At 30.6% G+C, this 71796-nt stretch overlaps 9 protein-coding genes across 21 annotated transcripts in view; 5 read left to right on the top strand and 4 right to left on the bottom strand.

The window, feature by feature from the left end:
- LOC119602491 (putative mediator of RNA polymerase II transcription subunit 26) overlaps positions 1-5012 on the top strand; it is a gene marked incomplete at its 5' end in the record, with an annotated part of 21310 nt that extends 16298 nt beyond the window's left edge. The window contains one exon of the mRNA XM_037954029.1: positions 601-5012. Coding sequence (XP_037809957.1) covers positions 601-4290 — 3690 coding nt within the window. The remainder of the gene's footprint in view (positions 1-600) is intronic.
- Positions 5013-17443: 12431 nt separating this feature from the next.
- Positions 17444-47109, bottom strand: LOC119602499 (nicotinate phosphoribosyltransferase). 11 transcript variants are annotated; one of them, XM_037954053.1, is made up of 12 exons: positions 46868-47109; positions 41742-41941; positions 38577-38747; positions 29908-30118; positions 29715-29842; positions 24398-24538; positions 24158-24329; positions 23435-23827; positions 18669-18934; positions 18479-18605; positions 18126-18414; positions 17444-17978 (listed from the first exon to the last, which is right to left on the bottom strand). In XM_037954053.1, exons 2-12 carry the CDS (start codon positions 41836-41838, stop codon positions 17901-17903), a joined length of 2073 nt encoding a protein of 690 aa, XP_037809981.1. In that variant the 5' UTR covers positions 41839-41941; positions 46868-47109; the 3' UTR covers positions 17444-17900. The 11 variants fall into 11 exon arrangements, with proteins under 11 accessions (XP_037809981.1, XP_037809986.1, XP_037809985.1 ...); XM_037954058.1 differs by having other exon boundaries at positions 18132-18414; positions 46868-47108; XM_037954057.1 differs by having other exon boundaries at positions 46930-47107.
- Positions 47110-48091: 982 nt separating this feature from the next.
- LOC119602518 lies at positions 48092-49284 on the bottom strand. Its single transcript, XM_037954086.1, has 3 exons — positions 49086-49284; positions 48648-48866; positions 48092-48283 (listed from the first exon to the last, which is right to left on the bottom strand). The coding sequence occupies exons 2-3, from the start codon at positions 48858-48860 to the stop codon at positions 48191-48193; spliced, it is 306 nt and encodes a 101-aa protein (XP_037810014.1). The 5' UTR covers positions 48861-48866; positions 49086-49284; the 3' UTR covers positions 48092-48190.
- On the top strand, positions 49245-51028 carry LOC119602514 (putative tRNA pseudouridine synthase Pus10). The gene is made up of 3 exons (XM_037954081.1): positions 49245-49488; positions 49549-50291; positions 50348-51028. The coding sequence occupies exons 1-3, from the start codon at positions 49363-49365 to the stop codon at positions 50970-50972; spliced, it is 1494 nt and encodes a 497-aa protein (XP_037810009.1). The 5' UTR covers positions 49245-49362; the 3' UTR covers positions 50973-51028.
- LOC119602517 (probable proteasome subunit beta type-2) lies at positions 51005-52160 on the bottom strand. The gene is made up of 3 exons (XM_037954085.1): positions 51918-52160; positions 51576-51801; positions 51005-51422 (listed from the first exon to the last, which is right to left on the bottom strand). Exons 1-3 carry the CDS (start codon positions 52006-52008, stop codon positions 51125-51127), a joined length of 615 nt encoding a protein of 204 aa, XP_037810013.1. The 5' UTR covers positions 52009-52160; the 3' UTR covers positions 51005-51124.
- An 832-nt stretch (positions 52161-52992) lies between these two features.
- LOC119602515 (minor histocompatibility antigen H13) lies at positions 52993-55376 on the top strand. Its single transcript, XM_037954082.1, has 3 exons — positions 52993-53419; positions 54344-55194; positions 55256-55376. Exons 1-3 carry the CDS (start codon positions 53210-53212, stop codon positions 55347-55349), a joined length of 1155 nt encoding a protein of 384 aa, XP_037810010.1. The 5' UTR covers positions 52993-53209; the 3' UTR covers positions 55350-55376.
- An 848-nt stretch (positions 55377-56224) lies between these two features.
- Positions 56225-57625, bottom strand: LOC119602516 (tRNA selenocysteine 1-associated protein 1). Its single transcript, XM_037954084.1, has 2 exons — positions 57441-57625; positions 56225-57385 (listed from the first exon to the last, which is right to left on the bottom strand). Exons 1-2 carry the CDS (start codon positions 57477-57479, stop codon positions 56396-56398), a joined length of 1029 nt encoding a protein of 342 aa, XP_037810012.1. The 5' UTR covers positions 57480-57625; the 3' UTR covers positions 56225-56395.
- A 9170-nt stretch (positions 57626-66795) lies between these two features.
- LOC119602509 (thioredoxin-related transmembrane protein 2 homolog) lies at positions 66796-67900 on the top strand. The gene has a single exon (XM_037954076.1). The coding sequence runs from the start codon at positions 67018-67020 to the stop codon at positions 67852-67854; it is 837 nt and encodes a 278-aa protein (XP_037810004.1). The 5' UTR covers positions 66796-67017; the 3' UTR covers positions 67855-67900.
- A 1400-nt stretch (positions 67901-69300) lies between these two features.
- On the top strand, positions 69301-71717 carry LOC119602508 (40S ribosomal protein S11). Of its 3 annotated transcripts, XM_037954075.1 has the most exons (5): positions 69374-69400; positions 69841-69963; positions 70227-70355; positions 70667-70872; positions 71471-71717. In XM_037954075.1, exons 1-5 carry the CDS (start codon positions 69389-69391, stop codon positions 71592-71594), a joined length of 594 nt encoding a protein of 197 aa, XP_037810003.1. In that variant the 5' UTR covers positions 69374-69388; the 3' UTR covers positions 71595-71717. The 3 variants fall into 3 exon arrangements, with proteins under 3 accessions (XP_037810001.1, XP_037810003.1, XP_037810002.1); XM_037954073.1 differs by lacking the exon at positions 69841-69963 and having other exon boundaries at positions 69301-69400; XM_037954074.1 differs by lacking the exon at positions 70227-70355.
- The last annotated feature ends 79 nt before the right edge of the window (positions 71718-71796 follow it).

The raw sequence follows: 71796 nt of genomic DNA, 5'->3' as shown, positions 1-71796 counted from the left end.
TCATGTCATGAGGATGAGACAGGCGTTGCAACTGGAAACAATTATGCAAAGCAAGCGTAAGACAACATGTTGGCTGTGGTTGTAGTCATCGTATGTATAATTAAGTCTAGCATTTAAATGTTGCTATAGGAACAGGCCATAAAGATGGAGCAACAGCATTGTAGTTGTCTTCATCAGGAATATTTATGTTAAATAACTTAACAAACCACCACGCAATCGAATCGACAAAAAAGAGAGAGAAAAGGAGTAACAGTTTGAGTCAATGTCTTGAATATACATAGATAGTGTAGACTACACCCATTAGTGATGCCGAAAACGATTCATAATTTTCAAATTGATGTTGCAGTTATGGCGCCAAAAAATATAAAAAACGGAAGAAAAACATCAGGCAGGAGCGGGAATACCAGTGTAGTAAAGGAGTTTATTGTTTTAGAATATTTAAACTTATCCAATTATTAAATATCTATGTATATATAGATATACATAGATAGTGGCATATGTGTATTTCTTTAGATTTGATATAATATACATCCTTCTATTAACCCAACCTAACCATGTATATATCACATTTATTATATTTCTTTCTCCTTCTCTTTCCAGGCCGAAATGCATATGGACCATTCGATATTAGTGCCATCTATGGGTCTTGGACCACCACCACCTCATCAACCCCTACCACCTAGCGTTGTCAAACATCGTAACGTCGAACAGCTTGACATTCCCACGTCGAAAAAATCCAAAGGACTCGACGAAGCGTCCGCCTATCAATTGGAGTATCAGCACTATCAGTCTTTAATGTATGCCCACTGTGCCCAGCAGCAAAGAATGGTGGCAGCTGGTCAAATGTCAGCCTTTCGACCGTGGCCTCAGCCTAAAACCTTTATGCATGCTGCTGCCTATAATGCAGCAGCTGTGGCAGCTTTATCTACACTTCCTTATCTGAGTCAAGAACCACCAGTGTTGCAAAATCCCGAACGTGTGGTGCGTTCTACGGATCGTGAACGTTTCGAGAGAACGTATCAGCCAAATGTGGCTTTAGCACCTAGAAAGACACATCTCTCGCAAGAGCGTGAAAAGGAACAGAGGGAGCTAAGGGAAAGGGAGCGAATAGAAAGAGAAAGGGAAAGAGAAATTGAAAGAATAAGAGAACGTGAGAGGTCAAGAGAACGGGAGCGAGAGTTTGAAAGGGAAAGAGAAATGCAAAAGAAGTTGCAGATACAACAACAGCAGCAGCAGCAACAACAACTTAAACAACAACAGCAACCACCTTTAGTAACTAACATATGTGAAGGTGAAATACAAATAAAACAGGAAAGGGCGCCTACACCTTGTGAAATGTCTCCTACTCCCCCGCCCCTTAGCAATCACAGCGAAGAGGAACGACGCTGTAGTAATGGTCCTTTAATGGAAAGTGAAGCCCCCACAACGCCTTTAGTCTCCCCCTTGGCCTTAAGTCGACATAAAACCTTGCCCCCTACCACACACCTCAGTCACATGGAAGTGCAAACACGACGTCTTTCCCTGCAAAATTCCAATTCTTCCGCTAATTCGGCCTCCTCAGCGTCATCGGCATCAGCCACCTCAACAACACCCACAAATTTAACATCACCCCAACAACAACAACCATTATTACCTGCCCAAAAATTACAACAACAACTACATCATCATCATCACCAACAACAACATCCAGCAGCAGCGCCACCATCATCAGCCACACACCTACAACAACGAATACCAAGTCATCATGGAGCAGTAGTCCATGGACCCCAGCCATATATAAGACAATCTCCTTCACCTTCACATGCGCATTGCAACAATGCCAGCTGCAATAATCCACGAAGTCCTGAGGAATTTGGTGGTTCCAATGAAATCACCTCCTCGACATCGCCTTTGCCACAAAATCAACAACAACAACAGCATGCACAAACTATAATTGCCACTGTTAATCATCACAATAAATTGTTGCCCAACTGTGGTACATATGGTGCTAACAACAACAATGGCGGCAGTGGTCAGCAGCAACAGCACAATGATCTGACTGGTCGCATACGCATTAGTAAAAATTTAATTAATCAGAATAATATAATGCGATCACCCACACCACCACCTCATCCTCTAACCTCAGTTAACAATCCCCAACAACAACATCCTCCTCATCATCATCTGCACCATCAGCAGCAGCAACAACAACAACAGTCACATCTCAATCAACATCCGCAGCCTGGTCTTCAAAGCCAACAACAAGCGGTGACGGCAGCTCAAAATCATCAACAACAGTATGATTACTATAAACAAAATCAAAGATATTATCAGCAACAACCACAACAACAACAACATTTAACGCCACAACAACAGCAACAACAACAACAACGTAATCATGCTACTCTAACAGCAAATCTTAATCATCATCAACAACAGCAGCAGCAACAACATTCACCATCACAGTCTTCCAATGCAAATACGCCAACAGGCCTTAATTTAACCACAAATTTGACAGCGGCCTCTAATACAGCAACAACAACAGCAGTTCCAGCAGCAATTGCCAATGCTAAAACAATGTTACCGCAACAACAAAATCATGACAAGCCTCATTTGCGTACACCGCAGGCCTTTATGAATCAACATCATTTACAGAATGGTCGTACGACCAACACCACCACGACAACCATGAACAGTGAATTTGAATTGTCCACAGATACCGATGACGAAAGTGTCAACGATGGCGAAGCCGATAGCAGCAATACACTAACACCCTGGGAGTTGGCCATCGAAACATTACGTGACTCACGACCCAAAGACAGAGAACGTTTGCTCAATATGCTGCAAAGAATTTTAAACGAAAATCAACATTATCGCTTGCAAAATCAACAGCTTAAAGAACTAATTGAAGTTCGCAACGAACAAATTGCCAAATTACAAACGGAATTGCAACACTGTCAACGCCAGTTGGAAAGCTTGCAAATTAATCCCAGGCCAGCGGCAGCAGTGAATGGCAGTGGTGGCCTTGGTAACGGTTTAATAACCAAAGCATTGCGCAAAGAGTGTGATGATCAAATGCTGTTGAGAGTACCGCTGAAAAAGTCGCAGCGAAGAGAGCCCGAGAACTATGAGCGTGAGTTAAGGGAAAGTGAGGAGAGAGCACAAAGACAGTGTGAGGAGAGTATACAGTATAATTTGACACAAATCAAAAGAGAATTAAGTGAGTCCATGGAGGAGGATGAACCGGAGGAAGATAATGAATCGAGCACCACCACTCTAGAGCAGAGATCAACGAATGAGAGTTCTCAGCATCATGTGGAAAGTACACAGCCTGAACATGGCCAGCAGCAACAACAACAGCAAAGGGGAGAGGAAAATCAAAACGAAGCCTCTTCCGAATCCGAACAAGAGGATGAAGAAGATGAACAGCGTATGTCTTCCACACAAAATCAAAAACGATCTCATGATGATGATGATGATAACAATGCAGTCAAGGAAAATCACATTAAATTAGAAAATGCAATAAATCAAAAAGACTTTCAGCAAGCTGCCCAGCAAATGGCCAATAATGACAACCAACAAACCGAGGCCGATGAGTCCGAACAAGAAGAAGATGAAGAACGAGAGCGAGATGGAGTTGGAGTTGGTCATGAACGGGAAGAAAACGATGATGAAGAGGATATGGAAGAAGATGATGATGACGAAGAAGAGGAGGAGGAACGTATACAGGCACCACATACGAATGCTCTTTCGACACCACCCACAGCTACCACGCCCTTATCACCCGATTCTGCTGCCACTGCTGGTCAGTTATTCGATAGCAGCAATAGTAGTGATGAGTCCTCCATGAAAAAAGCTCAAATGTCAGCCTCTAATGCTTTAGCCAAAATGAATTCCGAAACTAATGATGCCGATGATGACGACGATGAGGATGAGGAAAATGATGGTCATCGCAACAACAATCATGTCGTAGAGTCAACTAACAACAACAACAACAATCATTCAGATAATGAGGACAGTCAATCAAATAATGCTGAAAGCGATAACGATAACTCCGATACAGATGAGCAGCCTCCCCACACACATATACACAAACCGCGGCATTTTAGAGTAGACAACAACAATCAAGTGACCACAACAGCGGCGGCAACGGCAACAGCAACAGCAAACACCACAAACATTATAAATACTTCCATAAATCAAACGACAACGCCTCCTAACACTACCACGGTTGTGTTGGCTACCAAGGCCAGCAAAAAATTAACTCCAACAACGAATAATGATATAATAATCAAACAGGAATATCTATAATTAAGAATTTTTCGAACCCTTAATCCCTCGAACTCCCACGCAAAATTTATAAATAATTAAAACGGAAAAATAATTGTAAAATTATGAAAACAAATTAAATGTGCCGATTTCAAAAGAAAAAATTAGATTTTAAGAAGAATTTAAAAAGAAACTTAAAAAGCTTTTATTTCAAGGCACTTTTTTGTTAATATTCTCCCCCAACTATGTACTTTTTTAGACTCTCAACAAATCATAAAAGCTTTTTTAAGGGATTTAAAAGACTCAGGATATTTTGTTTGAATAGGAAGAACTTTTGTTCTCCCATAGTTTTTTTCGTTTGTTAACAAACAATCGGTTTAAACAGCTAAAGCTTTCAAATATTAGTTTTTCCAAATTATATTTGATTTAAAAGCTAAGTTATAGAACGAACTTTGAGTGCCTTTCATGTAAATTTTTTACTTGCAGTTCTCATTCGTTTTAAAAACTATACCATTAAATAGATAACAAAAGCTTAAAACGAAAGCTTTAATGTTAACAAAATGTTTTTTAATAAATTCAAAGATTTCACGTTTTTAAAACTTTCATGTTTGATTGTTAAACATTGTTACAAAACTTTTTGATGTGTAACAACTTTTTTTTAAAATAAAAAGCTTTTATTTAATAGGTTTTCGTCTAAATTTTGAGGTTTTATTTTTCATTTATTTAAAAAATTTTTCGAAAAATCTTAAACCATAAGCTTTAAAGCAATATCAATAAAAAAAACTGTGATTAGTTTGAAAATAAAGTTTTATAAAATAAACTTTAACAAGAACTTTTTTGAAATAAATTCCAAAAGTTCTCATTTTCAAAGTTAATACAAAACTTTTTTAATACAAAACTTTTTAATAAAAAACTTTTAACTTTTTTCCTGTAAAATTTTAAATTTAGGCTTAAATTATTAAGCTTTTTAGAGAAATCTTACGAGTTTAAAATTTGTTAAAAAATGTAAATATTTTTATAAAATTGAAATGAAAATTTATATTAGAAAGCTTTTGTTTTAATAAAGCTTTGAGTTTAATGTTTAAAAGTTTCAACAAAGCTTTTGTTTTAAAAAAGCTTTTAATATGGTTTACACATTTCTCTATGTTTAAAACATTTGAATTTATACGTTTTAAAATAAAGCTTTTGTTTTAACAAAGCTTTTTTTTTGCTAAACAACTTGCCTAACTCTTTGTCTTGAAATTTCCTTAAACCAAAAGCTAGATTTGTTTCCATTTGCTTTCAAAGCTCCCTCTCCTCCTTCTCTTAAACTTTCGTCTTTATTTTGTAAATTTTTTTAATTAAATTTTTCGTCAAACTTATTTCTTAACTACTTCTAAAAAGCTTAACAAAACTGTACTCTATATAGCTATCGATACACAAAAACAAATGTATTAGTTTAAGTTAAAAACAACAAATTCTTTGCTAGATTTTAAGTACAAACAAACCAACAACAAAAACAAAAAAGCTCTTTAAATTATTTTGTTTACAAAACAAAATTCTTTAAACAGAAAAAAAATGCTAAAAAAAAATATTTAAAAACAAATTGTAAAAAATAAAATTTATAAAAATAGTCATCTGTGAGATTAAAAACAAAACAAAAAATTTAACGTTAAAAATTTGAGTTTTAAAAACTTTAAATCAAAAAAATGACCTCCTCCCTCCCTGTCCTTTTTTTAGAAAACCGTTAGTTGTAAATGACAGTCAAAAATTTAAATTAAAAGCTTAAAAGCTTAAACGAAAATTTAAAATTATAACCAGGTTTTGCATAATTATTAAAATTGATATTAGAAAACACTATTCAAAATGAACAAATAAATAACAAAATTTATCAAAAAACAAAATTAATTATAAGATTTCAAATTGTAAATTTCTTAACTTAATCTTTATGTAATTTTATTTTTCTTTTTTCTCTAACTATCTAACTCAATCTAACTGTCTCTCTTTCACTCTATCTTTATAATATTTGGATAACAAAACATACAAAAAAAGAAATTTGTAAATTTAGCCGTTAAACACTGGAAAAAATAACTTTGTCAAAAGTTCTATTTCAAAACATAAAGTAAGAAACAACATTGTAATACTTAAAAACCATTTGTAGTTTGTGATTACATTTAGAATTTTCTTTAATTATTGTATTTTTTGTTTGTTTCAATTTTAAAAATTCAAAATTATTTTTAAGTGTTATTAAAAACCATATATTTTTTTCAAATCCCTTTCGTTTTAAAAAGGGTTTCAATTTATGCTTTATTAGTTTAGTATGTATGTATTTAGTGAAAAAACAAAAGAAATTTTATTGTAAATGTGTTATTGTTTGAGCTCAAAGAAAAGTAAATTTGTTATGTTGTTTTCAACGTTTCAAAGTTTTCAAATTGTTCGTTCCTTTTCTTATTTCTATTGGAGCCAAGAAAATTCATTGGATTTCAACGGGAAAAGCTTAAATAGTTTTAGTTCAGCTCTAGTTCAGTTCTAGTTCTGTTCTAGTTCTGTTCTAGTTCTGTTCTAGTTCTGTTCTAGTTCTGTTCTAGTTCTGTCTAGTTCTGTTCTAGTTCTGTTCTAGTTCTGTTCTAGTTCTGTTCTAGTTCTGTTCTAGTTCTGTTCTAGTTCTGTTCTAGTTCTGTTCTAGTTCTGTTCTAGTTCTGTTCTAGTTCTGTTCTAGTTCTGTTCTAGTTCTGTTCTAGTTCTGTTCTAGTTCTGTTCTAGTTCTGTTCTAGTTCTGTTCTAGTTCTGTTCTAGTTCTGTTCTAGTTCTGTTCTAGTTCTGTTCTAGTTCTGTTCTAGTTCTGTTCTAGTTCTGTTCTAGTTCTGTTCTAGTTCTGTTCTAGTTCTGTTCTAGTTCTGTTCTAGTTCTGTCTAGTTCTGTTCTAGTTCTGTTCTAGTTCTGTTCTAGTTCTGTTCTAGTTCTGTTCTAGATCTGTTCTAGTTCAGTTCTAGTTCAGTTCTAGTTCAGTTCTAGTTCAGTTCTAGTTCTGTTCCAATTCTGTTCTAGTTCTGTTCTAGTTCTGTTCTAGTTCTGTTCTAGTTCTGTTCTAGTTCTGTTCTAGTTCTGTTCTAGTTCTGTTCTAGTTCTGTTCTAGTTCTGTTCTAGTTCTGTTCTAGTTCTGTTCTAGTTCTGTTCTAGTTCTGTTCTAGTTCTGTTCTAGTTCTGTTCTAGTTCTGTTCTAGTTCTGTTCTAGTTCTGTTCTAGTTCTGTTCTAGTTCTGTTCTAGTTCTGTTCTAGTTCTGTTCTAGTTCTGTTCTAGTTCTGTTCTAGTTCTGTTCTAGTTCTGTTCTAGTTCTGTTATAGTTCTGTTCTAGTTCTGTTCTAGTTCAGTTCTAGTTCAGTTCTAGTTCCAGTTCACTTCTAGTTCAGTTCTAGTTCAGTTCTAGTTCAGTTCTAGTTCAGTTCTAGTTCAGTTCTAGTTCAGTTCAGTTCTAGTTCAGTTCTAGTTCAGTTCTAGTTCAGTTCTAGTTCAGTTCTAGTTCAGTTCTAGTTCAGTTCTAGTTCAGTTCTAGTTCAGTTCTAGTTCAGTTCTAGTTCAGTTCTAGTTCAGTTCTAGTTCAGTTCTAGTTCAGTTCTAGTTCAGTTCTAGTTCAGTTCTAGTTCAGTTCTAGTTCAGTTCTAGTTCAGTTCTAGTTCAGTTCTAGTTCAGTTCTAGTTCAGTTCTAGTTCAGTTCTAGTTCAGTTCTAGTTCAGTTCAAGTTTAGTTCTAGTTCAGTTCTAGTTCAGTTCTAGTTCAGTTCTAGTTCAGTTCTAGTTCAGTTCTAGTTCAGTTCTAGTTCAGTTCTAGTTCAGTTCTAGTTCAGTTCTAGTTCAGTTCTAGTTCAGTTCTAGTTCAGTTCTAGATCAGTTCTAGTTCAGTTCTAGTTCAGTTCTAGTTCAGTTCTAGTTCAGTTCTAGATCAGTTCTAGTTCAGTTCTAGTTCACTTCTAGTTCAGTTCCAGATCAGTTCTAGTTCAGTTCAAGTTAAGTTCAGTTCTAGTTCAGTTCTAGTTCACTTCTAGTTCAGTTCCAGATCAGTTCTAGTTCAGTTCAAGTTAAGTTCTAGTTCAGTTCAAGTTAAGTTCAGTTCCAGTTCAGTACTAGTCCAGTTCCAGATCTGTTCTAGTTCTGTTCTAGATCTGTTCTAGTTCTGTTCTAGTTCTGTTCTAGTTCTGTTCTAGTTCTGTTCTAGTTCTGTTCTAGTTCTGTTCTAGTTCTGTTCTAGTTCTGTTCTAGTTCTGTTCTAATTCTGTTCTAGTTCTGTTCTAGTTCTGTTCTAGTTCTGTTCTAGTTCTGTTCTAGTTCTGTTCTAGTTCTGTTCTAGTTCTGTTCTAGTTCTGTTCTAGCTCTGTTCTAGTTCTATTCCAGATCTGTTCTAGTTCTGTTCTAGTTCTGTGTCTAGTTCTGTTCTAGTTCTGTTCTAGTTCTGTTCTAGTTCTGTTCTAGTTCTGTTCTAGTTCTGTTCTAGTTCTGTTCTAGTTCTGTTCTAGTTCTGTTCTAGTCTGTTCTAGTTCTGTTCTAGTTCTGTTTCTAGTTCTGTTCTAGTTCTGTTCTAGTTCTGTTCTAGTTCTGTTCTAGTTCTGTTCTAGTTCTGTTTCTAGTTCTGTTCTAGTTCTGTTCTAGTCTGTTCTAGTTCTGTTCTAGTTCTGTTCTAGCTCTGTTCTAGTTCTATTCCAGATTCTGTTCTAGTTTCTGTTCTAGTTCTGTTCTAAGTTCTGTTCAGTTCTGTTCTAGTTCTGTTCTAGTTCTGTTCTAGTTTTCTGTTCTAGTTCTGTTCTAGTTCTGTTCTAGTTCTGTTCTAGTTCTGTTTCTAGTTCTGTTCTAGTTCTGTTCTAGTTCTAGTCTAGTTCTGTTCTAGTTCTGTTCTAGTTCTGTTCTAGTTCTGTTCTAGTTCTGTTCTAGTTCTGTTCTAGTTCTGTTCTAGTTCTGTTCTAGTTCTGTTCTAGTTCTGTTCTAGCTCTGTTCTAGTTCTATTCCAGATCTGTTCTAGTTCTGTTCTAGTTCTGTTCTAGTTCTGTTCTAGTTCTGTTCTAGTTCTGTTCTAGTTCTGTTCTAGTTCTGTTCTAGTTCTGTTCTAGTTCTGTTCTAGTTCTGTTCTAGTTCTGTTCTAGTTCTGTTCTAGTTCTGTTCTAGTTCTGTTCTAGCTCTGTTCTAGTTCTATTCCAGATCTGTTCTAGTTCTGTTCTAGTTCTGTTCTAGTTCTGCTCTAGTTCTGTTCTAGTTCTGTTCTAGTTCTATTCTAGTTCTGTTCTAGTTCTGTTCTAGTTCAGTAAAAATTCTGTTCTAGTTGTAGTTCTGTTCTTGTTCAGTTCTAGTTCAGTTCTAGTTCAGTTCTAGTTCAGTTCTAGTTCAGTTCTAGTTCAGTTCTAGTTCAGTTCTAGTTCAGTTCTAGTTCAGTTCTAGTTCAGTTCTAGTTCAGTTCTAGTTCAGTTCTAGTTCAGTTCTAGTTCAGTTCTAGTTCAGTTCTAGTTCAGTTCTAGTTCAGTTCTAGTTCAGTTCTAGTTCAGTTCTAGTTCAGTTCTAGTTCAGTTCTAGTTCAGTTCTAGTTCAGTTCTAATTCAGTTCTAGTTCAGTTCTAGTTCAGTTCTAGTTCAGTTCTAGTTCAGTTCTAGTTCAGTTCTAGTTCAGTTCTAGTTCAGTTCTAATTCAGTTCTAGTTCAGTTCTAGTTCAGTTCTAGTTCAGTTCTAGTTCAGTTCTAGTTCAGTTCTAGTTCAGTTCTAGTTCAGTTCTAGTTCAGTTCTAGTTCAGTTCTAGTTCAGTTCTAGTTCAGTTCTTGTTCTGTTCTAGTTCTGTCCTAGTTCTGTTCTAGTTCTGTCCTAGTTCTGTTCTAGTTCTGTTCTATTTCTGTTCTAGTTCTGTTCTAGTTTTGTTCCAGTTCTGCTCTAGTTCTAATGAAGTTCAGTTTTGGTTCTGTTCATTTTAATCAAAAGGCTTTAAATTTTTAACTTTTGCTTCAAAATCGTTAATTTTCTATACAACGTTATTCACTTTTCTTTGAGTGTATTAACACTTAGCGCTTGTTTAATTTTGTATACTTAAACTATAATTTAACTAATTCTTTTTAGTTATTTTCTTTTAAACATTTAAGACATTAAATTTTTTATCAAATTATTATAAACAATTTCAACCACTTTAAAGTAACAAAGCTTTGTGGATTTTAAAAAATTTCTTTAAAACTTTCCTTTTTTAAAACTATCTAACCCAAAAAAAAAACAAATTTCTTAAGAATTTAAACAACGTGTGCTTCCCCTTAAAAAAACATTGCTAATTTCAAAGAAATATTTTAAAAATAAACCCTGTTAAATAAATATTTTCTGTTTATGTAGAATTTCTAAAATTTCAAAAATTTCTTTAATATTTGCAAACAGGGTTTAGGTGTAAAAAAAAAATAAATTCGGCTTAGCCAAGTCTAAATAAATTTCTCTACTTTTTTTGTAAAACAAAATGTGTGCCAATTTTAAAATTTCTTTTTAATTAAAACATTTAATTTTTAAAAAAATTGTTAATTTATTTTAAAAATAAAGCAAAATTAAGCTTCTTTATGTAAGAAGTGAAATTTTGCCAAAATCACATTGAAACCAAAGCTTTAAATTTAATTATGAAATAAATATATAAAAAAAAGAATTATACAAATTTTGCAAAACAAGAGAACATTTTTGTAATATTTTTTTTTATTTTTAAATAATTTAATTTTAGATAATTAGTTTTTATTTTAGTTAACTGTTAAGTGAGGCTTAATTTTTAGAGAATTTTTAATAAATTATTTTAGTTTTTATTTTAATTTTTATTGTTTTGATGTTAAGACATTTATTTTTAATAATTAGTTTAGGTTTTAATAATATTAATTTAACAACAACAAAAATATGTTAAAAAAAGAAAAGAAAACACAAATTATCAAACCCACCAGTTATTTATTAAATTAAATTTAAAATGTAAAATGCAAAAATGTAATAATTAATTTAAATAATTTTTAATTGAGTTTAAATAAATTTTAAAGTATTATGCAAAATATGTTACTTTTATAAAAAACAACAACAACAACAGCAACACACAAGAAAAATATTAAATTAAAGTAAAAATTAAATAATTTTGCTTTTTTTTTTTTGTAATGTTTTAAAAAAGTTTATTAAACATTTAAAAGTTTTAAGCTCAAATTGAAATATTTTTTCTCTAACTGTAAATATTTTTTTTTTTTTATAAGAACAAAAAATAGCAAGATTTTAGAAAAATCTTTAAATAAAACTAAAAAATTATGTTATTGTTAAATTAAATTTTCTGTTTAAATTTTGGGTCTTTAGTAACTAATTTAATTATAATTATAAGCTTTTTTAATTTAATTAATAAAATTAATTAAACCTTGGACCCGGTTTATAAACAAAAAAAAACAAAACCCTCATTAAGACGTTAGTTTAAATTAGTTGTTAAACAAAATAGAAATTTTTGTAAACAAAATAAAATTTTTCGCAAAAGTTTAATAATTATGCTATTAATTATAAAAAAAACACATACACACGAACTACAAAATATTGTTAATATAAAAAATTTATTTAAAATAAATTCAAAAAAAAATAAATAAAAATAAAAATTACATATTTAAAACTTTAAATAAACAAAACAAAAAGGATTTTTATTTAACAATTTTGTTTTTTTTAATTTTTTTATTAAAAAAAAAAACTCAAAAGCAAAGTTTAACAACAAGACTTACCAAAAAACAAAAAAAAACATAAAACACAAGACCATGAATATTATAAAAATAACAACAACAACAAAAACAAATGGTATTCAAATTAGCATTAAATATATATGGCCAAAAACAAATTTCTACTTAAAAAAAAAAAAAAAACAAAAACAAAAAAACTCTCTTAAAAAATATTTAAAGGAACAAAGAATTTAAACAAATTAAGATTACAAACGTAATATTATTAAATAATTTCTATGCTATAATTTAAACCTTATAAAAAAAAATATTAAATATTAAAAGGTTTTCAGTACAAATTTTATATTTAAATAACAAAAAAACCTTAAAAAATGCATAAAACTTCATAACAACTTTAATAAACAAAATAATAGAAAGCATAAACAATCATTTTTTTTAATAAAAAAAACCAACAATTTCCCACAATTAAAAAAATTTTCAGTTTAAACCTCTGCCCCCTACCCAGATTTCCAAAAAATAAAAAAAACCTTGTATAAAATTTAAAAACATTAAAATCCAACCCCCCCCCCCCCCCCCCCTCTAACCCTAAACAAAACTTAAACTTACTTTAACAAAAACCACAACAAAATGCAATAATTATAAAAAAAATAAAACATATTTAACAAACGCATTAAAAAACAAACAAAACGAACGTCAAGTAATTTCCCTCAAAAAACAAAAATCAAACGTTTCATATTATTATTATTATAGCATAACGAAAAATTAATTAAAAATTAATAATAAAACATTATTTAAACAAACAAAAAAACACATATAATTATTATAATATAACAAAAATTCATTACATTTTAAATTTAAAAAAAAAACAAAATAAAAACAACACAAAAACAATTTATGAATATGTATAAAATTTAACAAAAACAAAATCTACAAGCAAAAAAAAAACAAAGAAAATACAAAAATTAAATAAAAAAGAAACATAAACAAAAACAAGTTATTATAAATATTATGCAAATAAAATGATTACACAAAAAATTACAAAAATTTAAGAATTGTGTTGTTATTTTGAGTGTGTTATTTCCGGCAGTGTCGCCAGATGTGGGGATTTTCAACAAATTGGGGATTTCATGTTTTAATTGGGGATGCAATTTCAAAGTCTACATTTTTCTGGCACCACTGATTCCTAGAGTTGTATAGGGCTGTCAACGGATGTGGAACAAAAGAAGAAATTTTTCTTAGAGGTGAGTTTTTAGTGTAAACACAAACCTTAACAAAGAAGGAAAGTTGTTCAATATTCAAGACAAAAACCTAAATAATAATGTTTCACAATAGTTACTCACAAATATAGCTTAAAAGAGTGTAATGTTTTATTGGCAAAAAGTAAAATTAAAACAAAAATTTGCTTAAATCCAAATTTTATACCAACCATCAATGAAAATAAGCATGTATTGTGTTTATCATTCGTGTAACATATCGGAACAAACGTGTATTTATAAGGTTTGTTTGGTATTGAAAATTTAGCAAAATCGTTTCAAAATTTCTCCTAAACATTTGGTCCGCCCAGAATGTCATTACTACATTGATGATTATTGCTACACAAATGATATAACTTTCCTTAAGTTAGTTTTAGAAATTACACTAGTAAATATAGGAACCTATTTGACACTAGCCGCCATAAAAGAATCCCCTCAGCCCATAATTTTCACCAGACCATAGACGCGATAATCTGGACTATAGTCCAGATTACGAAGGAAACTATAGTACAGACTAGAGAGTTGATTACAAAAGATACTTTAGTTCAGACTATAGACGAGACCATAGTCTACAATCCAGACTATATACGAGAATATAGCCCAGACAATAGATTAGACTATAGTCCAGACTATAGACAAGAATATAATGAATATAATCCAGACTAAAGACAAGAATATAGTCCATACGAGACTATATACGGGACTATAGTTCGGAATATACATAAGATTATAGTCCACACCATAGATGAGTCTATGTTTCACTATAAACGAGGCTTGAGACGAGATTACAGTACGTACAATAGACGTGACGATAGTGCAAACTATACAAGAGACTATAGTAGAATCGACCATAGACGAGAATATATTCCACACTATAATCCAGACTAGACATGAATCTATAGTCCAGATTATAAACGAAACTTTAGACAAGACTACAGTAAAACCTATAAACGAGACTATAGTCCAGGCTATACACGATACTAGTGACGAGACTATAGTCCAGACTATAGACTACACTATAGTGCAGACTATGGACGAAACTATAATGCAGACAAGGCTATAGCGCAAAGTATAGACTACACTATAGTCCAGTCTATAGCACAGACTATAGTCCAGGCTACAGTCCAGACACTAGTCTTGGCTGTAGTCCAGACTCTAGTCCAGCCTATAATCCAGGATATAGCCCAGACTATAGTAAAGCCTATGGTCCAGGCTATAGTCCAGGTTATAGTCCAGATTATAGTACAGACTACAGTCCAGAGTCCAGGCTATAATCCATGCTTTAATCCAGGTTATAGTACAGGCTATAGTTCAGACTACAATCCAGACTACAGATCAGAATATAGTCCAGTTTATAGTCTAGAATATAGTCCAGTCTATAGTCTAGACTATAGTCCAGTACACTATAGTCCACACTACAGTCCAGGCTATAGATCACACTATAGTCTACACTATAGTTCACACTATAGTCCACACTATAGTCCACACTACTAGTCTTGACTGTAGTCCAGACTCTAGTCCAGACTCTAGTCCAGACTCTAGTCCAGACTCTAGTCCAGGCTATAGTCCAGGTTATAGCCCAGACTATAGTAAAGCCTATGGTCCAGGCTATAGTCCAGGTTATAGCCCAGATTATAGTTCAGGTTATAGCCCAGGCTATAGTCCAGGTTATAGTACAGACTACAGTCCAGAGTCCAGGCTATAATCCAGACTAATGTCCAGGCTATAATTCATGCTTTAATCGAGGTTATAGTACAGGCTATAGTTCAGACTACAATCCAGACTACAGATCAGAATATAGTCCAGTTTATAGTTTAGACTATGGTCTACACTAAATATAGTCCAGGCTATAGTCTACACTATAGTCCACACTATAGTCCAGGCTATAGATCACACTATAGTTCAAACTACAGTCCGACTAAAGTCCAGACTATAGTCCACACTACTAGTCTTGGCTGTAGTCCAGGTTATAGCCCAGAATATAATAAAGCCTATGGTCCAGACTATAGTCCAGGTTATAGCCCAAGCTATAGTCCAGGTTTTAGTACAGACTACAGTCCAAAGTCCAGGCTATAGTCCACACTATAGTCCAGGCTATAATTCATGCTTTAATCCAGGTTATAGTACAGGCTATAGTTCAGACTACAATCCAGACTACAGATCAGAATATAGTCCAGTTTATAGTCTAGACTGTAGTCCAGTCTATATTCCAGTTAATAGTCTATACTATAGTCTAGAGTATAGTGCAGTTTATAGTCTAGACTATAGTCCAGTCTATAATCCAGACTATAGATCAGACTATAGTTCAAACTATAGTCCAGACTATAGTCCAGACTATAGTCCAGACTAAAGTCCACACTATAGTCCACACTATAGTCCACACTATAGTCCACAACATAGTCCACAATATAGTTCACACTATAGTTCACACTATAGTCCACACTATAGTCCACACTTATATTCCAGGCTATATTCCGGACTATAGTAAATTATATTTAAAATTACTAAAATATATAAGTACAGTGGACGTCCACTAGTACGAATTATATAGTGTCAGGCCCTTTCGTAATACCGAAAAATTCGTATTATTGAACAACACATTTTGTATGTTTAAATTCAAATAATACACATAAAATATTGGATTTTATTTATTTTTGTTTTATTTTTCATGAAAAATTACATAACGGAACAAAATATAATAAATGTGTATTATTTTAAATAAATTTCTTATACATAAACAGGCATAAAAGGGACATATTTACGTATATGAATTGTTAATTTTGAAAGTATCGTGAGTCCAATAGTTGAAATGAGATATATGTAGAAGGATTTAAATTTTAATGTTTTTAAAAAGATGTGTGCCAAAGACAATTTGCAATTTACATATGTGTTCTAAAATGTATTAAAATGTTCAGATTACATAAAACTTTTATTAGAAACTTGAATGGAATATACCACAATTCTCTAATTTATAATTTTCTCTTAAAAATTAGAATAGTTATCCTTAAACCCATTGTTTGGAATGTGGAGTCACACTACTTTCAAAATTAACAGTTCATACATACATATGTATATAAATATCATTTTACTTATTAAAAAATCCATCATTTAACATCGATGTTTATTACATTGTAAAATGATTCTTACGGCTTTTTCAATAACAGCGCTTTTGAGGCTTCGATATTGTTCTCAGCAGAGTTATTGTCGGGAACTAATAAAATACTTTCCTCATTGGCGTTATCATCCAATTTAATTTCTTCTCTTGGGTCATCAAAATTCCAATAAAATAAATTAATAACACTAAATAATTGTTGATTTGTAAATATACATGCAGTAAATTGTAAACTTCAAAATTACTGAGCTTAAGGTGAATGATACCGAAATAATAAAATAAAAACATAATAAAAACTTCATTCATACGTAAATAAAACCAAAATTCCCATAAAAAATGCGTTATTCGTACTATCGAACAAAAAAATTGTGACTTTATTCGTACTATAGAGTAGACAATGCAACAATTTTGCCATTCGTATTATTGGATATTCGTAATAAAGAGTATACGTACTATTGGACGTCCACTGTATTTACCTTTTAGATATTACAATATTTCATTAAATAAAATACATTCCCAAAATCAAATGCAATATATTTTTTAGGTCTTTTTACAATAAGCATATTTATTATAGTTTTTATTTCTTTTGACTATTTCTGTTATATTGTTGTACATTTTATAATATTTTCTGTTACATTTTTTTTCAATTATTTCAATATTATTGTTCTTGTGCAAATACATATACACAACTAATATAAGAAGTACTAATTAAAATATCAAAACGAATAAAATATTAAAAATTGCCACTAAAGAAATTAAAACAAAATTACACAACCTAAAAATTGAACAAAATAGTTTAAGTAAATAATCAAGCCTTTTTTAAAACAATTACAATTAAATAATTAATTATAATTAGGTAAAAGTACATTGTTGGTTAATTAAATATTTACTTTTGTTAAAAAGGTGTTATTGATTTGCTGATGTGTTTGTTTAATAAAGTTGTTGTTATTTAAGGCACATTAAAATAGTGTGATATCCTTAATAGTTTAAGCCTTTTACTTCTTTAGTTCTTTTCTTTTGTTATATGTATATTTATGTAAGTAATTCGTTTCTTGTTTAAGTTTAAAGTATTGTTTTTTTGGTTTCAGTTATATTTTAGACTATTTTCGTTTAATTGTTACAAATTTGTGCTTTTCTTTACAAAGTTTTAATTTATAAAATACATATGATTATTCTTTTTTTATTTGGTGTCTTTTTTTTTTTGTTTTGTTTAAGTAATTTATTAAATTGTGCTTAAGGATTGTTGTTGTTCTTTTGTTTCTCTATTTTAATATTAAAATTTAAACTTAAAACTAAAAAAATACGTTATAATTATTACATTAATTTGTTGTCTTTAACAAACTATAGTTAAGAAAAAAAAAAAGATTTACTAAAGATCTCTTTAAGATTATGGGAAAACTAAAGAGAAAACTAATAATTTTTAACAATAATAATAAATTTGATTTTAATAACTTTAATTAAGATATTGTATTTTAAAGGTAAATATTGCAAAATGATAATAGAAATTAAATATATAAATAAAAATCCTTTTACATGTCCAGCAAGTTTCTGTACTACTTAATTCTTAGGAATTCAAAAGTAGTGAATGAATTAAAAATTCGTCCTGTTTGTATTACTTTTTTATATAGATCATGAGAGTTCACCAATGGGAGCATTTTGTAGCCACAGATCGTGTATGAAATTGTACAAATTATCGCTGACCGAGACCTAAAAGTGAAAACATAAATTATTATTAATAATGTTTAATAAAAAATATCTTTGAATGGGCATAATTTCCAATTTGTCATGCCATTAATTTAGCTGCCTTTTTTATTAAGTGTTAAACAAATGTGAATATATCGGAAATACACCTACATTTACCTTGTACGGTGTGGGATTTAAAGTGCGTTTATGATCGTTTCTTAAGGTTTTCAGTGACATTTGTACACGTTCACGCACTTGTTCCAAGGTTGGTAATTGTTGACAGATTTTACCATTTTGCCAATAGATTTTGTACAATGATTCAACATGGGTTGGAATGACATAAGCACGTTTCGATTCTTGGAAAGGATGACGACATAGAACTTTTTGTCCCACAGCTGGTGGGGGTTCAGTGACTTTTTGCAATAGATCAATTAAAGCATGACCATCAGCGCTATATAATCTTTAAAATAATCAAAAATTATTTAGTTTTAAAGTTAAAATTTTGAAATAATTTTGAAAAATACCTATAGGCATTTTTATGGCCTGGCATGGTAACCTTCTCTACATCTTGACTTAGTTTGATACGTGGCTGACCATTGATTTCAACCAGTTTATAAACACAACCTAAAGCGGGTTGTCTTTGGCAGGTAACTACAAATAACAATAAAACATTAAAGAACTTTTATTAGTTCCTTTTTAATATATACCACTTACCCAAATGTGTACCAATGCCAAAACAATCAATCTTATGTCCCTGTTCATTTAAACTCAATATTGTATCCTCATTGATATCATTCGAGGCCACAATTGTAAGCTTATTAAACCATGGTACTTTAAAACGTTCCGCTACACGTTCAAACGATTCACGAGCCATACAGGATAAATAGGCTAAATCGCCCGAATCAATACGTATGCCAACAGCACGATAACCCAAGTCATTGAGACCCAAAGCGACAGCACAGAAATTAAGTAAACCACTCCTAAATTATATACAAAAAAGTATTTGCACAAAGATAGACAAGAATAAGAAGAAAAATATGTATTATAAATTGTTTTAAAATTGTGCTATATAATTAAAAAAATTGTATAAAATACTAAATAATTTTACTAAATTGCATTGCTAACTGTGTTGGTGGTGTAAGTACTATTTTTTTTTGTTGTTAATAAAATCTAGTAGTAATGGTGAGAGTTAACAAAACAATTTGTTTATAATTTTAATAAATTATGAAGATAAAACGAAAAGTTTGTTTTCAAAGTTTGTGCAAACTTGTTAAACAAGTTTTAAATCATGTTATCCTCAATTAATCATTAAATTAAAAAAGTTCCGACTGTTCCAATTCGTTTATAAGAACATTCCATATCTATAGGTCTATGAATTTAAACTCTATTAGAACCGGATGAATCAATTAATGTTTCTGGAACCTATCTAGCTATCTATCTATCTATCTATCTATCTATCTATCTATCTATCTATCTATCTATCTATCTATCTATCTATCTATCTATCTATCTATCTATCTATCTATCTATCTATCTATCTATCTATCTATCTATCTTATCTATCTATCTATCTATCTATCTATCTATCTATCTATCTATCTATCTATCTATCTATCTATCTATCTATCTATCTATCTATCTTCTATCTATCTATCTTCTATCTATCTATCTATCTAGCTATCTATATAATCTATCTATCTATCTATCTATCTATCTATCTATCTATCTATCTATCTATCTATCTATCTATCTATCTATCTATCTATCTATCTATCTATCTATCTATCTATCTATCTATCTATCTATCTATCTATCTATCTATCTATCTATCTATCTATCTATCTATCTATCTATCTATCTATCTATCTATCTATCTATCTATCTATCTATCTATCTATCTATCTATCTATCTATCTATCTATCTATCTATCTATCTATCTATCTATCTATCTATCTATCTATCTATCTATCTATCTATCTATCTATCTATCTATCTATCTATCTATCTATCTATCTATCTATCTATCTATCTATCTATCTATCTATCTATCTATCTATCTATCTATCTATCTATCTATCTATCTATCTATCTATCTATCTATCTATCTATCTATCTATCTATCTATCTATCTATCTATCTATCTATCTATCTATCTATCTATCTATCTATCTATCTATCTATCTATCTATCTATCTATCTATCTATCTATCTATCTATCTATCTATCTATCTATCTATCTATCTATCTATCTATATATCTATCTATCTATCTATCTATCTATCTATCTATCTATCTATCTATCTATCTATCTATCTATCTATCTATCTATCTATCTATCTATCTATCTATCTATCTATCTATCTATCTATCTATCTATCTATCTATCTATCTATCTATTTATCTATCTATCTATCTATCTATCTATCTATCTATCTATCTATCTATCTATCTATCTATCTATCTATCTATCTATCTATCTATCTATCTATCTATCTATCTATCTATCTATCTATCTATCTATCTATCTACTATGTTAAAATTACAGCTGTTAAATTTTCAAAACTAATTTTTTCTCACTGCGAAGTATCATAGGACCAACATTTTTAATTTCGAAGTGTTCCCAACCAAACAATTAAATTAAAACTTTTTTAACTCTACAATCTACTAAATAAACAAGAGACCTAATTAAGAAATCTAATAAATATATCACTACAACAGTTTTTGCCTTTTCTATTATTATTCTAAGTAAAAGAAAACAGCATTAAACATTGTTTTACAAAAGCCATGCAGTGGTATCTCTCGGACCATTTTATGAAAATTTGAAAAACAATAACAAAAATAATATGAATGGAAATTATGTAACTAGATTACAATGTGATATGTGGTAGGCTTTGCAAAATAGTAGAAATTTTGAACTAAATTGAAAAATTTTATGTATATAAAATTTGTTTTAACAATTGGTGGTTTTTCTTTATGAAGTTTTGAAAATATTTTTTTTGTTTTGTTTCTCTAATACCACAGACAAAGACAATTTAGCAATAATAAATACATACAAATTAAACACACACATATAAATATTAAAATTATATAATAGTATTTTGTTGTTGTTGTTTTAAAAATATGATTTATAATTTGTAATGAATGATTTTTATTTTTTTGATATTTTCGAATTGGTGTTTTACATACCTCTGCCAAAATAGTGCCGGGAAGTCATTTGTTTTAGATATTTTTTGATTATAGTAAATTTTCTTTTATTTTTTAATTGTTTGTTTGTTAGACGATGAAGGTAGCAATGAGTAGAAGTTTTTTTTTATAAAACAGTTTCATTCAGTTTGTTTTTTAAGAATAAAAAATAAATTCAAATTAAAATGATGATTAAAAGGAAAGAAAAATTTTAAAAAGCCAATAAATAAAGACTTCCAGAAAGTAATAATAGAAAACAGAACACAAAAAAGACTAAGGTTAAGAAGTTAGTATAAGGAGTATAGATAAAAATTAATATTATAAATTATAAGCAGATTTGTTAGATGGTGTTATTTGGAAAAATTAGAAGCTTAAGTAATAAAGTAAAATGTTATTAAAAATAATATTCACTATTTGCAGTTTTCAAATAACTTGCTCTAGAACGGGTGCTAAAAAAACACATCGGTCTAGTTTATAGTCTGGTCTAAAGTCTAATCTATAGTGTAGTCTAAAGTCTAGTCTAAAGACTAGTCTAAAGTCTAGTCTAAAGTCTAGTCTAAAGTCTAGTCTAAAGTCTAGTCTAAAGTCTAGTCTAAAGTCTAGTCTAAAGTCTAGTCTTAAGTCTAGTCTTAAGTCTAGTCTAAAGTCTAGTCTAAAGTCTAGTCTAAAGTCTAGTGTAAAGTCTAGCCTAAAGTCTAGCCTAAAGTCTAACCAAAAGTCTAGTCTAAAGTCTAGTCTAAAGTCTAGTCTAAAGTCTAGTCTTAAGTCTAGTCTAAAGTCTAGTCTAATGTCTAGTCTAAAGTCTAGTCTAAAGTCTAGTCTAGTCTAAAGTCTAGTCCAAAGTCTAGTCTAATGTCTAGTCTAATGTCTAGTCTAATGTCTAGTCTAATGTCTAGTCTAATGTCTAGTCTAATGTCTAGTCTAATGTCTAGTCTAATGTCTAGTCTAATGTCTAGTCTAATGTCTAGTCTAATGTCTAGTCTAATGTCTAGTCTAATGTCTATTCTAATGTCTAGTCTAATGTCTAGTCTAATGTCTATTCTAATGTCTAGTCTAATGTCTAGTCTAACGTCTAGTCTAATGTCTAATCTAAAGTCTAGTCTAAAGTCTAGTTTAAAGTCTAGTCTAAAGTCTAGTCTAAAGTCTAGTCTAAAGTCTAGTCTAAAGTCTAGTCTAAAGTCTAGTCTAAAGTCTAGTCTAAAGTTTAGTCTAAAGTCTAGTCTAAAGTCTAGTCTAAAGTCTAGTCTAAAGTCTAGTCTAAAGTCTAGTCTAAAGTCTAGTCTAAAGTCTAGTCTAAAGTCTAGTCTAAAGTCTAGTCTAAAGTCTAGTCTAAAGTCTAGTCTAAAGTCTAGTCTAAAGTCTAGTCTAAAGTCTAGTCTAAAGTCTAGTCTATAGTCTAGTTATAGTCTAGTCTATAGTCTACTCTATAGTATAGTCTGTAGTCTAATCTGTAGTCTAGTCTATAGAGTAGTCTATACTATAGACTATATTCAGTCAAAACTATAGACAAGACTATAGACTTTATAGTCTTGTCTATAGTTTTGACTGAATATGAATATTTTTTTAAATTATTAGTACATAAGATTTTTAGCTTATAAGTTAATATCAAATAAATAAAAATTAAAAACGTTTACCTTTTCAAAATAAAATTAACAGCAAAAGAAAATAGATATGAATTAAAATATTATAATTATCACCTCGTTTTGTGTGACTTAAGGAAGCCAATTAGGACCGATAACTAATTTCAACAATGTGTCTTAAAAATTTTGCTTGTAATAGTGTATAATACAATATTAGGAAAATTAAAGCCAATGTTATTATGTATTTTTAATCATTCAAAATAAAAAAAAAGATAAATTAAAGAAAATTGTTTAAAAGTGAAAACGAATTATTTCCGTATGTTTTTAAAATTGTTATCTACTTTTAAACATTTTTTTCCAAAATTTTTTTAAACTAATAAAATTTTAAAGAATTTAGAAAATTTAACATAACTCACAAAACAACATGACACTTGCTAATAGATATATAAACTTAAAGAACTAACCATAAAATTACAAAATCACAAAAGCATGCTTAAGAAATACCAATTAAATGTTTAATATTAATGAATAAACCATTTAATAAATGTTAATTTAAATACGAATAGACATTAAAAAGAGCAAAGCTTAGAATTAGAAAAGTAAAGAAAAGTCGTATGCCAGATTTATAATGACATTTTTCAAATAAAAAGAGCAATTAATAGAACCAAACGAAACGAAACTGGAAAAAAAGAACTTAATTACAAAATAGAAATTACCTGAATGACTTCTCGACGTATTTTGGCAGATAAGCTTGGGGCGTTAAAAATGACGATGACGGTGATGATAATGAATTTAATTCCACTGAATGTTTATTATTCGTTATGTTTGTGGTGTTGCAGGCTTTATTGGCGTTGTTCTTATGCGAGCCATTTGTTAAAGCATTCGAAACAGTTTGACCATTTACATGTTTTTGTTCTAAACACTTTTTTCCATTTGAAGGCTGATGCGTTGATATTTTGCCATTCATTTGAGAGGAGTTTGTAAAACCATTTTCATGTTGTTGTTGTTTGTTAGAATTTGAGGAATTCTTAGTTTTCATAACATTTGTTGAGGTTTTGGAATTGATACCTGGCTTTATATGGTTTAATTCTTGTGTTTTGCTTTTAGGGCTGTTAGGAGTTTAGGAGAGTTTTAAATAAAAATATAGATTTGAAAATTTACAACAAAAAATACAAATGAATCAATTAATCAATCTATCAAATTTTAAACTAAACACTGACGGGACAGGACAGGTAGGTGTCTTATTATTTACTTGTCATTTTTTTTTTTTGTAAATGTTAAAGAAACTTGTTCTAGGTTTAAAAAACTAGTACAACACTAGGTTAGAGTGCAATTATTAGTCTTGATTTCTGTTCAAAATTAGTATGTTTTAATAGAGTAAAATGGCAAAACAAATAAAGTTGTATTGTTCCGAGAGAATTTGCCTAAAAGCGAAATACCTCTTAACATCATACGTATCGACTAAAGCCATGAAACCATCAGGAAATGCTATGGCGTATGAGACCATGGCTGCCAGTTCACCCTCCGATGACTCTTCCATTGAAACGTCTAAAACCGAAGCCAGCGATTGACGATGCTTGACGGCATGTTCCAGTAAATCGCCAGTGACACCTGGAAAATATTAAATCAAAAGTAAATAAGTATTTCATTTTAATTCAAATGCTTTCTGAAATACTAACCTGTGACTTTGTGTTTTAAAAGACGTGTTTTCAATTCACCAATACCCGAAAATGAGGTAATGTAAGCATGAGCATGTGTGCCTTTAACAGGAATATTAAACAATTTGCCTGCCAATACATTAGAAGTACCATCGAAACCGCCTTTAAAAGAAAAAAAAATATTAAAAGGTTAATAAAAAACGGCACTAAAAGTTGTTTTGTATATATGTATAAACTAGACTATAGACTAGACTATAGACTAGACTATAGACTAGACTATAGACTAGACTATAGACTAGACTATAGACTAGACTATAGACTAGACTATAGACTAGACTATAGACTAGACTATAGACTAGACTATAGACTAGACTATAGACTAGACTATAGACTAGACTATAGACTAGACTATAGACTAGACTATAGACTAGACTATAGACTAGACTATAGACTAGACTATAGACTAGACTATAGACTAGACCATAGACTAGACTATAGACTAGACTATAGACTAGACTATAGACTAGACTATAGACTAGACTATAGACTAGACTATAGACTAGACTATAGACTAGACTATAGACTAGACTATAGACTAGACTATAGACTAGACTATAGACTAGACTATAGACTAGACTATAGACTAGACTATAGACTAGACTATAGACTAGACTATAGACTAGACTATAGACTAGACTATAGACTAGACTATCGACTAGACTATAGACTAGACTATAGACTAGACTAGACTATAGACTAGACTATAGACTAGACTATACTAGACTAGAGACTATAGACTAGACTATAGACTAGACTATAGACTAGACTATAGACTAGACTATAGACTAGACTATAGACTAGACTATAGACTAGACTATAGACTAGACTATAGACTAGACTATAGACTAGACTAGACTATAGACTAGACTATAGACTAGACTATAGACTAGACTATAGACTAGACTATAGACTAGACTATAGACTAGACTATAGACTAGACTATAGACTAGACTATAGACTAGACTATAGACTAGACTATAGACTAGACTATAGACTAGACTATAGACTAGACTATAGACTAGACTATAGACTAGACTATAGACTAGACTATAGACTAGACTATAGACTAGACTATAGACTAGACTATAGACTATAGACTAGACTATAGACTACACTATAGACTAGACTATAGACTAGACTATAGACTAGACTATAGACTAGACTATAGACTAGACTATAGACTAGACTATAGACTAGACTATAGACTATAGACTAGACTATAGACTAGACTATAGACTAGACTATAGACTAGACTATAGACTAGACTATAGACTAGACTATAGACTAGACTATAGACTAGACTATAGACTAGACTATAGACTAGACTATAGACTAGACTATAGACTAGACTATAGACTAGACTATAGACTAGACTATAGACTAGACTATAGACTAGACTATAGACTAGACTATAGACTAGACTATAGACTAGACTATAGACTAGACTATAGACTAGACTATAGACTAGACTATAGACTAGACTATAGACTAGACTATAGACTAGACTATAGACTAGACTATAGACTAGACTAGACTAGATAGACTAGACTATAGACTAGACTATAGACTAGACTATAGACTAGACTATAGACTAGACTATAGACTAGACTATAGACTAGACTATAGACTAGACTATAGACTAGACTATAGACTAGACTATAGACTAGACTATAGACTAGACTATAGACTAGACTATAGACTAGACTATAGACTAGACTATAGACTAGACTATAGACTAGACTATAGACTAGACTATAGACTAGACTATAGACTAGACTATAGACTAGACTATAGACTAGACTATAGACTAGACTATAGACTAGACTATAGACTAGACTATAGACTAGACTATAGACTAGACTATAGACTAGACTATAGTCTAGACTATATAGACTAGACTATATAGACTAGACTATAGACTAGACTATAGACTAGACTATAGTCTAGACTATATAGACTAGACTATAGACTAGACTATAGACTAGACTATAGTCTAGACTATATAGACTAGACTATAGACTAGACTATAGACTAGACTATAGACTAGATTATAGACTAGACTATAGACTAGACTATAGACTAGACTATAGACTAGACTATAGACTAGACTATAGACTAGACTATAGACTAGACTATAGACTAGACTATAGACTAGACTATAGACTAGACTATAGACTAGACTATAGACTAGACTATAGACTAGACTATAGACTAGACTATAGACTAGACTAGACTAGACTATAGACTAGACTATAGACTAGACTATAAGACTAGACTATAGACTAGACTATAGACTAGACTATAGACTAGACTATAGACTAGACTATAGACTAGACTATAGACTAGACTATAGACTAGACTATAGACTAGACTATAGACTAGACTATAGACTAGACTATAGACTAGACTATAGACTAGACTATAGACTAGACTATAGACTAGACTATAGACTAGACTATAGACTAGACTATAGACTAGACTATAGACTAGACTATAGACTAGACTATAGACTAGACTATAGACTAGACTATAGACTAGACTATAGACTAGACTATAGACTAGACTATAGACTAGACTATAGACTAGACTATAGACTAGACTATAGACTAGACTATAGACTAGACTATAGACTAGACTATAGACTAGACTATAGACTAGACTATAGACTAGACTATAGACTAGACTATAGACTAGACTATAGACTAGACTATAGACTAGACTAGACTAGACTATAGACTAGACTATAGACTAGACTACAGACTAGACTACAGACTAGACTATAGACTAGACTATAGACTAGACTATAGACTAGACTATAGACTAGACTATAGACTAGACTATAGACTAGACTATAGACTAGACTATAGACTAGACTATAGACTAGACTATAGACTAAACTATAGACTAGACTATAGACTAGACTATAGACTAGACTATAGACTAGACTATAGACTAGACTATAGACTAGACTATAGACTAGACTATAGACTAGACTAGACTATAGACTAGACTATATAGACTAGACTATAGACTAGACTATATAGACTAGACTATATAGACTTGACTATAGACTAGACTATAGACTAGACTATAGACTAGACTATAGACTAGACTATAGACTAGACTATAGACTAGACTATATAGACTAGACTATAGACTAGACTATAGACTAGACTATATAGACTAGACTATAGACTAGACTATATAGACTAGACTATATAGACTAGACTATAGACTAGACTATATAGACTAGACTATAGACTAGACTATATAGACTAGACTATAGACTAGACTATATAGACTAGACTATATAGACTAGACTATATAGACTAGACTATATAGACTAGACTATAGACTAGACTATAGACTAGACTATAGACTAGACTATAGACTAGACTATAGACTAGACTATAGACTAGACTATATAGACTAGACTATAGACTAGACTATAGACTAGACTATATAGACTAGACTATAGACTAGACTATATAGACTAGACTATATAGACTAGACTATAGACTAGACTATATAGACTAGACTATAGACTAGACTATATAGACTAGACTATAGACTAGACTATATAGACAAGACTATAGACTAGGCTATATAGACTAGACTATAGACTAGACTATAGACTAGACTATAGACTAGACTATAGACTAGACTATATAGACTACACTATAGACTAGACTATATAGACTAGACTATAGACTAGACTATAGACTAGACTATAGACTAGACTATAGACTAGACTATATAGACTAGACTAAGTTTTTCTGGCATCTATTTTAAATAATATTTTTACAATGTTTATTACAATTCGATTTATTTTGCAATCACCTGCAAAATAATTAATCAACTGTTAAGTTCCGCCTATTCGTACCGTCGCCAAAACTATTCTTTTTACACTCAAAACATCTACACATTTTCATATTTTGCAGTGTCAATTAAAAAATATCCATTACCGGTAATGGGTGAGTAATTAAAGGAAACAAAAAAAAAAAAAAACATTCTTAACGCAGAAAAAGTAAAACGGAAATTCCCCAACTATTTTGTTTATTGTGTTTTTTTTCGTGTGTTGGTTGAAAGTTTTGCAGAAAAGGGAAACATAAATAATGTGTGTTATAATATGAATTTTCGTAACGAATAATTTACGACGTGTTAGTTCAAAGCGAAAACATTTGCGCAACCATTAAAGTAAATACAAGGAATATATATACAAAAAACAATAACAATATTAAAATCCTGGTACCAAATGGTACTAATACCGGCAGCAACTAAAACAACGAAAAGCTAAAAGTTTTTTTAAGTAACATATTCAAAAAACTATTCATACTAAAATACATACATTTATAATACAGGGATTTTCTTTTCGATATGTGCAAAAGTACTAACATATTTTTTTTTTCGATATGAAAGTTTTTAACAACCACCCGCTGACTGTTTTGTTTTCAACAAAAGTTGAAGTATTTGATATAGCGGAAAAACAGGTGTTATGAAGGAGAGACATACATACAACGCTTTCGAAAAAGGAAACATTTGTAACATGTCTTATACATCATCGTCATCGGCAACATCATTGTTATCGAATATTCCTTAAATGTGTATAAAAATTTAAAGAATTTCGCAAATGAATTCCAAACATTTGATAATAAATTGTTGAAGGTACATATGATATTGCATGTATATATGCCGTTAGTTGTTGCACCCCCTCCCACTATAGCTAAATTGTTTTTGTTAACAGCAATAGTAAACTAAGCTGTTAATATTAAAAAAAAAAGGTTCATGAATCAATAAAGCATTTTCTTCCACTATGTTTGTTTATTTCTTTTTAAGGTGATACATTTTTGAAGGGAAATAGGTTTTGTCTTTCCTTTGTTTTTGGCAATTTTAATTGATTATAATAAATAAAAAGAGCATGCCACCGTGTAGGTCTTTATTATTATTTTGGCAATAAAATTTTATATATTCACAAACATTTTTTCACACTTATTTTTTTTCCAAAGTATGTATTCCCAAACCAATAAAGAATCATGACCTTATTTGTCAATCATACAATTTGACAGTTAAATCATACAAACAAACACACATGTATATGAGTCTATGAATTTAAATGGAAAGATTTGTTTAAGGTCTTCCGAAAAAAAGAATGCTCTTTTGCAGTGGTAAAGGTTAACATTTGTCACGTAAAGTTTTTTGGCTGATTTTTCAATATGATAATTTTGTAAACACACATATTTGTAACTTTTAGTGCTTTCTCTACAATATAACTACTTACCAATATAAGAATATTTCGACGCAGATAAACCACCATCTGGACCCTGAGCTCGCCGTAAACCAAATTCTAAAAGATTAACATGTTTGCCAGCAACCATGCGATAACGAGCAGCATTTGTGGCCATTAAACTGCAAAACAACAAAATATTTATTAAATCATATTATAGTTGAAAATTTTCTTATTTCAAACTCACCTTGCATAATTCACTAAAGTCAATAGAGTTGTCTCTAATAATTGTACTATAATTAAGGGTCCCTCAACTTTAATAATGGGTACACGGGGAAATGCTACGGTACCTTCATCAATGGCATACAGTGTAACATCTTTTGCCGTCAAATTACCCAAATAATCAAAGAAATCATTTTCTGTACCCTCGGGCAGGGTTTGACGTAGATATTCGATATCTAAACGTATTATAAATAAGAATTTTAAATTTTTTTATACAAATAAGCCGGTACTAGACTATATAATAGACAATATACTACACTATAGACTAGACTATAGACTAGACTATAGACTAGACTATAGACTAGACTATAGACTAGACTATAGACTAGACTATAGACTAGACTATAGACTAGACTATAGACTAGACTATAGACTAGACTATAGACTAGACTATAGACTAGACTATAGACTAGACTATAGACTAGACTATAGACTAGACTATAGACTAGACTATAGACTAGACTATAGACTAGACTATAGACTAGACTATAGACTAGACTATAGACTAGACTATAGACTAGACTATAGACTAGACTATAGACTGAGTCGTTGTTTATCACTCGTTAAGAAAACAAGTGTTTATTTTACAACAGCTTCCTACATCTTAAAAAAAACGATATACAGTTATTTCAAATCTCTTTTGTTCTCTACTTCGCTTTAATTTTGTGATACTTGTGAACAAATAAAAAAAAAAGAAATAATCCAGAATAACCCAACAAATAATCCAAAATGAATGATCCTCCTGATGTTGCAAAAAAGAAAAATTATAACGCTGTAGGATTACAGTATAATTTTAGCAATAAACTTGCTATTAATTCTACTGGTCCTATCTACCTCATAATAAATCGTATAGAAAGTGAAAATAATTTTTCTAATGTCTCGCCATTCCTCATTAAAAGAGCCATCGACTCAACATGTGGGGGAGAAGTATCAGAATGCAAAAAACTACGCAATGGCACATTATTGATAAAAACAAAAAATTCCCTCCAGGCTAATAAACTTATCAAACTTACAGCCATGAATACTAACATAAAGATTCAAGTTTCTGAACACAAATCCTTGAACTACTCAAAAGGAGTCATTTACTCTCCCGACTTATTTGGTGTTCCCGAAGAAGAAATCCAACTACATATGGCAAGTCAAAAAGTAACAGAAGTAAAAAAGATCTTACGTAAAGAAAATGAAACTTTAAAAGAAACTGGACTGTTGATTCTTACATTTGCTGCTATTGAACTTCCAGAGTATATCTATATGGGTTATCAAAAAATATATTTGCGTCCTTACATCCCACCTCCAATTAGATGCAATAACTGCCTTCACTATGGTCACCTACAAAAAACATGTGAAAACAATAAGATATGCTACAATTGCGGCAACCCTAGTCATATCAATGCCGACTCAAATGAAGTCTGTACCAATAGTTGTTGTTGTATTAATTGTAAGGAAAACAATATTGATGATTGGAAACATTCAGCTAAAGATAAAAATTGTCCAATTTTCTTGAAAAATAAAGAAATTCAAGCAATTAGAGTTCTCCAAAAAACTTCCATGAGAAATGCTGAAAAAATCTACAATAGCAGACATATAAAACACAATTCTACATACTCAACCGTTGCCAACTCTAATACTCCTAAAATCGCTCGTGCTAAACTAATAACCTATGATGATTGCCTTCTAACAACTTCACAAAATTTATCAACTAATACTCCAGCATCAGGACCTTCTATCTCCAATGTCATCCACAATAATAAAGATCAACTTGTCAATCTTACAACATCGTCTCAACAAAAATCTATAATAATCGACCATATCAAGCAAGCTTCTCCGTCTTCCTCCAACACCCAAAGGACCAGTGTGACCACAAAAATTCTTCCACGGAACATTTCTACCAGATTGAAAAATCAACTGAAATCCAAGTACAAAAATAATAATAATACTAAAATTATCCCTAACTTAAAACGCAATACTGCCAACATCAATGATAAAGATAGTGAGATGGCGGGAGAGTAGAACTCTCTCCCTCGCATTATCCTGCCTCCAGTTCTGTGGCGTTGTGAGGTACACAATAGTGCTTAAATCACTGTAGTGGACTCTGCAGCGCTGCTAGTTGGAGGCATATATCCTAGTTTTTTTAGAACACTAACACCTACTCACATATACATATATTCTTTCTATATTTTTGTTATTCTATTTATTATAATCTACATTTATTTATAATGGCAGTCAATATAATTCAATGGAATATTAATGGATATACTAACAACTACAATCAACTTCAATTAATTATAAAAAAATATAGTCCGAAAATAATTTCTCTCCAAGAGACACATTTCCATTCCATCTCTTATTTACCAATTCCTTTAAATTACAAATGCATTTTTGTTAACTCAGCGACCCACTCCTATGGTGGCGTTGCTCTTCTTATTCATAATTCTATTCAATATACCCCCATCTCCCTCCCTAATGATATCGACTCCATTGGAGCAATTATTCAAGCTGAAAAGAAATTCACCATAATAAATTCATATATTCCTCCTTCAAAAATTTTTAATTTATCAACAATAAGAAACATGTATTATCAATTTGATAACAACATCCTCATCACTGGCGACTTTAACAGTTGGCATTCATTATGGGGATCTACTACAAATAATTCTAGAGGAGAGATTATAGCAGACTACATTACCGAATCCAATATGGTTGTCTTTAACGACGGCTCTCCTACGCATTTCAGCACACGACAATCATTTACAAACATTGATTTAACTTTCGGCTCACCTTATCTAAAAATTCACTCCGAATGGAAAACTATTGATGACCTACATGGGAGTGATCACTTCCCTATATTAATTAAATTATTTATCCCTCCACAACCAACCTTCTATAGACCAAGACCTAAATTTATTATCGACAAAGCAGACTGGATCAAATTTGATGAGTTGACATTAAAATTTGATAAAGAACGTCCTCTTAGCAATGACATCAACAAAGAAGCGTCCCACTTACAAAAGATTATAATTCAGAGTGCCAACCTTTCTATTCCACAATTTAACCCAACCTTTAAGAAAAAAGTTCCATGGTGGAATAACCACTTAAATGAACTCAAAAAAGAGAAAAACAAATTTTGGCAAATTTTGAAAAGAACAATCAATAGTACTAACATTCTTAATTATAAAAAAGCTGCCGCTAAATTTAAAAGAGAATTAAAGTTATCTAAAAGCAAATCAATCTCTGATTTCACTTCTGATATTAATCCCCAATCTCCACCCAAAAAAATTTGGCAAAACATCAAAACTTTTTGTGGTCTAAATCTACCTCAATCCATCCACACAATTGAATCTCCAACAGACCCTAATTTATTTCTATCCAACAGTCAATTAATTGCTGATGAGTTTGGCAAATTCTGGTCTTCACAATCACATGACAATAATTTTTCAGATACTTTCAAATACAACAAACGTACCATTTTTAATACAGATCCCGCCTCCGTCTCCGATGACATGGCAAAAACTATAGATGATAATATAACTGTATTGGAACTAGAATTCGCCCTCAACAAAACGAAGGGTAAAACACCTGGAATTGACAGAATATCATATCCTATGATAAAAAATCTGAACTATAACACTAAACATAGACTTACTCGCCTTTACAATTTAATTCTTTCCCACTTTATTCCTCATTTCTATAAAATTAGCACTATCTGTCCTATACTTAAACCTAACTCCATAAAAACTCATATACAATCTTACAGACCTATCTCATTAAATATTTGTATTTCCAAGCTCTTAGACAAAATAATAGCAAACAGGCTGTGGTGGTTTGTCACATCTAAAAACCTCATTTGCTCTCACCAACTAGGATTTAGAAAAGGCAAATCTGTAACAGACGCACACCTTTACATCGATCATTTAATAACTAAATCTCTATCACATAAAAGACATTCCTCAATCATATCGTTAGACTTTTCAAAGGCTTTCGATAAAATCGGAATACACACCATTATTCACCAGCTAACGGAATGGGGTATTGGTCCTAATATTTTAAGATATATCAGAAACTTCCTAACTAATAGACATATTAGAATAAAAGTCAATAACAGCTATTCTAAAACATATCCTTTATTTAACGGGATACCTCAGGGCTCTCCCCTCTCAGTTATTCTATTTTTAATTTCTTACGATAAATTAAACAAATACTTTCTTTCTCTTAATGAATATAAATTCTGTGCATACGCCGACGATTTCTATATAATAAAAAATCTTTCATCTAAGAAACATCAGACCATAAACATTAACCCATTGATTGATTTCATTAACGAGTGGTCAAATTATTCGGGAGCTGAATTATCTTTGGCAAAATCTAAACACCTACACATTTGTAAAAAAAGAACTTGTCATACCACAGTCTCTACTGGATCTTTCAATATAGAAAACATAGATTCCCTGAAAATATTAGGAATAATATTTAACAGGAAGTACAATTGGAAAGATCATATAAAACACATTGCAAGTGATTTAACAAATAGATTAAATATAATAAAATGTATATCCAACAAAAAATTTAACTGCAATATATATTCTATTATATCGGCGGTAAAAGCTTTACTTTTATCGAAAATTCACTATGGCATTTATTTATATGGATGGTCTCCCAAATCATCTTTCCGAAAAATCATAACAATAGTTAATTCGGCTATAAGAATTTCTCTTGGTGCGTTTAGAACCACACCGATTCAAAATATGCTGTTCGAAGCTAATATAGAGCCGCTTGAAATTACTAGAAATTTTAACACTTTCAAACTCTTGCGCAATATCATTGAAAACATTGACTCCCCTATCTACGAAATATACCTTAATATTTCCATAGAATCTATCTCAAACAGAACTCATTCTATACTGGAAAAAATATTTCAATACGCCAGTGATAATAATCTTCCGACCAAGCCTAATGTAAATTCTGTTACTCCTACCAAACCTCCATGGCTTTTTCCAGTTAATTCTCTTAACTCGTCTTTAAGCGAACACCCAAAAGCTAATACTCCACCAGATATATATCGAAGACTCTTTAAAGAAACCGCAAGTTCTTACGGAAATTACACATTCTTATATACTGACGGTTCTAAAGATTCTTACAATATTTCTTACAGCATAACAACTGAGAACTCCGTTATAAAAACTTCTATTCTTCCTCAATACACAACTATCTTTTCCGCCGAAATTATAGCCATATATGAAGCTCTTAAGCTCTCCATTAATTCGACTAATAAGACTTTGATATGCACTGACTCATTATCTTCTATCAACGCTATAAGTAATCCTCACAGTAAAAATTACTATGCCAACTTTATAAGGAACCTTTTAATAAAACATTTTCCCAGAATAGTTATTGTTTGGGTACCCGGACATTGTTTAATTACCGGTAATGAATTTGCTGACTTATCGGCAAAACTGAGTCTCAAAGCACCTGTTTATTTAACTGAAAATCTCAATACATCTGATATAGTTAAATACATTAAAAAATCTCTAGTACTTGAAACCGATCAATGGTGGTCTAAGACATCACTTTGGTATAAAGAGATTAATCATGAAAGAATTAATATCAGAAAATACCTTAACATAAACATTAAGGAAAACATTAATACCAAAGACTGTCAGAAATTTATAAGACTTAGGCTAGGGCATACATTAATAACTAAAAAATATTTAATAAATCCTCATATTTCTAATCAATGTCCTTATTGCAGAACTGGAACAATATCCATCAAACATATCCTAATCCATTGTACTACATTTAATTCAACCCGTAACTATATGTTCAACATGTATCCTGTTCGATTTCTTTCCAACCCTTCCATTAACAACATCAAAACTATTATTAATTTCTTAAAATCAACTAATATTTATAAAGACATATAAAAACACAAACATACTATTTTCCATATATCCAATACTCACTATTAATCTACTAATTTTGTATATACTTATAAGTAAGACATTATATTAGAAATCTATTATATATATCTATTATCTATTATATAATCTATTATATTATATGTAATTATTTACTATTTGTATTTACATTTCCTCTAGCTGAAGGCCTTAGTTGCCATTGCTTAGTAATAATAAGTTATCCTAATTTCTTATCTTAAGATAACTTATAAATAAATAAATAAATAAATAAATAGACTATAGACTAGACTATAGACTAGACTATAGACTAGACTATAGACTAGACTATAGACTAGACTAGACTAGACTAGACTATGGACTAGACTATAGACTAGACTATAGACTAGACTATAGACTAGACTATAGACTAGACTATAGACTAGACTATAGACTAGACTATAGACTAGACTATAGACTAGACTATAGACTAGACTATGGACTAGACTATAGACTAGACTATAGACTAGACTATAGACTAGACTATAGACTAGACTATAGACTAGACTATAGACTAGACTATAGACTAGACTATAGACTAGACTATAGACTAGACTATAGACTAGACTATAGACTAGACTATGACTAGACTATAGACTAGACTATAGACTAGACTATAGACTAGACTATAGACTAGACTATAGACTAGACTATAGACTAGACTATAGACTAGACTATAGACTAGACTATAGACTAGACTATAGACTAGACTATAGACTAGACTATAGACTAGACTATAGACTAGACTATAGACTAGACTATAGACTAGACTATAGACTAGACTATAGACTAGACTATAGACTAGACTATAGACTAGACTATAGACTAGACTATACGACTAGACTATAGACTAGACTATAGACTACTATAGACTAGACCTATAGACTAGACTATAGACTAGACTATAGGACTAGACTATAGACTAGACTATAGACTAGACTATAGACTAGACTATAGACTAGACTATAGACTAGACTATAGACTAGACTATGACTAGACTATAGACTAGACTATAGACTAGAATATAGACTAGACTATAGACTAGACTATAGAACTAGACTATAGACTAGACTATCGACTAGACTATAGACTAGACTATAGACTAGACTATAGACTAGACTATAGACTAGACTATAGACTAGACTATAGACTAGACTATAGACTAGACTATAGACTAGACTATAGACTAGACTATAGACTAGACTATAGACTAGACTATAGCAACTATAGACTAACTATAGACTAGACTATAGACTAGACTATAGACTAGACTATAGACTAGACTATAGGACTAGACTATAGACTAGACTATAGACTAGACTATAGAACTAGACTATAGACTAGACTATAGACTAGACTATAGACTAGACTATAGACTAGACTATAGACTAGACTATAGACTAGACTATAGACTAGACTATAGACTAGACTATAGACTAGACTATAGACTAGACTATAGACTAGACTATAGACTAGACTATAGACTAGACTATAGACTAGACTATAGACTAGACTATAGACTAGACTATAGACTAGACTATAGACTAGACTATAGACTAGACTATAGACTAGACTATAGACTAGACTATAGACTACTATAGACTAGACTATAGACTAGACTATAGACTAGACTATAGACTAGACTATAGACTAGACTATAGACTAGACTATAGACTAGACTATAGACTAGACTATAGACTAGACTATAGACTAGACTATAGACTAGACTATAGACTAGACTATAGACTAGACTATAGACTAGACTATAGACTAGACTATAGACTAGACTATAGACTAGACTATAGACTAGACTATAGACTAGACTATAGACTAGACTATAGACTAGACTATAGACTAGACTAGACTAGACTATAGACTAGACTATAGACTAGACTATAGACTAGACTATAGACTAGACTATAGACTAGACTATAGACTAGACTATAGACTAGACTATAGACTAGACTATAGACTAGACTATAGACTAGACTATAGACTAGACTATAGACTAGACTATAGACTAGACTATAGACTAGACTATAGACTAGACTATAGACTAGACTATAGACTAGACTAGACTAGACTATAGACTAGACTATAGACTAGACTATAGACTAGACTATAGACTAGACTATAGACTAGACTATAGACTAGACTATAGACTAGACTATAGACTAGACTATAGACTAGACTATAGACTAGACTATAGACTAGACTATAGACTAGACTATAGACTAGACTATAGACTAGACTATAGACTAGACTATAGACTAGACTATAGACTAGACTATAGACTAGACTATAGACTAGACTATAGACTAGACTATAGACTAGACTATAGACTAGACTATAGACTAGACTAGACTATAGACTATAGACTAGACTATAGACTAGACTATAGACTAGACTAAGACTAGACTATAGATTAGACTATAGACTAGACTATAGACTAGACTATAGACTAGACTATAGACTAGACTATAGACTAGACTATAGACTAGACTATAGACTAGACTATAGACTAGACTATAGACTAGACTATAGACTAGACTATAGACTAGACCAGTGAGTTTTTTTTTCCCATAAATAGAAATAAATCCGAATCGGGTCACGATTGTAACAAGCTTAAAAACGGGTATGTTTCAATTAAAAAAAAATGGCCCCTTCATCTCTTTTAGCTACTTACCACTTTCACTATAATGAAAACTGTCCAAAAATTTCATGCATTCATCGAGGCCAGCAAATATGGTAAATTCACCATGGAATGGATTTGTGCGAAAGAATAGATCAAACACTGCATGATCGTCTGTTTTGCCAGATTTCCAATAGGCATAAGCCATAGTTATTTGATATAAATCTGAAAATTGATAAAAATGAACAAGCATTATTAAACTAAATTAGAAAGCTTTTTTTATTAACTAGACTATAGTAATTAATTATTATATTATCAAATGGTAAACAATGTTTAGAACAAATTTGAACATTTGTTTTATTCAATAAAATTTAATTTTTTACTTGCAAAATAAACAAATAAATGTGAAATTGAAACAGATGATGTTTTAATATTTTTAAATTAATAACTCGTTAAATCCAGTCTTAATTAAATATAATAATTATATTAAATTTACGCAATTGACCTTTTTTTAAAAAATAATTAAGTAAACAATCTTAATTTGAATCGATTTCTGAAGTCCATTTCTTATCAAAAGTACCCCAAAAAAACACATATTCTTTAGATTCATTCTTTTTTTATCACCTCCATTTTAAGCCATGCATAATTTCAGTTATCAACAATTGTTTTATTTATTTTCTTTTTTATACCATTTCGAAATAATTTGATATTTTTCAGTTGCGCTCATAATTAAATTTAAAAAAAATGTGTCAGTATCATTGGAAGAAAAAACATTTATAATATGCAATTCATATTTATAAAGTCATATACAAATTACAGCAACATTTTTTACTTTACAAGTTCTAATTATAATTATATATTATCCTGTTTTAAATGATATGAGTACATAATGGTTAATAAAAATATGATAACAACCCATGTTTTCATCTTATAATCTAAAATTACAGTTTACCTTTTAATTATAAAATTATTTCTCAGGAGTGTGTTGATAATAAAAGATAAAATATAATAAAGTGTTATATTTTATAGAAAAAATAATCAGTGTGAATTCTGACAGTGCATCATATTCTAATTTTATTTTATTCCGTCTGTATCTACAGACTAATTTAATATTTGTTCTTAAGGTCTAGTAGAATTGATATAGGGGTATAATAAAACAAATATTTTGATAATATTTACTTATACTTGTATAAGAAGCTATATATAGTGTATATATTAGCTGGAATTTGGCAAATGATTAGAGAAAAGTTTATTGACATTAGATTGTCTTAAAGGAAGGTTATTCTACCTAATAATAAGTTATGGTGGGTCTATAAGTAGATATTTAAAGTATTAACTTTTCATATTATACATACAAATATCGTAATATAAGTATTTATAAATACTTATAAATAACTTCATCCCTTCGAAAAAGACATAGGATCTTTATGGATTTTCTAGTCTAGACGATCTTTATTATCCATGCTTCAGAACCTGATATCGCAGCTGGAGCACTCCTATTATTTTAAGAGCAATTCTATAATTAGAATCGTAGCTTTATAGAATCAATATAGAATGGTATAAGAAGGTTAATTTCCTATTTTCATTTATTAATAGCTAAAAGTTTCGTGATTTTTTTGCATATTTGTACAGTGTGGCTCATAATGTTTCTCAATTAATATTATAAAATGACCTTGAAGAGTATATTTTCTTGTCAGAAATGTACTTGAAATTAATACTAAAAAACATTATTTTTCACATGAAATTAATTTGCTTATTGGTTTATCTAAAATTTGGAAAATTTTTCCAATAACATTGTGACCGACGCTAAAACAATAATATCTAGCAAGTTATTGAACCGAACAAATCATTACATTATACATTTTCGGATATTTCAGAAAAATGTTTTTACGAAAACTTTTAATGATTAAGATATCACTATAAAATGCAAAATCGCCAAAGGGAAAGGGGAGAAAAATCAAAGGGGGCACGAGGGCGGGCGGAGCGCAAGGGCAGCAGGAGAAAAGGCAAACAAGGAAGGGGGAAAGGCCAGCAAGCCAGGACCGAGCGCGAGCGCGCGAGCGAGCGAGCGAGCGAGCGCGAGCGAGAGAGCGAGCGAGCGAGCGAGCGAGCGAGCGAGCGAGCGAGAGCGAGCGAGCGAGGGCACAAGAGGAGGAGCCGGGCGGAGGCCCCGAGGAGCGAGCGAGCGGCGAGCGAGCGAGCGAGCGAGCGAGCGAGCGAGAGCGAGGAGCGATCTATCTATCTATCTATCTATCTATCTATCTATCTATCTATCTATCTATCTATCTATCTATCTATCTCATCTATCTATCTATCGATCTATCTATCTATCTATCTATCTATCTATCTATCTATCTATCTATCTATCTATCTATCTATCTATCTATCTATCTAGCTATCCATCTATCTATCTATCTATCTATCTACTATCTATCTATATATCTATCTATCTATCTATCTATCTATCTATCTATCTATCTATCTACTATCTATCTATCTATCTATCTATCTATCTATCTATCTATCTATCTATCTATCTATCTATCTATCTATCTATCTATCTATTTTCACATATTATGATCCGTTCTGATTCCCTTTAAAGTTGAGAAGAATAACTATTTTCTATCAGCCAGCCTAATGTACATTTCATTTTAAATACATTTGCATTACAATTTACAAAATAAATGAACACTCTAAAACATTCTAAGTTGAATAAATTGAATGAAAAATTAAAATAGAACTACTATTTTGGTACACATAGAAAAAAAAATTAAGTGACGCGACATATTTATCGTACTACTAAAATAGACTACAATATAAAATACATTAGAAATATAAAAACAAAAAGGTAAATGGCCGATTTTATATAAAACTCAAATTTTATAAAAAAATATATTATATTAAAATTATATACATATAAAAATATTTTACAAATACGCGTCTAACACTGAAATGTAATAAAAAGAACGGTTTGGAACAAGCTTTAAAATTCTGCCTAAGAATAATCAATAAATATCCTGCAAGGAAGCAATTCGAAAAAAAGAGGAATATTTACGGCTTATCGAACACTATCAAATAATTTGATAACTACATATTTCATCATATTAATTTCGAATTTCTTATTATGCATTATTTTAGAAGTCGTTGTTATATTTAATATATTAGAATGTAATTTTTATTAACTATAAATACAATTGCAAAAAAACAAAAAACACTCACCTGTTAATAGTGGTTGCACTACACCATTTTGATTCATACGGCCACGATCCATAAATTGTCCCGCAGTATTACTACAACTTAATTCACGGTCACTCATAATGTCAACAATTATTTTATAACGTTTTATTACACACACAATTCAATTTTTGTATAATTTTTTATAATTTAATTTAGTTCAAATTCTTTTTATGTTAAATGTTCTGAAAAAAACAAAGGCACGTGCATAAAAAATTAAATAAAAGAGAAATAATTAAATTTATTGAAAATTTTAAATTTTTATTAAGAAAAAATTGACGTAATTTGAGTTCTATTACAAAATTTTCACTGTCTACAATTCAAGCACATTCCAGTTTACTGAACGATCAAATACTGACTGATCATTCTACTCTTTCGGTTAATTATTTGTTGTGAAATGTCACTGAAGTTAAAATAACAAAATACTTATAAATTTACTCTCAATCTAGTGCGAATTTTTTGTCATTCTCTTTTTTATTTTGGTTGTTTTTTATTCGTTTTTAATTGTTTTCATTAGTAGATTAGAATTGAATTAAATATTTTGTTATATTTGTGTATTATGGGTTTGTATTGTACATTTCTTCTTTTGTAAATGAAAATTTAGCAAGTTTAGTTTGAAATTTTGAAATTTTGAAATTATTTAGTAAGTAAGCGAACATACATATGTGGGTATATTGTTAATTATTGACCTAGGTCAATTTAAAACACTCCAGGTTCTGATGATGAAATTTGTTTACAAATATCAAAATTCGTACTTCTAAAACTTAAAATAATTTCTAAATCTTGAGATTTCTAAAAATATATTATTAGTTTTATTGCAAAAATATATTCACAGTTTTAGTTGAAAATAAATTTCTTAAAATTAGAATTTTAAAATTTAAATATTTCATGAATTTTTGAAAATTTTAAATTTTGTTTTAAAATATATAAAAATGTTTAACTGTTAAAATAATCTCCAAATATCTGATTTTAAACATAGGTTAATTAGAAAATTAAAATTCTATTAATATATATTAATAACTATAAAATGAATTCTTATAAAAGATTTCGAATTTAATTGCTTGTAATATACATATTTGCAAATGTAAGTCATTGTTTTATTTATTTTTATAGCCGTGACAACAACATTAACAAAGCGAAATGATAATAATCCAAATAGCACATTTAATAAATAAAACATGAAAACACTGTTCCTGAATTTCTTATCAGTTTTTGTGAGTGGACCGAATTTACAATAAATGTAGTAAATGCCTACAAGTACATAGATAGATAATTTTAAATTAATTGTATAAAATTATATAAAAACATTCATGAAAATTAGAGCGTTCAAAGAAGCACATTTTTTGGCTCATAAGCGATGGGGAAATAAGATACTAGAACTGAACTAGAACGAAACTAGAACTGAACTAGAACTGAACTAGAACTGAACTAGAACTGAACTAGAACTGAACTAGAACTGAACTAGAACTGAACTAGAACTGAACTAGAACTGAACTAGAACTGAACTAGAACTGAACTAGAACTGAACTAGAACTGAACTAGAACTGAACTAGAACTGAACTAGAACTGAACTAGAACTGAACTAGAACTGAACTAGAACTGAACTAGAACTGAACTAGAACTGAATTAGAACTGAACTAGAACTGAACTAGAACTGAACTAGAACTGAACTAGAACCAGAACTGAACTAGAACTGAACTAGAACTGAACTAGAACTGAACTAAAACTGAACTAGAACTGAACTAGAACTGAACTAGAACTGAACTAGAACTGAACTAGAACCAGAACTGAACTAGAACTGAACTAGAACTGAACTAGAACTGAACTAAAACTGAACTAGAACTGAACTAGAACTGAACTAGAACTGAACTAGAACTGAACTAGAACTGAACTAGAACTGAACTAGAACTGAACTAGAACTGAACTAGAACTGAACTAGAACTGAACTAGAACTGAACTAGAACTGAACTAGAACTGAACTAGAACTGAACTAGAACTGAACTAGAACTGAACTAGAACTGAATAGAACTGAACTAGAACTGAACTAGAACTGAACTAGAAACTGAACTAGAACTGAACTAGAACTGAACTAGAACTGAACTAGAACTGAACTAGAACTGAACTAGAACTGAACTAGAACTGAACTAGAACTGAACTAGAACTGAACTAGAACTGAACTAGAACTGAACTAGAACTGAACTAGAACTGAACTAGAACTGAACTAGAACTGAACTAGAACTGAACTAGAACTGAACTAGAACTGAACTAGAACTGAACTAGAACTGAACTAGAACTGAACTAGAACTGAACTAGAACTGAACTAGAACTGAACTAGAACTGAACTAGAACTGAACTAGAACTGAACTAGAACTGAACTAGAACTGAACTAGAACTGAACTAGAACTGAACTAGAACTGAACTAGAACTGAACTAGAACTGAACTACGAACTAGAACTGAACTAGAACTACTAGAACTGAACTAGAACTGAACTGAACTAGAACTGAATAGAACTGAACTAGAACTGAACTAGAACTGAACTAGAACTGAACTAGAACTGAACTAGAACTGAACTAGAACTGAACTAGAACTGAACTAGAACTGAACTAGAAACTGAACTAGAACTGAACTAGAACTGAACTAGAACTGAACTAGAACTGAACTAGAACTGAACTAGAACTGAACTAGAACTGAACTAGAACTGAACTAGAACTGAACTAGAACTGAACTAGAACTGAACTAGAACTGAACTAGAACTGAACTAGAACTGAACTAGAACTGAACTAGAACTGAACTAGAACTGAACTAGAACTGAAACTAGAACTGACTAGAACTGAACTAGAACTGAACTAGAACTGAACTAGAACTGAACTAGAACTGAACTAGAACTGAACTAGAACTGAACTAGAACTGAACTAGAACTGAACTAGAACTAGAACTGAACTAGAACTGAACTAGAACTGAACTAGAACTGAACTAGAACTGAACTAGAACTGAACTAGAACTGAACTAGAACTGAACTAGAACTGAACTAGATCTGAACTAGAACTAGAACTGAACTAGAACTGAACTAGAACTGAACTAGAACTGAACTAGAACTGAACTAGAACTGAACTAGAACTGAACTAGAACTGAACTAGAACTGAACTAGAACTGAACTAGAACTGAACTAGAACTGAACTAGAACTGAACTAGAACTGAAGAACTGAACTAGAACTGAACTAGAACTGAACTAGAACTGAACTAGAACTGAACTAGAACTGAACTAGAACTGAACTAGAACTGAACTAGAACTGAACTAGAACTGAACTAGAACTGAACTAGAACTGAACTAGAACTGAACTAGAACTGAACTAGAACTGAACTAAACTGAACTAGAACTGAACTAGAACTGAACTAGAACTGAACTAGAACTGAACTAGAACTGAACTAGAACAGAACTAGAACTGAACTAGAACTGAACTAGAACTGAACTAGAACTGAACTAGAACTGAACTAGAACTGAACTAGAACTGAACTAGAACTGAACTAGAACTGAACTAGAGAACTGAACTAGAACTGAACTAGAACTGAACTAGAACTGAACTAGAACTGAACTAGAACTGAACTAGAACTGAACTAGAACTGAACTAGAACTGAACTAGAACTGAACTAGAACTGAACTAGAACTGAACTAGAACTGAACTAGAACTGAACTAGAACTGAACTAGAACTGAACTAGAACTGAACTAGAACTGAACTAGAACTGAACTAGAACTGAACTAGAACTGAACTAGAACTGAACTAGAACTGAACTAGAACTGAACTAGAACTGAACTAGAACTGAACTAGAACTGAACTAGAACTGAACTAGAACTGAACTTGAACTAGAACTAGAACTGAAGTATTACACTATTTATTAAATTTAAAACTCTAGGTTATCAAACATGACCCTAATTTGTTTAAAAATTTTATATGTATTCTCAAAGCCACACAAATTTATGTATAAAATGGAAAATTTATATTTCAAGTAAATAAATTGTCCTTTACAAAAAAAAAATTTAAAATACTTTAAAAAAATAATGAAATTTTCAATTCAATATTTATACAAAAAAAGTCCATCCTACATATATAGGCAATTATAAATAAAATTCTATAAAATATCTATAACAAATTATTTCCATTTTTCTCAAATATTTAAAATCATTTTAAGCTTAAGCATTTATTTATTTGTTTCCAAAAAAAAACCATATAGGAATTTTCAAAAATTTCCAAAAATTTACATTATTCCTATCCGGTGGAATGAGATCATTTATCTATCATATATTTATGCACAATTCAGGGGAAAAAACCGCCAAATAAGAGTCATGATGACGACAAAAATTGTTTAAAATAAAACAAAAAAAGTAAACAAAAATACTTTGGTATTGTTACTAACACTAGATCACTAGGTCAACAAGCAAACACACAGCACACTATCGAACTGACTGTCTGATTCAAAATTTATTATTTTATACGAAAATATTAAAATTTAATTTAAATGTGGACAAAGCAAAAGTCGCGTCAAGACTGATTGCTTTGGAACGAAGACTTGATGTTTTTGTTTATAGCCGTAGTATCTTTTGTAAAATGTTGTAGCAACAAAAGAATAATTTATTTTTTCATTTTAATAAAAACAACTTGTTTATTTTACGTTACTTAGCAGCCGAATGATTGCAAGGAAAACAAAAACGTTAAAGACGATATTGAATGGAAAGATGAACTGAGAAAAGTAAATTAAAGTCACCCCTTTAAGGAAATTCCTGAAAGAAATCGTAGAGCACAACATGCAAAGAATATCAATTGATTATACACGTGAACATTGTCGTCCACCCGATGTCTTCATATGCAATGTTTTGCTATGATAGCTTTAATGATGAAGGTTGCCTGAAGGTCGGTGGTGGCGGTTTACAATTCTTTCACACATAAATGTAAGGGTGGCAGGCATTTATTTTTTTCTCATTAAATGATCTTATAACTTTATTATATTACTTTTGGTATATTGTAGTTAATAATTATTTAATTTATGGCTATATTCATTTATTTATATTATTTTTAATAATTATTAATAAACTGCATGAAAATTGTAACACACTTTTTTATCACTTGTTGAGAATGAGTATCTCATAGATTTCTGTTGGTTTTATAATTGTTTACCACTTTGTTTTTTATTTAATAAAACTTTCGTTTATTGCTATTTTAATGGATTGCTTTTCATTAATTTATTCACAACAGCCGGCCACTTTTATTAATTATTTGAAAATATTTTGCAAAAAAATCTAAACACCGAATAATAAATATAAGAAATTGTCTGCAAATATCTACGCCGACTAAAATTTACAACGCCGTTGACTGACATTAAATAATTTGGCAGCGTCTTTAAATCGTTTGAAAGCCGGCTATGTTTCCAGCTGTGGTATTAAATTTTTCAACGATATTAATCAAGGTACATATCGTCACCTAAAACGCAAACGGCCCTATTTAACATTTTTAAAATTTTACAGCAGAAGCAAAAACTATTGAAATTGAAAAGTTTGTTTCTATCAACGCGATTTACTTATAGTAAATAAACAAATTGTTTAATAGTAAAACCTATCAGTTGTTATGATAGTTGACAATGGCGTATATAGAAATTGGACTTTTTACCTTTAATATTTAAATGTTTATGTAGATAGGTCCTTTTGTTTTTTGTCAATAAAATCGCTAATTTTGGTTGAAGGAGTTCATTTGATAATTGCTAGTGCTGCCAAGTTTATTTTTTCAATGTCAAATTAGAAGTGGGTAATACAGTACTTTGAATTACGGAGATGTATAGTGCATCGAAACCCACTAAATTGCAATCAAATTAAAGCATAACGGTACTTGAAGGAATTTGTTGGAATTAAATTTTGTTTGCATTTCCATAAAAACTGGTAGCAACGTTTTTACACATTTTAATTTTACATTTAAAATCGGAAATCGGCGTATATACATATATATGTTTATGAGAAATATACCTAAAATTACGTTAAATAAGAAAATGATAAGAGTTGTAATCATTTCAGTTTACATAAAAATAGATTTTTATGGAAAGTACCTAAAATTAGCTGTAGTGAATCAAATATGTCCCCAATAAAAAAAATAAAGAAATTCTGAAATAGGGAAGAAGTAGATCTATTAGATTCATATATATGACAAGTTAATACACAAATCCAAATTGGTGCAGTAAAATCTTACATTAGATCTTCAGAAAACTCATAAATCCAATCAACCAAATTTTTTTATTTGTATTTTAAATAAACTGAAAGTTTTTCCGCTTCCTTGATTTAAATTAAATTAATTCAGTTGAGGTTTAGTTTTTCTTATTAATCAATTCATTACTTATTTTAATTCTTCTAAGCAGATTTTTTAAAGAAACATAATATTATAAAAGCCCAAACTAATAAGCATCAACTCTTGGAGGTTCAGCAAATAGTTCTTCCTTCTTACGATCGCCGGACCAGTATTGTTTCATACGTTCGCTACGCATGGCCTGAAAATTGATAAATATATAAGCAGTTAAAACAAAGTCACTAGAATACAGGGTAGACAAAAGACTAGGCTATTAACTAGACATTACACTAGTCTATAGACTGCTACTGGATACACTAGATAAATAATTATTAGATTGATAACAGACTATAGACTAGGCAATACACTAGTCGATAGGATAAGCATTAGAATATTCGATATAGGTACATATGTACTAGATAATAGATAGCCTATAAACTCATCAAAAGACTAGAGTACACACTAGTGAATTAACTTCATTATGTATGTATATACTAGTCGTTAGACAAAAAATTGCACAAAATAAAATTAACCAAATTTTCAAATATTTTTACAAAGATCCTTACCTGGAAACGCAACATTTGCTTGTGCATGGTAAAGCACTCATTGAAATCATCAACTAAATCTTTGCACATCTTTTTGCCTTTTTCAGCACCATAGGCTTCCAAACAGTCCATCATGTTCATTTCCAATTCACCGCATTTGTCATAAGTTTGATGATTGATCAAACTACCAGTCAAATCAGTGAAAGGTGAACGGATAAAGGGTGTAATAGGCATGATGAACTAAAAGAAAATTTTCAGAATATATTACTATTAAAAAATATAAATGTTTACAAGAAAATGCATTATCCCAGAGTTGGCGACCAAGAAGTCTCAATGACGTAACAATATAAAGCTTAAGTTTTACTTGAATATCTTATTAATAAACCGTATATATTATAGGCAGATAGTAATTGAACATTTTTAATAACATATTTTATAGTTTTTATAGGCAAAACGTACCTTTTTGTTGAAGAATTAATAAATTTTAAGCAAAAATTTATAAAATCCAATGCGGCCCAGCACAACAAAAATCCTAATTAACAGTTGCTTATAAAAGCAGTAAAAATCAGCTGTTAAATGTCAAAACAAAGAAACCGTTTTATCGGTACTTAAGTGGTTAAACGATGACAATGATTTGTTTATATTTTCTATAAACACTTCACGTGTTAAAAAATTATTGTAGCGGGTTGTAAACAAATATTTTGCTTTTAAGTTATAATAAAATATTATTTAATTAATGGCTACGTTTAATCAACAACTGGTGGATTTTCTCAAAGACTGCGGAGTTTGTCAAATATGTCAATTAAGATATTTAAAAGCTCGTGGCAATGAATACAAAGATTTAAAAGACAGCTTTGATAAGGTAAATAATTAAACAATTTTTTTTTTACAAATAGGTACCTATTATTATATTATTTTTTAGCTAAAAGTTAATTATGTAGAAGCAACTGAAGATGACGAAGTGGAAAGTGCGGCCAAAAAACAAAAATTAGCCGTTTGTCCTTGTTGTTTGGGATTATTTTCAAAAGATTTCCGGGCACAACTAATTGAGCGTATCTTGAAAACGGATATACAAAATTTTGAATGTAATGACATTGTGGTAGCCATTAGTATGCCAATGTTAGTACAAGTGCGTCAGCTATCTATGTGGTTTGCTTTGTTGGAAAAATTTGGCCCCCGAATAGATAAAGAAAAAGCCCTTGATGTGCCCTTAAAAGAAGCCGTCAAATTGATTATAAATCCCATCGTATGTGAAGAATTAAAAAAGGACTATGATGCAAATGGTATTATGATTAATATACAAGTGACGCATGCCCAAGAGGCAGAAGAACTGGAAAAATTAAAGCAACTACATGACAAAGCATTTCCCACGGCGCCAAATAGCAAACGTCAAGTAATCTCTAGAGGAGTTTTGGAAAAACAGTATACACCTAAGAGAGTGAAAGCAGAATTGTTTAAAGAGTTCTTTCCAGTACCACCACCAGCCGCAGCAGAGCATTTAACATTGGAGTCTATTGATTTGACAGGACCCACCGTGTTCGTAGCCGGGCGCTATCGTAAGATCTCGCGGGAATTATCGCACACACCTTGGATATTAAATGGACAACGTATTATGGAAGACAGTATCGAGGAAGTTATAATGAGAGCTGTAACACCGCACTTTTGGTAGGTATTCGATTTAAAGGCTAGAAATACTAACAGAAAAATAATTTAAATTTCAGTAAAGACTCGTCGAAAGTTATATTCATGTCCAGCGGCCGCGAAGATGTTGATGTACGTTGTCTGGGCAAAGGTCGTCCCTTTGTTCTAGAAATACCCAATTCAATGCGCACCACCTTGACTCCGTCAGAGGCAAATCGCATGGAAAATGAAATAGATAAATCGCTTAAATTATCTGTACGCAATTTGCAAATGGTTAAACGCGAAGAATTAGTACATATAAAATCGGGTGAAGAACAAAAGAAAAAATACTATCGCGCTCTGTGTGTACTACAACAACCTGTAACGGCGGAGATTTTGAAAAAATTAAATTTACCTGAGGGCTTTGAAATACAACAGAAAACACCCATACGTGTTTTACACCGTAGACCATTGCATACGAGACCTCGAATGATTTATAAGCTAAAAGCTATGGTAGAGAAAGAAAACCCCAAAGTATTGGTGCTTGATGTGGTAAGCCAGGCCGGCACTTATATTAAGGAGTTGGTGCATGGTGAATTTGGTAGAACATCGCCCTCGGTATCGTCCATAATTGGACAACCGGTTGACATAATGGCCTTAGATGTCATGGCTATTGATTTGGATTGGCCCAAGGAAATTGACAATAGTTTAGAAGCTGTAATGTAAATACGGAACAAATCCTATAATAAAAAAAAGCATTTCTTTTGTTTTTCTTTTCTAAACCAAGTTTTTTTTTACAAAAATGTTTAAAGATTTTTCTTGAACCGAAGAAACGCATTTCGAATGCTTTAATATATAAGTTTTATGCTGAACATAGTCTAGGGTTTGTAATCCATAAGATTTTGTGAAGTTATCTGGGGCAGTTCCTTAATGCCATCTTTATCCACTACGGCTACATTGAATTTGGGTAGATTGATGACCAAACGTTTTTGTATTTCCACAACACACTTTTTGAGTACATCATAGGCCTCCTCCTGGGTTATGTTTTCGTGATAGTAGCGATCGAAAATACTGGCACAGAACATGCCACCATAACCTTGACCAGCATATTTAACCGATTTAGCATTAGCTAAATAGTCGATATAATGTAATTCGGGACCTTCTTTGGGATCATAGCTGAAAAAATAATACATTAAAATAAGTTTTATTATAGATAAAATATTCCAGGGCCCAAATTACGGCAACGATATCGATTGAAATATCAATAGAATGTAAATGGAGACTTCGATCGATTTCATATGCCATAATTTGGGCCCAGAATTTACTTACCCAGCCACAAACATATTAACTTGATAAGGAGTGCGTGATCTCAAATAATCCGCAAGATTTTTACGCGTAAAATGAGCAGCACACTTGGGACTCAAATCGTAACCATTGCGCATTTTATACAAAGCAATATTTTTCGAAATAAATTCTGTAAACTGTACAGTATCACCGGATTCACCAATTGTTGCTATCATTAAATTATCAGCAATTTTGTGTATTTTATTTTCATCTAAAAGATAATGTAATTGAAAAAAATTCAAATATAATAAGTTTTCCTTGCAACATTAGTTTTTTTGTAAAGTCATTATTGTTGTGGGTCATAGAGGCAGAAGGGAATTGACTTACCTTCTTTCATGACAATAATGGATCTTGCTTGTGTTGTATCGGCAGATACCATAACAAAGTCAGGACCGCGTATACCCAAAATAGTTTCCATTTTATTTAATTTTTCTTTATTTTCTATTTAAAATCCCAAAATTAATGTTTGCAAAAATTCAGCAGCCGGGAATGACAATTGTGTTTTGAGATGTTGTTCACGAAGTTGGCTGCAGTTGGTGGTGCTCGTGTCGATAATGAGGTTTTGAGAACTTTGACAGTGCATGAAATATTTATAGGGTTTTAATGTTTAAGGATAAGTCGATAATTATTTTTTAAGTTAGTTTTTATTGTATAATTCTCAAGTTAAATTATTTACGCTTTTCTTCTATACTGCTATACCTAAAAAGACTTTATAAAAATTTGGAATGAATTTGAATTTTTTCTTATAAACAAAGAACAAATTTAAGACAAGTATTTCGTCGAATTTTTTAAGCAATGTTTTGGCCGATTTTTTAAACAAAATTAATAGTGTCGAAAAAGTAGAAAATATATTCAAAGACTGTCTCTCTCAACTTTTTGGTAAATTTTGTTAGACAAGTATTTTCTAGATAATTCTTTAGAAATCTTCGACGAGTTTTAAAAGTAAAAAAATAAAATTTTTTAAGGTCGAAATGTCGACTAATTTTCTCTGGAACATTGCAACAAGCCTTTTTTTAATAGTAAATTTTAGAAGAGTTTTAAATAAAGTAAAGTTTTAAACCAACTTTTAAAAATAAATTATTTTTACGTGTTTTTTTTAACAATTTTATTTAAACTTCGATGAACTTTTAATATGTACCTATTAATGTTTAGAGAAGCGTTTGATTTATCAGAAAAGTTTTCGGTTTAGGTAATGATTTAAGAAGTTTTACATGTTTTTATATACATTTCAATATAATTAACACAACTATGAAGTACAAAACCATAATAAATTCCCCTTTTACATACAAATTTCCCCCTTTTCACAAAAAAACAACTCTACAACTGACACGTCAACCTTTATCAATACATGCTGATAATGCCGTTTTGTTGACATCCACATAATAAAAAAAAGCAAGAAAAAAAGAAAAAACGTCAATGATTTTTTTGTATTTCACCGTTTTCCTCCTTCGTCTTTTTGCAGTAGTATTGACAGCGAACTGTATTTTTTGAGTGCGTGTCATTATTTTTCTCCAACGATTTTCACTGTTTTTCCCAAGAAAATCGTGGAAAATACAATAATAATATTGTGTAAAAATAATAATAAATTAAAAAAGTAATAATAGAATAGTTAATTAAATATGTCGGGAGAAGTAGTTGAACAAGTAGTGGAAGCTGTGAAAGATGCAACTGAGGCGGCTGTTGAAAATGCAACTGAAACCATAACAAATGCAAAAGTACCCTCAACTCCAGAAGGTATTGCTGTAGCCTATGGCAGTCTGGTTATTATGGCCATGTTACCAATTGTTTTTGGTTCCATACGTTCGGTCAAATTGCACAAAGCTAAAAAGGTGGGTAATTTCTTTACAATTGTTTGCCTTTTTTTTATCATCATGACGAATGATCGATGGATATATGGATAGCTTTTTTGGTGGTAGATAAATTGTCGTTAATGGTTGTGTATTTGTGGTGTGGTTTTATTGTTGTTGGTTGTGATGTTACTGTTGCTAGTACAAGTACTAGAGCAATTGTCTGAAAACAAGTAGTACATGTTCGTATACATAGTAGCTTTTTCGGAACTTTATTTTTATTTAAACAACTCACGTTTAAAACCACATCAGCACTTTCAATATAATTAGACTGGAATTGATTATGAACTGATCAAGTAAAAATGTTGATTATGTATTGTGGTATCATTCATGTCTTTATGCAGATTTATTATTTTTTTCAGATTTTTTTTTACAATAAGTCAAATGCAATACAAATTTTTAACTTATATTTTGTACATTTATTCTTTCTTTTGTACTACAATAAATTTAAAACTCTTTTTATTAGACAATATTTGTAGTCGATACCTTATATTTTTTTATTTTATCATTTCATTCTAATGCAATGAAATAATCTTCATATATGTAGGTACCTTTTTAGCATAAAAAAGAGTGTATGTAGCAAGAGATATGACTATAATCTGAACTATAGTCTAAACTATAGACAAGACTAGATTAAAAGCAAATATATACTCTGGAATATAGTTTGCCTCTTAAATAGCCCCGTACATTTACAACACTACAGTCTGGACTGTTATATGTGCTACCGATAAATTATGTAGTATGTATATCAAATAGTTGGTCACAATCTGCCAAGTATTAAAACAATTCTAATCAGCTAATTCTAAATCCCGTTATATGTACATTTTAAAAGTTATTATAATTATTGTTTTTTGTTATAATAATCAATAATAAATTTCTGTTTATATTTTTTATATTTCTTTCTAGATAAGCGGCGAAAAAGCTGATACAATGACAACAAAAGATGCCATGTTCTTTCCTCTCATAGCGTCCGCTGCACTTTTCGGTCTCTATATTATCTTTAAAATTTCCTCCAAAGATCACATTAACCTCTTGTTGACCGGTTACTTCTTTGTTTTGGGTGTCATTGCTTTGGCCCATTTATTAAGTCCCATTGCCAATTCTCTAATGCCAGCTGCTGTACCAAAAATACCATTCCATATACATTTTACTCGGGGAGAGGGTAAAAATAAGGAGGACATTATCAACTATAAATTCAGCACTCATGATATTGTATGCTTAGTTATATCGGCCGCCATTGGTGTATGGTATTTGTTGAAGAAACACTGGATTGCCAATAATATGTTCGGTTTGGCTTTCGCTGTCAATGGTGTGGAAATGTTGCATTTGAATAATATTGTTACCGGATGCATTTTGTTGAGCGGTCTCTTTTTCTATGATATTTTCTGGGTATTTGGCACAAATGTTATGGTCACTGTTGCCAAGAGTTTTGAGGCACCCATTAAACTAGTTTTCCCACAAGATTTACTTACCAATGGTTTGAATGCTTCCAATTTTGCCATGTTGGGTTTGGGCGATATTGTTATTCCCGGCATTTTTATTGCTCTATTGTTGCGTTTTGATCACAGTACTAAACGTAAGAGTCGCATTTATTTCTATTCCACTTTGGTTGCCTATTTCATGGGTTTGATGGCTACCATTTTTGTTATGCATGTATTTAAACATGCCCAGCCAGCTTTGTTATATTTGGTACCAGCTTGCATGGGTACACCCTTGTTGGTAGCTCTTGTACGCGGAGAACTGAAAACTTTGTTTGCGTAAGTTTTATTAAAAACTGGAAATATTACACGTTTTATTAATATGATTTTATTATTACAGCTATGAAGATCACCCCGAGGAGAAACCTGAAAAGAAAGAGGCTAAGGAAAGCAGCAGCAGCAGTAAAAAGAAGGAAGCTAAGAAAGCTAAATGATTATCAGGTGCGGACACTACAGCATCCGATAATACAACCAGTAACACTACCCCACAACATTCTGCGACAGTTGTTAAACGTTATCCCAAACATTTTACAAATCGTCCAAATTCATACATTTAAATTTTAAATGCATGAATTCCAATTCCTTTCTTATTCACCCCAATCATTTTCCATAAGTGTTGTATCTCCTTTAAACAAATTTTTATTTAATTTTGTTTTTTTTTTTTCTTTTATTACAATTTCTTTTTGTATTCGCTCAATTATTTTGTTTTGTAAACTTTTTTATACTACAACTAATTTCTACTTTTTTATATATTTTTAGAAATTAGAAATTATGATAAAAGTAGTTTAATGCTTACAAATTTCTTATAAACTTTAATCAAAATACAAAATACACGAATTGATAAACTATTGATAATTAACTATTGCAAATATGTAAATAATTAGAAATCTGCCTTTCTTCCACAAAAAACAAACTTTATTATTTATAAAACTATACGATCAACTGCTTTATTTTAGCAGTTTTATATTTTTTAATTATGTTTTCCTTCTTTGCTTATAATAAAATAATAACCGTTTCTTTAATTAGACTAGACATGAAATTTTGAAACAAAAAACAAGAGAAAATTGTGTTTATTTTAACAAAAATATATTGTAAAATTGGAATAAATTAAAATTTATATGTAAAAAAGGAGTTTTATTCTTTTATTTTACTGAAAATGATGAAAAAAAATTTATTTCTGGTTTTCCTTGGAAGCTGATTTAATATTTTCGCAGATATTAAAAAGTACAACTACATCCTCAATTGAAGCTTTATTTAGGAATCTAAGACTTTTTGAAAGTTATTCATGAAATGAAACTAAAGCCAAATGTAGGTTTTTCACATTTATTGTGTATTTTTATAGACATAATCGGAAATACATACCAAACATTTTATCATTTTATTTGCAATAATTTGCAAAATCAACGATATATTTAGAATACGTACATATTAGAAATGTAATATAAAGAAATCTTAATACAAAAACTTAAAAACTAATTTCCTAATAAGCTTCCAACTGTTCCAAAGGTAACCATTTGGAACTTTCTAAAGCATCATATAAATTACGATCAGAATCAAGAGCTTCTCGATTCAACTTATCCACATCTAAGGTATATTTATGTTCAACCAAAGCGTAATCATCTTCATCGGCAGCAGCACCACCGTTCGAAGAAGCGGCCGCTGCAGCAGTTTGTTGTTCATATTGGGCACTACGTTGAGCACTCCAAGCCTCAGCATGTTGAGCTAATGTCTGGGGATTTGAATGTGATTGAGCCATACTCTGTTGATAATAGGCACTAGTGGGGTCAGTGGCAGCTGCACCAGTAGGATCGTAATAATTTTGCCAGGCATTATAGCCCTGCCAATAAGTACTGGTTGGATCATAATACTGGGTATAATCTGCCGCTGTAGTAGCACCTACATTAGTTGAACCACCATAGCCATAGTTGCTGGTGGTACCCAAAGCCACACCCAGTTCATTTTTCGGTTTTGGCACAGCATTGCAAATTTTAATGGGCTTCGAGCCCAAACCCGTATAACCGTTCATATCGTACAAAGCCGACTTTTGTTCATCTTCTATGCCGAAACGTACAAAACCATAACCTTTGGAAAATCCCGAACCATCTAATATAACCTTTGCCGTTTTAATGGAAGTGTATTTTAAAGAAAATGCTTTATACAATTGATAATCATCGACATCCGAACTGAGATCTCCTACCCAAACACTGAATTCTCTTTCGTTTCCAGGCAATTTATACGAATTACTGGCACTATTTAATCGAAATCTTACAATGGGGTTTGTGCCTGGTATGGGTTTACCATTCAATTTATGCATGGCATCCATGGCCCTCTCATCGGTGGCAAAGTTGACAAAACAATAACCAGCCGGTTCACCTGTATATTTGTTGCGCATCAGGCGAACTGTTGTGGGATCTTCGCCCATTTTACGGAAGGCAGCTATGATGAAATTTTCCGTCATATAGCCCTCCAACTAAAAACAAGGATTTGTATAATTTAGATTTTAAAAATACCTTAATATTACTTACACTTCCCATCCATAGTTGACAATGTACAGATGAAGACATATTTTAAATAAATTTGTGAACAATTTGTGGTTTTAAGTGTTTTTTTGAAAAAAAATCTGGGATTTTCTCACGCTTCTTGAACGTTTTTATAAATGTAAACAATGTCAGAGTTGCCAGGGTAACAACAACTACAAACAAGAAAGTAAGATAAAGCCGTTTTCAAGTGGCCACCTGACATGCAATTTAGCAATAAGTTATAAATCATTTAAAAACTACATATTTATGATTTAAATAATAATTTTTAATGTTAATGTTAATGTTTTTAAATTGTAGAAAAAAATAATAAAATAAAGGAAGAATACACTGAAGATGTTTTTTTAATTTTTTACTCACACTTCATATGGCAACTCCATATTTATTTTTAACTGAGTACACGGCATTATCATCACCTAAAATTGACACTTGATTTTTGACAACAACTCTCTTTTCTCACCACCTTTTACATCTCTTTAGTTGATATTTTCGTGTTTTACGCGCCTAATTTTACTCGCTGCTTTTACTTCAAACCAGCTTCGTTGACGTCAACGGAGCTACACCTTTTTACATTGCTGGTATGTCATACCGTAAAGGGCTAGGGTATCGAACATGTGTATTTTAAATGGGAAGTGCAGTTTATGTCAATTCTGCCGACTGCGAAAAGAAATTCTGCTAGAATTTTTCGCGCCAAACTGTTTTCTGCATTTTTTATTTGCAAAAAAAATCTGTTGTTGTGTGTGTGCAAAAATGATAAGAAATGATATTCTTTATATAATTTTACTAACAATTGAAATTAATAAGATTGGGTTGGTTTTGTTGGGTTTAATTTAGTTAAATGGTTAATAACTATGATGAAAATGTTTTTCCAGGCGGGGTTTGTTTTCGTTTAATACCCAAAAGTGTTTATTGAAATCTAGATTTGGCATATTTGTGAGATCTAGAAGATTAAAAAATGTAAGTAATGGTGTTAATTAATTATTTATTTGTCTATAAAAAACGTCTTTCTTTTCAAGAAAGAGGAGGCATCATGATGGTCTCCTGGAAGAATGCCCACAAGAGAGTGGCAATTGTATACCTCCTTAGTCACCTAGGCGGGTGGTGGTCGGTCGGCTAGTGGTGACATGGTATATTATCACCTAGAGGCAATGGACGGAAGCTGATTGCCATATTCAGGGGGTATCCTTGGGATACATACTTATTATTATACCATTGATCTCAGCAGAATCACTACCATACACCCATAATAGAGCGCGATGTCTGTCTGGTGTGTCTTTCAGTGAAGCTTTTGTTGTCTCCAAACACTATGGTGGTTGAATATTTACAAGAAACAATTGTTAAGCCGCCTTTTATACAAATTTATAGCTTTGTAGAGAATGTCTTCACGGACCTAGAGGATATAACCTGGCTAGGTATGTAGATGTTGTTTGGGCAAAATATTGGTACTAACCATTGTGGGCTTTATGTCGACTTTGTCACACTATACCAAATAAGCATTCTTGCTGGAATTAAAGTTTAAAACAAGTTTAATTCCAGTCAAACATTCAAATTTCAAGTGTTGAAATACACTTTCATTACATTTTAATTCAATAGCATTCTCCAGTGAAAACGAAACTTGAATTCAAGTCGAACATTACAATGTTTTTACAGTATAATTCAATGCAGGAAATCTATATACATATATAAAATTCTAACGTTACTGACTGACTGACTGATTCATCATCGTAGAGCCTAAACGGTTGAAGCTAAAGAGCTGAAATTTGGGCAGGAGGTTGGTCTCCCACCAAATGTATCCAATAAGACGGGATTTTTGAAAAAATTTTTGGGGTTAAAAAAGGGTAAAAACGTAAATTCGGTAACCTCAAATCTCCTTAACTAGAAAAGTTACAAAAACAGTTAAAGCTTATCGTCGTTCATTTAAAAAAAAGCGGATAGGTGTCCGGTAATTTTTTCAAATTCGGCCCCTTTGGGGAATAAACGGGTAAAAACTGTAATTTGGTACTTCTTTTGCACCCCATGTATCTTTTAAACCAGAGAACATTTAAAAAATATTTTTGAATACTTCATAACTTGACGAAGAAATAAAAATATGAATTTAGTACTTTTTGAATATTCGGACGTTTAAGGGGTGAAAATTGTACCTATTTTTGGTACTTTTTTATAAAACATTGTTTTTGGTTTATTAACTTATACATATGAATACATAATAACGGGCTCCCAATACGATGTTGCAACTTTTTGGAACAGAATTTTTATTTCGGTAATGGGGAGGAAAAAAGTACCAAAAGGGGTAAAAACGGGAAATTTGATTTTATTCAAGAAACACTAAATATGCTCCAACTGGTACTTTTTGAGTTTTCTATGATATTGAAATCGAAACATGAAATTAATAATTAAGGGACTTTTCTGAACTTTTTGGTTCTACATTTTGAGTTTTCTATAAAATTTAACCTAGAAACATGAAATTAAGCAAGTAGAGTCCGGAGTAAATGGGAATCTATAAAATGGAACTTATTGGTACTTTATCGTACTTCGACAGGTACTTTTTTGACTTAGGACTTAGAAACATGTAATTAAGCACTTGAGAATCTATAAAAGTAGACTTCTGGGTACTTTTTCGTTCTTCAAAAGGAACTTTTTGAATTTTCTATAATATTAAACCTAGAAACATGAAAGCATGTAGAGGCCCGATTAAGTGAGAACCTATAAAAGGGGACTTTTTGGTTCTTCAAAAGGTACATTTTAAGTTTTTGTATAGAGCCCGGATTAAATGAGGTCTTCTAAAAGGGGACTTTTTGGTACTTTTTCGTTCTTCAAAAGGTACTTTTTGAGTTTTCTATTAAATTGAACATAGAAACATGAAATTATGCACGTAGAGCCCGGAGTAAATGAGAATGTATAAAATGGCACTTTTTGGTACTTTTTCGTTCTTTGACTGGTACTTTTTGAGCTTGCTACAAAATTTGAATCTAGAAACGTGAAATTAAGCACTTAGAGCCTGGAGTAAATAAGAATCTATAAAAGGGGAACTTTATCGTTCTTCGACTGGTACTTTTCGAGTTTTCTATAAAATTAAACCTAGAAACATACAAATAAACATGTAGAGCCCTGAGTAAATTATAATCTATAAAAAGGGACTTTTTAGTACTTTTTCGTTCTTCGAATTTTTTATAATATTGAACCTAGAAACATGAAATTAAGAATGTACAGCCCGGATTAAGTGATAACATATAAAAGGGGACTTTTTGTAATTTTTCGTTCTTCAAAAGGTACTTTTTGAATTTTCTTTAATATTGAACCTATAGACATGAAATTAAAACTGTAGGGCCTGGAGTAAGTGAGAACATATAAAACGGGACTTCTTGGTACTTTTTCGTTCTTCAACTAGTACTATTTGAATTTTCTATTATAATGAACCTAAAAACATAAAACTAAGCAATCAGGGACTTGAGTGAATGAAAATTTAAACTAGAGTATTTCTGGTACTTTTTCGTTCTTTCACTGCCACTTTTTGAATTTTCTAAATATTTTCTATAATAATGAACTTAGAAACATGAAATTAAATAAAAGATGTCTTTTGGTACTTTTTCGTACTTCATCTGGTACTTTTTGAGTTTTCTAAAATATTGAATATCTATATATATATAAATGAATGTGTGTTTGTTTGTATGTTTGAACGTTATAGACTACTAAACGGCTAAACCGATTTTATTCAAATCTTCACAGCGTATTCTTGTATGCCTGGAATAGGTAATAGGCTACTTTTTATTTTGAAATTCAAAGTGGGCGAGTAGCCACGCCTATATTAAGAAAATATTAAATCCGTATATTTTAGATAATATAACAGAGTCCCCAAATTTTGTCGGAGCAACTTTAGTGTCAATATAATTATTTATGACAAAAAGTAGGCGGACTATCATTAGGGGGCGTGGCACCTCCCATATAAATTAAATACAAAAATACGTTTATCTTGGAAACTATTACAGTTAGAATCTTCAAATTTTGCACGAAAGACTTTAACATCCATCTAAACATTTTGGGTAATAAATTGGCGGACTACCCATGAGGGGAGCGGCACCTCCCATATTAATAAAAGACAAAAATTCGTTTATCAGGAAAACAGATAGAACTAAACTCTTCAAATTTCGCACGAAGAACTTAAATATTCATCTGAACATTTTGGAGGAAAAAAAAGCGGACTTTCATCTGGGGGGTCTTGAAGCCCTCACATGAATCAAATAGAAAAATTCGAATATCTGAGAAACTATTAGAGCTAGAATCTTCAAATTTTACATGGATAACTTTGAAATTCATGTGAACATTTAGAGCATAACGGGCGGACTTTCAATGGGTGGCTTGGCACAACATATATGAATTAAATACAAAATTTCGTGCATCTTGGAAACTCTTATATTATTAAAATTTTTTATAGATAGATAGAAACTGGCGAACTTGCAATAATTTGCTTGACATCTTTCATATGTAACATATAATAAATCTGGTATTTATTCATATATATTCCTTTTAGGGTAGCAAAGCACACTGGGTATAGCTAGTATAAACATAAAATTAAACACGCAGAATCCTAATTGAACGAAAATTTAAAAAGGATACTTTCTGGTACTTTTTTGTTATTTTATTAATACTTTTCGAATTTTCTAAAATATTGAACCTAAAATTGGACACGCGGCTTCCTGATTGTATAAAAATCTGTATGCGATGAATTTCTGATTTAATGAAAATCTATAAAAAGGCACAGTCTGGTACTTTATCCGTCTTCAACGGTTTTTTCTGTAATATTGAGACTAGAATCATAAAATCAAACTTATAGAGTTCTCTAAAAGGGGGATTTTTTGATATTGCATTTTATTCCATTACGATGAGGGTAGCGAAGCACACTGGGTATAGCTAGTACATTATAATTTAAATAGAACAAATACTTGAATTCATTCGTTGAATTACAGTTTAATTTAAACCTTGAAGTATAACATAATAGAAAAATAGAAGGTAGTGTCAATATCTCTTTATTTTTTAAAATTCGACATCTGACATTCTTAAGGATTATGAAGTTTTCATAGAAATCGTTTAACCATATTAATTTGAAAAATTCCAGTAAGTTTGTATAAAAATTAAACAAAATTGAATAAATGCATTGAATTCAATGGTACGATTAATAACATATTTAATATTAAACAGAAACTAATTATTTAAAAAATTTAAACAGGAAAATATATTGATAATTTACAAGAAGATTTGCTAAAAGAGCTGGTTATGAGTTTGCTTTATATAAAAAACAATGCAATATCCACATTGTTAAAACTAAACTTGTCAAAGTGCATATGTTTCCAGCATTACCTTCTTCTGTCTGGTCGACTGACGGATTGAATTTCTACGCAAACTTTGATGGACTGGAAAGCTTTTATAGTTACGAACCTTAAATTTTGCAAGAACTACATTGGCATCTACTTGAATAATTGGAACAAATGGATAGTCTATCGAAGCACATTGGACATAGCTAACTATAAATAAAAATGATTAAGCAATAAACGTATCGTCACCTAAAACGCAAACGGCCCTATATAACAATTTTAAAATTTTACAGGAGAAGCAAAAAACTATTGAAATTGAAAAGTTTGTTTCTATCAACGCGATTTATTTGTAGTAAAAAAACAAATTGTTAAATAGTGAAACCTATCAGTTGTTACGATAGTTGACAATGGCGTATAAAAAAGTGGATAAATTGGACTTTTTACCTTTAATATTTAAATGTGTTTGTAGATAGGGCCTTTTGTTTTTTGTCAATAAAATAGCTAGTTTTGGTCGGAAGAGTCCAATTTTTTGTGTGTACATTTGTTTTGATGCAATACATTATAATCAACAATAAAATCGATTTTGAATTTTTGGTTAGTTAAGGCCGTTTGCATTTCAGGTGACGATATATAGAATAGTGTGATTTCATTATACGTTTATAGCAGAAAATTATAGCCGTAGTTTAGTCAATAGTCAAGTCTATAGTTTAGGCTTTATGCTAGTCTATAGGTTGGACTATGTATAGTCAAAACTACAGTCCAAAAAAATATAATAAATTCATTATTGTAATAAAAATAATTTGAAAAATGTATTATTTAGATCAGTGTGCTGTCGTTATCAGTATGTCGTAAAAATTAATAATAGAACAAATCTAATAATAAATTACAACTTCTTCACTAAAAATTTCTAGGAACTTAGCATAATTTTTTAAAATATTGCAACGCTTTATTCAATTTTAATAAAAAAGGAAACTTCAAAAAACCTTATTAAAAATTAACATTTTTGATTGACACTACCTTCTTTATTTTTATCATGAAGTATAATGTATGCCCCTATTATGGTTTACAACTCAACTCAGTTGAGTTGAAATTGAAACAACTCAACTTTAGAACAACTCAACTTATATTTGGTATTATGATTTATTCTTTGGTATTATGAATTACAACCAATTTCAGTTGTAATTGTGTTGATGTTGCCAACCTAAAAAGTGCTTTTTTGTCATAAAATTAAGTGAAAAGTTTATGAATTTCTGTTTTTCGTAAATGACAAATGTATTGAACATCTTTTTATTGTAAATTCGCTTAAAATCAGTGATTAATGAAATTTAAGAAAATTTAAAAAAAAAACTTTACCTTGTTTTATTTTAAAAATTTATTCTAAACAATTGAGTTGTAATTTGTTACAACTGCTTTTGATAAGTTGTAATTTTTTTCAAAAAAGTTGTAATAAATTTCAACTTTAAATTTTAAGTTGTTATCGATAATACCAAAGAGCAAAATTTCAACTAAAGAAGAGTTGAGTTGTAAACCATAATAGGGGCAGTAATTTAAATCGAAAAAATCCTGCTCATGATGTAATAAGTAGGGTGAGAGCGTTTCGGCAACAAACACAATATTTTTTTGTTGTCTAGAGTTGGGTTTTGTCAAAATGAAATTTCTAAAATTGAAAAATAATAAACATTGGAAAGAAATAGTTTTTGTGTATTTCACAAAATTACCTATAAAACCGTCGTTACATTTAGCTTGTATCTGCAGCAGGACAATGTTTTAATGCTTCTTCATCTGAGTTTTCTTATTTGAAAACTTTCCATGAACATTTTAATTCATAATTTTAAATTTTCATTTTTTTTGCTTTGAAAACACAAATATAATTTTTTTTAGAATAAAAATAAATTAATTCATTTTGACACAACCCAAGCACTTTTTAAATAAACAAATAAAAATCAGCTGCCTTAACGATTTCACCTTACTTAGTGCATCCTGATCCTACTGATATTTATGTATGTATGTATGTATGTATGTATGTATGTATGTATGTATGTATGTATGTATGTATGTATGTATGTATGTATGTATGTATGTATGTATGTATGTATGTATGTATGTATGTATGTATGTATGTATGTATATTTGTATGTGTGTATATAATAGATTCAAAATTTATTAAAAAAATTAAGCAAATGGATATTATAAACATACATAAGTACAAAATGAATGAAATATGATTCTTATTACATATTAAATACATAAGTAGGTGATTTTTATAAACTATTTTTAAACAGACACTTTGCAGCATGTTTACATCTTCAAACGTCCAAATAAATCAGCCAGATATTTAAAAAATTTCCATGAAGCCAGAAATATTGTCTATATAAAAATGGTCAATATATATACATATATATATTTTTTCATTTGAATTTAATAGTTTAATAGCAAAGAAACCTTTTTTAAATCACTTAAATACCTTTTATTTAAATTTAGAATCGAAAATTAACGGGTTTAATCTATATGTGTGATGAAATACAAAATATTATTATTTTAAAAATATTTTCAATTTTTTTTTGTTTGACAAGAAAATAAAGTTTGAAGAAATTTTTTTGGTTATTCTTTTACTTGAAAACAGTATTGGAATTAAAGTTGAAATCCAGTTAAATTTCAAACACTTGAAATCATAATTTTTGAGTGCTTATTGGGTATCATTTATCAAAAATCATTTCTCAAAAAAAAAAAACGTTTATCTGTAGGTATCAATTGGTTGGTTCCTTGGGATCATCACAATTTTAATAAATAGCAAAGATCATCTTAGTATGCATTATATAAATATCAAATCGATTTTTTTTTTCTTGTAAAGTTGAATCTGTTGGATCTATAGCTACGAAATTTTCAGAGATGATGCTAATAGACCTTAATTATCGATTTCTATAAAAAAAAACTAAAATCGAAAATCATGTCGCTTACGTCCATTTTGCAAAAAGGGCTCGATATCAATCGAAATCTTGACACTGCCCCCTTCAATAATTGATTTTAACGTTTTCTACGTACTTAATAATACCATAATAAACAATTTTTGTTGGAACGAAAATATGTCTACCAAATTTTAAGACGATCGAAGCATAATTTACCCTAAACCCATATGAAATCTTCTTCAGAAAATGATTTAAACGCACATAAATGGCTTTCAAATGTCGATGTCGACGAAAAAAACACTTTTAGGAACCGAAACCTATATTTATGAAAAATAAAATTATGAGGATCGGTCCGCCAATATAACCCTCTTACAGAAAATCAGTTTATAGCTAATACATCATTCCAAAAGTTATCATTTTATGACAGAATTATGGTAGAATTAAAAAAAAATACTTTAAATTATAGAGAACTTGGTCCATAATTGACCCAATTCCACATTTAAGTCCCTAATCCTAAAATCACGCTGACGTTCTTATTAATCTAATGATCAAAGTCCATATATATATGTATATGACCACTTCCGAAATTTGCTTTTTTACGACATATGATTTGCCGAATATAACTCTTACTTCTTACTTATTTTAATCATAAAGAAATTACCGCTAAAATAGGAATAGTCTGTCTTTAGAGTTGCGAGTTTTCATACACTCTAATAATGTTTTCAAAGTGAAACTTTTGGAATATTTTTCAATCTCTTTGTGATCCCTTTAATTGATGTTGTTCTGGAAGAAACTGATTTTCTGCAAGATGTTTTATATGGAGGATATGGTTAAATATCGGCCGATCCTCGTAAAACTTGGAGAAAGGATTTGTTTTTAATTTTTAAGAATTTTTTATTCATGCCTGCATAATTTCTCACACAACTTTTGAGCTTGCTCTGTTTTGTTGTTATGAACAATATATTTGCTTCCAAAATCCCACTTTCTGATCTCGGATTCCGTTTTTATTCAAAATCGTTGAATATTTAAAAACTAAACGTAGTTGAAAACTTAGCCGGCTTATAGTCGATTTCAAGCCGCCGCCAATATATTTAGTGTAAGTCGCCGCCGCCGTTAATATTTGTCGGCGCAGGGCTCTGATGGAGATTCATTGAATTTTTATTTATAAAAAGACGTGAAGAAAAAAGTTCTAACGAAAAACTAAACTATTAATAAAACGGAAACTGTTAATTAAAAAACGCACATTAGTAGCTGAAATAAAGTGTAATAAAATAATTAACACAACTCTGAAGATTTTGCCTACAGAGGAGTTGCAGTGAAACCTCGCAAGAACAAAAAATTTAATAGAAAATGACAATGAAAAAACAATTACGTCTGCTAGCTAAACCCTATTATTGGGTTAATATCTTAATGGCCCTGTCCTATTTAATAGCCAAAAAGACGATACCTATTTGTTCAAGGATATTCAAGCATCGCGGCGAAGATGAAATGTGTGATCTGGATAGTCGAGAAACTGAGATTTTATTCTTTCTACTAATTGTGATAATGATAAGAAGTCGCAAAACGGGTAGTGTTACTATGATCAACTATTTATCCTCTTCATTCTTGTATACCAAAGTAGCAAATGCCATCCTGTGGGCTTATAGCGATTTCCGTTATGGTTTGGGCTTTTTGCTATTGTGTGTGCTAGTGGGTATGCTACTGCCGGAGCCCACCTACAAGGGACCTGAACATATAACTTACTTCCGTACAGCACAATCGTTTGAAGATGAGCTGGCCCGTGATAAACGTATCAATTGGTTGATTTGCTTTTATACGGTGTGGAATCCCAGTTGTGTCAATTTTGCTCCCATATTTGCCGAACTATCGGCAGAATACAATTTGGATAATTTGAAATTTGGTAAAATTGATATTGGACGTTTTCCCGAAATGGCTCAAAAGTATCGCATATCCGATAGCAGTTTCTCACGTCAGTTACCCACTGTTATATTGTTCCAGAATGGCAAAGAGTCAGAACGTCGTCCCATGGCTGATGCTAAGGGTAAATTACAGAAATTTTTCTTTTCATCGGACAATGTTAGAGCCGCTTTTGGTTTGAACAACTTGTACAAACAATGTGTAGAGAATCCTATACCTGCAAAGGGCGCTGTAAAACAAAATGCTGCTGCTATTAAAAAGTCTCAATAAAATAATTTTTTGGAGGAAAATACATCATATAACTTGAATATCGTCATTTTGTTTGCTTTTGTTTTTTAAATTTATTATTAGAAATACTTGAACAAATGATAACAAGGGTTCTTAACTGATTTTTGGAAACAAGAACGAATAAGAGATACCGCCTATAACGCAATACTACATACTATTATTAGTTAGTGTAATAGATATCGCTCATTTGCTTCTAAAGTGTAATAACTTAAAATTTCTAAAAAAAATATAACGAAATTGTTTATTATTTTCGTAATTTAAGTTGGAGAACACTTTTGAAGTAAATAGGCAAAGTTTAAATCAATTATATAAAATATGTCTTCATTAATGATAGTTATTCTTATGATGTAAAGTTTAAGCACCATTAACAAAAGCTATAGAGAGTTTTTAAATATTTTTTTAAACCTTTTTCTTTTGGAAATGGTGCACTTAAGACAATTATATTGTTACAGCTATTTATAATTTATTTATAAAAACACAATGCTTCGTTTTAATCACGTTTTAGTAATTTGTATTTATTTTTGTTTTAGTTTTATGATTAGTTTGTTATATTTTTTGCATTTATTGTAAAATTTAAAGTATTTTCTTGATTAATATAAAAATTTTGTTTATTTAAGCATAAAATTCATACTTATAATTTTGCCATATTTGTTTTTTGTTTAGTCGATATAGCACGGGAAATTTAACAAGCATTTTATATTAGTTAAACATTTTTAAGTTTTAAACTTTAGTTTTTTTCTTGTCAGTTTTAGCGAAAAATATATAATAAAGAATTTTTAATAAAAAAATAAAGTTTTTTTTTTTTTAATTCAGAAATATGCAAATTAACTTTATAATTTCTTTAGAAATGAAATTCTTGATGAAATTGAATTAATTGACATTCGTAAAAGTAACAAAATTACAGTAAGTCCCTTCTAAACTACTCAGTGGATCAAAAATAAATTGATCACACATTCTTTTTGGTATGAATTCAATTCTGTATTATTTTGATGGAATTTGTTATGGTTTTTCGGATTTGGTTTGATTCTTAAAAAGCTTATATTTTGAAATGAGTTCGAAAATTCTTTAAAATTTTAAAATAAGTTATAAAAATAAAAAATTCAGTGATGATTTTTCAGTTATAGAAAATATACCGAAACACAAACTATTTTCGTGTCATAATACTTCAAAATGAACTGATATTGATTTATACATTTTGGGCGGTAATTTTAATGCATATTTTTGTAAAAAATCAAAATTTAAGTGCAAGAAAACAAAAAAAATAATCGCTTTATTTGATTTTTGTAATGTTAACTAACATTTTATGATAACACAGTTTAAACGATAAAACAGTTCACCACACTATTTGCTGCAGCACCACCTAGTGTTAGGTAGCTTAAAATATCCCTCTACCATCAACTGCAGCCAACTTCATGCATAAATGTCAACGAAAATTTCCCTTTTTTAATAAAATTTCCCTTTTTACTCGCTGTTTCAACTTCCTTTTCGTGCTTGCGCTCTTTCCTTTTACATCAATATGGCTGATCAGGTAAGACGCGAAGAAAATTCTACGTTTTTTTTCAATAAAACCCACAAAAATGTGCTGAAAATGTGAAAATTCTATTAAAAAGTGAAAATTAAAATGAAAACCTATCGTTGAGTGTAGGATTTATGTGGAAATTTTCAAGAAAAATGTGAAAAATCGAGAAAATTAAGTGACAGATTGCAGTGTTTTCAGGGCGAGTAACAACACCACGCGGAGCAAAAAAAAGAAAATTCAATTAAACTAGAAAAAATGTGTAATAATAAGAATAAACAAGTGTTAAAGAATAATTTTCTAAAAAATAAAAGTACTTAAAGTTTCTAATTGGCTTTTAAAATCTATTAATTAATGTTTTAGATTTTTTTTTTGTTTAGTAAAAAGAAAATAACCTTACTTTTTGAGTTAAAGTGAGTCAATTTTTTTTTTGTTGGAATTTTTATTTAAAGCAAACCGAACGTGCTTTCCGTAAACAATTTACTGTGCCTGTGATACGTCGCAAGCCTAATAATTATAAGAAAAAGCCACGTTTTCATCGCAGCATTGGTCTGGGTTTCCGTACTCCGGCCGAGGTGAGTTTCAAGAACAAAAACTAACTAATTTGTGTTTTGTTTTTTCTTTATATATTTCTATGCACGCCCTTTTATCCTACAAATAAAAAACAAACATTTCCCTACCAACAATGAACGTTTACACCTAATTCATATGCATTTGTTTAAATGGAATGATTAACAAAAAAACACAAACAATTCCTGAATGCTGCATAACAAAACAAACATCCACAACCCTATTCCAAATGCATTTGTTGTGTTATGTCCGTGTGTGTGTACTCCAGCAAAACGAGAGAGCCTTCCAAAAACAATTCGGCATTAACCTAAACAGAAAGGTTAAGCCCGGTATCACCAAGAAGAAGGTACTCCGCCGTTACCGTGATATCGGTTTGGGTTTCAAGACTCCCCGTGATGTAAGTTTTTTTCTCTTGTTTATTATTTTGTTTTCCCCACTTTTTTTTACTAATTTATTGTTATTTAAGTATAATTTTGAAAACAAGTGAATGATAAAATAATGTTATTTACATTTTATGAAAAGAATTTAAGAAATTTGTTTATATACATAGTAGAGAATATTTTAACAGAATTATGGAACATTATAGAACATAGTTGTAAATAGAATGTTTGTTTATCATTCACTTTTGCTAAAAGTTTATTCAAATTTTTTTTACTTTTTTTATTTGTTTACTAACAACTGGTTTATTTTCTTCTTTTACTTCTTTAGGCTATTGATGGCACTTACATTGACAAGAAATGCCCCTTCACCGGCAATGTAAGAATTCGTGGTCGCATCTTAACCGGTGCCGTACGTAAAACTAAAATGCAACGTACCATTGTACTCCGTCGTGATTACTTGCACTTTGTACGCAAATACAGCCGTTTCGAAAAACGTCACAGAAACATGAGCGCTCACTGCTCTCCCTGCTTCAGGTTAGTTGCAGTTTTTTTTTTAATTTTTCTCAAACAAATTATGATTTATTAAATTGAAATTGTGAATTCAAATTTACCGTATTGGGTTTTCTGCTAAATTTTGAATATTTTTTGTTCAAAAATTTTAAGATATGACAAGAGTTTACTTTGGGTTTACTTTGTAACTTGATTTGTAAACAATAATGTTGGAATTTGTTAATTAAATATCTACATTGTTTTGTTCTTTTTGAAACGATGTACGTAATAACTAATTCCACTGACAGTGAGTTCATACAGTTTTTGGTATCAATTTTAACAAAACTTAATCTAAGGATTAAGCAAAGTTTAGTTTAAACATTCTAATAAAGCAAAAACATTTATTCTTCTAATAACTCAACAATTTCAATTTAATTATCTTAAAACACAAATTTTTCTTTTAAATGATGATAAAATCATGACGGTCTTCATAAACATAATTGCTGAAAAAACTTGATATTTTTACTTTTAAGTAAAAGAACTGAAAATGAAAAAATTAAACAAACACTTTAAATTCTATTTTAAAACAACTTTCATTTTAAATATTTTTAAATAAATCTGTTTCTCTTTTCTTAAATTACAGAGATGTTGAAATCGGCGATATTGTTACCATTGGCGAATGTCGTCCCTTGTCCAAGACTGTTCGTTTCAACGTATTGAAGGTCTCCAAGGGTCATGGTTCCAAGAAGAGTTTCAAGAAATTCTAAATTACTGTTAACAACACCACATAGAACCAAGATGCTTTTCTATTTAGTTTGATGTTCAAACTATGCTTCTTTGATTTTTATAGAAATAATAAAAACAAAACTCTTTAAAAAATCAAATTCAAATTTCCAGTTCTTGTTTGTTATTTTTTTTTATTACTTTTTATTTAGATTTTCAGTTGGTTATTTTGGGGGCTTAATGGTT

This window comes from Lucilia sericata, unplaced genomic scaffold (genome assembly GCF_015586225.1).
Source record: "Lucilia sericata isolate MDLA Ls3-8-SP2 unplaced genomic scaffold, ASM1558622v1 Contig000235F_arrow, whole genome shotgun sequence".
NCBI lineage: Eukaryota > Metazoa > Arthropoda > Insecta > Diptera > Calliphoridae > Lucilia > Lucilia sericata.
Note: the sequence above shows the minus strand (reverse complement) of the source record. Positions and strands in the feature narration are given on the sequence as shown.

Coding starts and splice junctions, on each gene's coding strand:
- LOC119602518 (XM_037954086.1), bottom strand. CDS start 48,860: ATGCCTATTACACCCTTTATCCGTTCACCTTTCACTGATTTGACTGGT. Junction 48,284..48,647: donor AGCAAATGTTGCGTTTCCAG/GTAAGGATCTTT, acceptor ATCAATTTTCAG/GCCATGCGTAGCGAACGTAT.
- LOC119602514 (XM_037954081.1), top strand. CDS start 49,363: ATGGCTACGTTTAATCAACAACTGGTGGATTTTCTCAAAGACTGCGGA. Junction 49,489..49,548: donor TAAAAGACAGCTTTGATAAG/GTAAATAATTAA, acceptor ATTATTTTTTAG/CTAAAAGTTAATTATGTAGA. Junction 50,292..50,347: donor GCTGTAACACCGCACTTTTG/GTAGGTATTCGA, acceptor TTTAAATTTCAG/TAAAGACTCGTCGAAAGTTA.
- LOC119602515 (XM_037954082.1), top strand. CDS start 53,210: ATGTCGGGAGAAGTAGTTGAACAAGTAGTGGAAGCTGTGAAAGATGCA. Junction 53,420..54,343: donor AATTGCACAAAGCTAAAAAG/GTGGGTAATTTC, acceptor ATTTCTTTCTAG/ATAAGCGGCGAAAAAGCTGA. Junction 55,195..55,255: donor GAACTGAAAACTTTGTTTGC/GTAAGTTTTATT, acceptor TTATTATTACAG/CTATGAAGATCACCCCGAGG.
- LOC119602509 (XM_037954076.1), top strand. CDS start 67,018: ATGACAATGAAAAAACAATTACGTCTGCTAGCTAAACCCTATTATTGG.
- LOC119602508 (XM_037954075.1), top strand. Junction 70,356..70,666: donor GTTTCAAGACTCCCCGTGAT/GTAAGTTTTTTT, acceptor TTACTTCTTTAG/GCTATTGATGGCACTTACAT. Junction 70,873..71,470: donor CACTGCTCTCCCTGCTTCAG/GTTAGTTGCAGT, acceptor CTTAAATTACAG/AGATGTTGAAATCGGCGATA.
- LOC119602516 (XM_037954084.1), bottom strand. CDS start 57,479: ATGTCTTCATCTGTACATTGTCAACTATGGATGGGAAGT. Junction 57,386..57,440: donor GTCAACTATGGATGGGAAGT/GTAAGTAATATT, acceptor CCTTGTTTTTAG/TTGGAGGGCTATATGACGGA.
- LOC119602499 (XM_037954053.1), bottom strand. CDS start 41,838: ATGAGTGACCGTGAATTAAGTTGTAGTAATACTGCGGGACAATTTATG. Junction 29,843..29,907: donor ACTTTAGTGAATTATGCAAG/GTGAGTTTGAAA, acceptor GTTGTTTTGCAG/TTTAATGGCCACAAATGCTG. Junction 18,606..18,668: donor TGGCATTGGTACACATTTGG/GTAAGTGGTATA, acceptor TGTTATTTGTAG/TTACCTGCCAAAGACAACCC.
- LOC119602517 (XM_037954085.1), bottom strand. CDS start 52,008: ATGGAAACTATTTTGGGTATACGCGGTCCTGACTTTGTTATGGTATCT. Junction 51,802..51,917: donor CATTATTGTCATGAAAGAAG/GTAAGTCAATTC, acceptor ATTATCTTTTAG/ATGAAAATAAAATACACAAA. Junction 51,423..51,575: donor GTTAATATGTTTGTGGCTGG/GTAAGTAAATTC, acceptor TTATTTTTTCAG/CTATGATCCCAAAGAAGGTC.